This window comes from Pyrgilauda ruficollis, unplaced genomic scaffold (genome assembly GCF_017590135.1).
Source record: "Pyrgilauda ruficollis isolate IOZ18807 unplaced genomic scaffold, ASM1759013v1 scaffold15, whole genome shotgun sequence".
In the NCBI taxonomy this organism is placed as follows: Eukaryota; Metazoa; Chordata; class Aves; order Passeriformes; family Passeridae; genus Pyrgilauda; species Pyrgilauda ruficollis.
In genome coordinates, this window is record NW_024513654.1 from 6,698,526 (window position 1) to 6,755,355 (window position 56,830).

The 56,830-nt window shown below is 40.1% G+C and overlaps 3 protein-coding genes across 4 annotated transcripts; all 3 read right to left on the reverse strand.

Annotated features, from left to right (window-relative positions):
* Positions 1 to 487: 487 nt before the first annotated feature.
* Positions 488 to 11,641, reverse strand: LOC121350305 (pancreatic triacylglycerol lipase-like). Its single transcript, XM_041461526.1, has 12 exons — positions 11,593 to 11,641; positions 10,660 to 10,814; positions 10,094 to 10,219; positions 7,981 to 8,115; positions 6,818 to 6,926; positions 5,603 to 5,722; positions 5,233 to 5,352; positions 3,677 to 3,795; positions 3,415 to 3,544; positions 2,307 to 2,418; positions 1,811 to 1,978; positions 488 to 608 (listed from the first exon to the last, which is right to left on the reverse strand). The coding sequence occupies exons 1-12, from the start codon at positions 11,639 to 11,641 to the stop codon at positions 545 to 547; spliced, it is 1,407 nt and encodes a 468-aa protein (XP_041317460.1). The 3' UTR covers positions 488 to 544.
* A 3,062-nt stretch (positions 11,642 to 14,703) lies between these two features.
* Positions 14,704 to 30,351, reverse strand: LOC121350304 (pancreatic lipase-related protein 2-like). 2 transcript variants are annotated; one of them, XM_041461524.1, is made up of 14 exons: positions 30,276 to 30,351; positions 26,450 to 26,547; positions 23,947 to 23,995; positions 22,979 to 23,133; positions 21,826 to 21,951; positions 20,198 to 20,332; positions 19,095 to 19,203; positions 18,340 to 18,456; positions 18,140 to 18,262; positions 17,165 to 17,283; positions 16,338 to 16,467; positions 16,035 to 16,146; positions 15,344 to 15,511; positions 14,704 to 14,853 (listed from the first exon to the last, which is right to left on the reverse strand). In XM_041461524.1, exons 2-14 carry the CDS (start codon positions 26,450 to 26,452, stop codon positions 14,790 to 14,792), a joined length of 1,410 nt encoding a protein of 469 aa, XP_041317458.1. In that variant the 5' UTR covers positions 26,453 to 26,547; positions 30,276 to 30,351; the 3' UTR covers positions 14,704 to 14,789. The 2 variants fall into 2 exon arrangements, with proteins under 2 accessions (XP_041317458.1, XP_041317459.1); XM_041461525.1 differs by lacking the exon at positions 23,947 to 23,995.
* Positions 30,352 to 37,093: 6,742 nt separating this feature from the next.
* On the reverse strand, positions 37,094 to 48,860 carry LOC121350102 (pancreatic lipase-related protein 2-like). Its single transcript, XM_041461137.1, is given in 12 exon segments — positions 37,094 to 37,267; positions 38,458 to 38,626; positions 39,619 to 39,730; positions 40,346 to 40,475; positions 41,420 to 41,535; positions 43,784 to 43,906; positions 43,996 to 44,115; positions 44,867 to 44,975; positions 45,463 to 45,597; positions 46,477 to 46,602; positions 47,559 to 47,713; positions 48,812 to 48,860. Coding segments are annotated over 12 exon segments (1,518 nt in total).
* Positions 48,861 to 56,830: the final 7,970 nt, after the last annotated feature.

The following is a 56,830-nucleotide window of genomic DNA, read 5'->3' on the forward strand; positions in this document are numbered from 1 at the left end:
GTTGGTGTCCTCCAGGACAGGGTGTTTTGGGTGAGGAAAGCTCACCCAGAGAGACAGAAAGAGCAGAGTGCCCCAGTCTGGGGAACCTCAGGAGAAACTGAGAGGAGGTCCCCAGGAGCAGTAGGTGTGTGTAGCAGCAGATCCCCAGCAGTTCTGTGAGGTTTGATCAGGAGGATGAGATTCCTCTGGCAGCAGAGGAGACACAGCCCCCTTGTCCAGCAGAATGCTCGGGGACACGAAGCAGGATTACATGGGGCAGAAATGAATTTGTTTCTGTTACCTGCCCCCTTTGCTCTTGCTTGAAATTATTTTGAAACAGGCTGAAAGCAAGGGAATTCCTCAATGGGTTTTGGCACATTCACTCTTAAAGCCACTCTAAAAATTCTGTCTATAGAGATGTATCCCAGATTTAACCTCTGCCTCCCAAACCAGCAAAACCCCACCCCAAACAACACACACCACCAGTATTAAAGCTGCAGATTCCAGTGTTTTATGTATGAGTAGCTTTTATTGGTAGCAAGGATTTGGGGATCCAAATGTGCTGTTAGCAAGCAGTCAGAGTCTGCAGGACATCCTCCCTCACGGTCTCAGAACTACAGAAACGGTACCTGAGGATAAAGGAAATGAGAGCACCTTGAGCTGCCAGCAGCTGTTGAAATTATACAAGTGGATTTACTTTGATGTTAACACAACCTGATCTGTCATTTCAGGCAACTGAACAGAACAAACTTTGAGCTTCTAAATTTGAAGTGTTACTGCTGGGGAAAGCATTGATAGACTCTATTCATTCTGCTTCATTGCCCACCTTACTTTAATGCTACAGATTTGGGGTTTTCCCCCAGATTTTCTGCTACCATCTCTATAGAGATGGCCACAACTATTTGTGCAAAGGCTACAAGTCAGTAGAAGGGTGAGTTCCTATTTACAGAAATACACTTTGTCAGCAATGTGCTTTGGTGACTGGGAACTACAACCAGACTTAGGACCTCTGCTTAAGGTGAGTTGATGTGCTGCTTGGCTGTAATAATTTCACTTTGCTTTAAACTGTTTCCACCTCCCATGTTATCTTTTAACTGTGCATTTGAAAATAAAATAAATACAATTTAAACTGTGCCTCCTCTTCTAGATACCAACTCATGATGTGGATAAAATAAAATAACTGATCAAGAAAATGAAGGAATTAATGTTTAAAATTCCAGGAAAATTAGTAAAACTAGATCAGTAAACCATGATTCTATAATCCGAACATCCAAGCCATACTTCACAAAGTCTAGAGAAATCAATTTTAGCCTCTTTCCCTCAGCTTTATATGTACCTTTCAGTGCAGGCTCCAAGTGTTCCTCATTGGAAAGGTGAGTTTATTGTCACCATCCTCTTTAGTCAGTCATGACCTTAGGGGTCATCAATACCAGTGGAAGACTTGGCTGGTTCCAGCTGACAGTGAATCAGACCCACCAATAATCTGGTTTTGTGGGTAGTAGGAGTTTGGGAAGAATGATGCTGTCAATCCAAGTGTTAATTTTTCTCATCAGAGAAAAGACATTTTTTTTACAGAAAGTTTGCTCTTCTAAAGCCTGGAGAGATTTTCAGTTTTTCTTTGAGGCTATTTAAGGCAAAGGGTTGAAGTAGTAGTGAATAGAACTATGGATGAACAGTGTCTTGAAAGGAAGGAAGGAAAAGGTTTCCTTGAGAATCTTTTCCTTTTAATGCCTTAAATAACTTTTCTTGTGAAAAAGCTTCCACTCCACTTATCATTTTGTCACCTATCTTCTCCAGTAACTTCCAAGATTTTCACAATGGATATACTCACCCTTTTCCATTTTGCCCAGCTTCTACAGTGATAGTAGCAGCTCCCAGTGTAGGAAAAGTTGGGTTTACCAAGTTGTTGTTCCAAAGAAACTTCACCTTGGTGACTTCTCCTACATTAACGTCTACATCAATGTAGGCTGTGTAAGTGTTGTCTGGTTTGAGGGTACCCCTGTGAAAAACAGCATTTTATGGGTGTGAGGCATGGCAACATTTACAGTTAATTACCAGTCTTGTCAAAGGCTCTGCCGTGGTGGCAAGAGGGTAGAAATTCAGCAGAGAGGCAACATTTATGCTATTACATGGCAGCAACATTACTGCCAGATTTCTGATGTCATTCATCCCAAATCACTTTTTCAGAGGCAGCAAAGGCAGGTGGGCCTGAAATGCTGCTTTTTTGTTTCTTCTTCATAAGATCAATTAAAACAGAATTATTAGTTACAAGTGCAAATTAAGGGTTCTAGAAGAAAGGTTTCTTTTCTAATGAATTTTTAACTTACTTGATGATCTGGTACTGCTTTGTGTTCCCACCACTGCCATACAGGGCAACATTTACATGTCCTGTTACTTTGCTCTTTCCAGAGAGGGTCACGGATACTTTGTACCTCCAAACTACACAGAAGAAATAGAATTACTTAGACTGTACCAGGGAGAAACAGTCCCCAAAATACCAAATTCTAGGTGTTTTTTGTTTTGTTTTCATGTCTAGAAAACAGTATAGTTGAGAGCAGAAAATACAAAACAGTGAGTCAAATCTGTTGTTATGTCCTAATGAGATCAACAGGAGAAATGGAAGATATTTGCGTTACTTTCTGAGAGAGAAAAAAGAGAAAACAAATCCATATTGTAGTAAACACAATACAGATCTCAGCATTTTAACCATGAAGGTTTTCATACAGAGTGAAGCTGAAATAAAAGGGGTTTAGGGATAAATACAGATACAGAATCTAAGCAGCACGGAAGAATTCTGAAACTCCAGAAAAATAATTTTTGTGGGTGGGAACTTCCTTTTAGAGTGCAATTGGCAAAAGGAGCTCAAGAAAATTCTGATTTGTGCTTACAAGGGCCTTTTAGAGTGCAATTGGCAAAAGGAGCTCAATTCTGATTTGTGCTTACAAGGACAAACTAAGCAGTGTGTTGTGAGAGCTGGCATTTAGGATAACTGAGGTTGTAAAGGAGCTCATCTTGTCCATCAGTTCTGAAACCAGCTGTGATCAGCTTGTTCTTGGCCTTTGTCAAATGGACTTTTTGGCATCTCCAATGATGGAGATTTCCCAGCTTCCCCGGGCCCCTCTTCCTGCATTTAAACACTGCCATTGTGATGTAATTTTCATACTATTTAATGAGAAATTCCCTTTCTGCAACTTCTGTGCATTGTGTCTCCTCCCTCCTCAGTAACCTCCACTGGACTCCAGAGTTTGTCAGCCAATTTCTTGTCCTGTAGGGCCCCAAACTGGCATTAGTGGTGGGGAAAAAGAGGAAAAAGCATGATGAACAGAAAAGACTTTGCACTGTGATGAGATCTGTTCATCTGCTAAAGTTAACTGTCAAACAGGAAAATAAAATTTTTACAGGGAATATGTAGCAATGGAAGCATTCAAAACTCACGAGGAAAATCCTTGGCCTCTCCAGTATTCAGGTAAAGTTTTGTGAAATCACTTTTAACCTTATCCTTGAATTTGTCTGCATAGTGACCCATATTTGGGCATCCCTCTTCTGGGCATGGGAAACAGCTTCCCTAGGGAAAACAAATATATCTATTAATAACATTATCCAGCCAGACAAGGAAAAGAAAAAAAAAATAGTCAAAGGATTTATTTTAAATAATGTTTTCCATAGGGTCCGTCCCAAAGCTCTGAGAAATACTTACTTTTTGGAAAAGATCATATGAAGGACAAGTATAGCCTAAAAATCCGTCAGGGTAGATGATACTGTCCGAGTAATACTTGTAACTCCGCAAGTGATTGCAAGCCACGAAGTCCCGGGTTCCTGTGAAAAGATGCCCCCAGGTTGGTTCTCCTTTTCTCTTCCCACTCAAGGAAGGAAACCCATGTCACGAAATGCATCACTGCTCCTCAAAAGCCTCATCTCAGTTCTTGGAGAATCAAACGTGGGGTTGGAGCCTTACCTGCTTCTGATGCACTCACCCTAAGGAATGATTCCCTAAGGAATGTCACTGGCTCAACAGGTGTAAAATGCGAACTTGAAATGCTTTGTGGAGACCGACTGTGCAGCTCAGCCCAGCCCCTGCCCCCCAAAAAACACTTATTCAAGCAATCTGACCGAGTTTAACAATAGAAACCAGAGCTGCCTGAAGCAGGTCTTTTGTAGGCAACAGTTTCATTACCATGACAAAAGAAAACCAAATGAAAAGTATTTAACAGTGAACTTCCTAGGGCAGTGCTGATTTGCTCCAGCTGAGGGCTTTAAAACAAAATTATTATTATTTGGGGGTACTTAAGAAAGGGAGACTCCTAAAATTAAAATAATGAATATATTATTTTCCTTTGTGTTGCCTATATTTTCCTGACTTCAGGTTAAAAAGAAGACCATATACTGCGCAGTTATTTCTTTGTGCTTTAATTCCCCATTATTGATAACAAGTTTACTCTATCAAAAAAAAAAAAAAAAGGGGGGGGAAAATGGAAAAGTAATGCCTCCAGCTGCATTGAATAAAACCTGGAGTAAAAGGCTAGCGATCACAAATCGGATAATGGATTCCCAGAGTTTAAGTTGTTTGCTGTAGTGTAAGAAAGAGCTCAGATAATGCACTGAAAAAATTCCACAGCAGAAATCTTCGAGGTTTTTTTATTTATTTTTTTAAATTTTATATGCAATTTAATTTTAGAAATATTCATAGGAATCCTCAGATACTTAGAGATTTCATTAGAACCACGTTAAGCAACAAAGAACAGTGTATTTGAGCAACTACGTGCCAATCTTTTTTTAGCTGCCTAAAAATAGGCACAATGAGATCATTTCAATGCAACTCTGATTGTAATCTGTAACTTAACAAGGAATCGAATTAATTGCTCTATCTCCGAAGAATTTCAGCCTAAGACACGCTCCCAGGAGTAGCTGTGAACATCTTTGCCCGATTCCACCAGTGCTGCTGCTGGGCAGTTAGACACAAAATGCAATGTGTTGTTAAAAGACCCTTCAAAATGTTTGGCACAGCTCCAGCAACTTTTGTTTCTGATATTACAGCCTTTAGAGGAAACACATTTTCCAGAGGCAAACCCTTTGTCTTGTTTATTTTTTAATAAGCTCTGGAAAAGTGGTGGGTTTTGAGCGTTTTAACTGCTTCACTGCAGTCTGCAGCTGGTGGATACACAAAATCTAATGTGAAACACCTGAATTAGGGCAAGGTAGGTGGCTACACTTTGTGGGCTTCCCCTGAATTTGTGATGCAAACAACACACTTACCTTCCCAGATGCCATCGAGATCTACGATCTGTGAAACAGGGTTCTTGTCACACCCGGGCATCTCCTCTCCTCCGTTTGGATAAAAGTCAAGATGTCCTATGGCTGGGCGCATGCCAAAACCTGGAGCATTGAAACAGGGGTAAGCACGTTTTAAATGAATGTTGTCTCATCGCTGTAGCTGCTGGCTCCAAGTTTGCCTGTGCACGGTGTTTTAGGACAGGAGCTGCTGGTGACTGAAGTGGTGAATTTGTTCTGTTCTGCCGCAGCACAACAGCCTCGGTGGGCAATCAGGACACTGAAGTGCCACAGGGCATAAATAATTCAGTGCAGTAAATAATAAATAATCAGTAGAGTAGAGCTGCATACTCACCTAAGTTGGGGATTGTGGGAGCTGAGTCTGTGTGGATAACGTCAACAAAGTCTGCATCAGATTTATCCAGTCTGACTTCAATTGGAGTGCCTTGAAAGTAAGGTTGGGCAGGGTCCAGTCCTGAGAGGAAAGGAGCAGTGTTATGTATAAATAAAGAAATATAGGTGTAGAATCATTTTACATATAATTTATTGTATATAATTAATGTCACAAATACAATTGCCTATGGTTCTTATATCTAAGTAATGTAGGCATTAATAAAATGAGGATGTGTGCTCTCTCTTACCAAACAGCTTTTCCCCCAGGAAGTCACCGGTGGGAAGCCTGTTAAATTTCACTGCTTTACATGCTTATAGCAATACTGAATGCCAACACTTGGAATTAACTTTTACTTTTTTTTTTTTAATTGAACTTCTCTTTAATAACATTACTCAGACTGAGGTTACTGTGTCTGCATCCCAAGTAACTGATCCATCTGCATGGTTTCCAGAGTCCCTTGCTTGAGAGTACTCAGAGGAATTTGTGCTGACAGCACCCCCTGCTTGGAGGTGTTGAAACCTGCCTGCTTACATCGGGCTCCAGTCAGATTTTGGGAAAAACATCTATTTTTGAAGCAATGATCTTTGCTTTTGAACCTAGCAGAAAATGGAATCAATTTGCTTCCCAAATTTCTGCAGCAATTTCAGGTGCTTGTAAAGTCTTGCAAATTGCACAGTTTTAGCTGGACTTGCATCTCTTCTTGTCCCTAGGCAGCTTACTTTGGGTTTGCTTTTAAACTGAATTTTGTAGACTATTAGTCCAAGCTTCACCAAGCCTGAAATCCCTAAGGAAAAATAACAATTGAAAAGGGTTTTGTTAATAATATCCAAAATTGTGTTTTATCCATGAAGGGCCACTCTGCTTAATGCACAATGCCCTTGGCATTGCCTACATGATGAATAAGGAGCTCAAACCCAGAGCTTTAACCTCTGGAAGTGCTGAACATGTTAAAAAAATATATCTTAGCTATGTAACACATGTGCAAGCAAAACAATTATCACACTCTCCCCCCAACTTAGCACAGCCCTGCTCCTTGGGGTACAGTGTGAAAGGAGCATGACATTCCGATTGCCCCTGACTATTCTGCAGCCCAGAGATGCAGTCGTAGTGGGATGATTCAGAGTGGGCAGCAGGGTTTTGGGTGGCTCTGGTGGGAGGGTGGCTGCAGGCACTGACCCGTGATTCTGCCGATGCCCGGGCGCCTCCGGCCGGCCTCGCCAGCAGCATGCGCTCCCAGGCTGTGCCCGATGATGTGAACGTCCGCCGGGGAGTACCCGTAGTCATCCTGGCAAAACAGCAAGGGACAAACATGGCTTGCATGCCCCTTTGCATCAGCAGCAGGGAAGATTTGAGAGGGGCTGGAAAACTACTTTTAATTTGCCTGCTGGCTCAGGAACTCCTCTAGGATTTCAGCGTCTCTTTGCCAGTTACTTCTGTCCAGCACATAGATTTTCCAAACCTTCTTATTCAGCTGCTGCCCTGATTTGGAGGTTGGTATAACTCCAGACAGCTCTGTCAAGAGTCCTGAGAGGTTCTGCATCCTTCCATTAAGGTTTACAGAATGTTTCTCTGGTTTGCAAGAATAAGCCAGCCAGGAACTTTTAGTTACTCCTGGCTGGAGTTACACCTGGTGAAGTTACACTTTTAGTTACACACACAGCTGGAGGAGGCCATGAGATGAGAGATGCCTTCAGCCTTTTTGGGCAGGAATTCAGTAGCTGTAATGCAGATGTGGAGAATGAGAGGTGGGTCAGAGCACTGCTAGACTCAGCACACTCTCTGGTTTGAGTAATTTATAGTTCTTTTATGGGAAATTTGTGTTGAACGCATTTAGATTAAGAGAAGGCTTCAGACCAAGCTTCACTTCCCATGTGAAGCTGGCTGCAAAAGGAGCCACCTCCTGTGGGTTTGGGCACTGTCCACCACAGCTTTCCCTGGGGCAGCTGGGGGTCCTGCTTGTCTCCAGCCAGTGATGCCAGCTGGTTTTTTGGTCTTTTTGAGAGCTCATTTGTTCCCTCTCCATGAGAAAGAAGTTTGCCATATCCATTATTTCTGCATATTTGGTTTTACACTGCATTTGTTAACATCTACAGAGTAACTCTTTGGCTGTACTATGAGAATTTCTTGCAGAATTTCCTCTCCTTAAGTTGGCAGGCCTCACTGCTATCACATAATATTCTCCTTTAAAAAAAAAATTGTGCGATTTATTTTCAGCACAACTGGTCATGGAGTAGAGGACAATGTTTTCTGCTGGTTACATCCACATTTGTGAAAGTTCCAGAGCTGTATTTCTTTCAAATCAGTACTAGAGTATAGCTTTAGAAGCAGCAGAGTCTTACCGCGAGGACATTCACAAAGTAAGCGATTTCAGCGCCCACCACACGGATGTTGTTCGCCGCCTGGGTGTACTGACACCTTGCACCTTTCTTCCAGCTCACACAGATGCAGTTCACATCTTCCACAGTAAGCATCCTCTGTTCAGTAAAACAAAAGTAAAAACCGTGGTAAATGCAGTGTGGGATCAGTTCATGTTGGTCATTGTGGCTCAGCTACTAAATCTTGTGTGAACTGGTATGAAAATGACTTGAAAACCAAAACTGTAGCATGGATGTGTGCTCAGAGGGGTTGGTGTGATCACACAATGCTGAAAGAGGGTGATATGTAATGTAGTAATCATTTAAAATACCCAGAGCAGTATTTTTTTACAGAAAGGAAAACAATATCAATAATGAAACTTTCAATTTTTATTTTCAATCAAACTTGGTATGTAACACTAAATAAGAGCTCTACTTATGCACCTATTCACTTCAGTGATTTAAAAGTACTACTTTAACTCAAATTCAATTAGAATATTTTTGATAGTAAAAATCAATAGCGGTTTTCTGATGCAGATTTGTAAGAAAGAGAATGTTTTTATAAGATGGTGTACAAACTGTTGGTGTTCATTTCGGATTTATGGCTGTTTTTGGAAATATGCAGGTAGAGATTTTCCACAGAATCAGAAGCTTTACTGTTCTGCATTGAGCTGGACTGTTTGGCTAAAAGTATTTTGTTTTAGCAGCTTAAGTATATGGCAACAACTGACAAAGGACAAAAAAGGCAATAAAAGTGTCAGTGACCATACTAGAAGGGGTAAAAATCAATATGCAGATAGGATTGTTGCTTAATGGGAAGGAAAACAAGTAACGGATACACATAGGAGGATTGATGAATTCACAATCCCCTTTGCTCTACTCTTTATTGAAAAGATTCACTGAGACCAATTTGTTTCTAAATATAAACTAGAGTATTGTGATAAAACACAGGCTACTCTATAATAGATGAAGAATTTAAGGATTTATCTCATGCCTCTACATCCTGGAAAATTGATCAAATGGATTTAAGGCACAAGCTGAAAAAAAATTTGTGAGCTATCTCATTGATTGCGAAGTTCCAGGAACAAACCTCTATTTTAAAGTGCAAAATGTAAGACAGAAAATTATAAAAACATCAATCTGCTTCTGATACTTGAAACAAATTATTAACTGACAAATCCAACAGTCATCCATCGTTTTTCTATTCTTTTGATCTAGCATCAAAAACAAGCAGGCAATGGGGATAAAATAAAAGTGAAATACCTTGATTTTATTTTGATGTTGTTCCCTGATAGCATTCTCATAAGTAAAATAGGAACACATTATTTTAAAAAATTGTATTTCTGTTAATGGTTGAAAAACCTTATCCTCAAAGTGCCATCAACTGGTATTTTGCTCTGCTGCATGACCAGGGGCTTTCATTAGCTCCAGCTGCAATTTAAATCATGTTTGGAGGCCTCGAGAAAGCCACAAGCTGGAATTGCGCTTTGCACAGGGACAGAGTTAGGAAACAATTTATGGAATTAGCACAAAAATCAATAAAGCAGAGTGCTTTACTACATTCAGTGCTCATAGCAAGTCCTAGATTGAAAGCTTTGTTCGAAATTCTGCCCTTGAGGTCCCCTTTGCATGTACATTTTTATGTCTTTATAGCTTTTGGCAATGGCCAGCCCAGGTGCTCAGCCTCCTGCACCCCAAACCTTCCTGATAGCCCTTCCACATCTAGAAACCTTCTCTTGGCTGGGGAAATAGGATGCAGGAGCTATGAGTCTGCAGCTATTTCTGGAATCACCCCAATCCCAGCCAATATCTTACTCCAGGGTTTGTGCTCTTTTTACCAAGAAAAAGGGCACTTACTGAGTCAAATCTTTTTGTCACTCACTTCACTAAAGAGAAAAGCTGAATGAATTTTACCTCATGATTTCCTCAAGGTGCAAAGCTACATATTCAATTTGGTAACAATCTGAAAATGCAAACTATTTTTTGCTTTCTTATCACTACAAATACCATGAGAAAAATTGGTTAGAAATAGAAGAAACAGACAATTTATATGAATGTGTTTTTAAATGCAAACTAAGGGCATCCCTGTGGTACTTACCTTGCACATGTCTGACAACCAGTTTTCTTCTCCATCGTCCGTAAATCCATGTACAATAAATCTGGTCTTCCTGTTTGCATTAAAATTTGAGGCCTTGATTGTTTCCTTATTAACAGCAGACACCTCCTACATTAATGTAGATACAAAAATAAATTAGCATAGATAAGAACGTAATAAACCTTTACATCTGCTTTCTGTAAATAAGTTTTCAAAATTGCAAAGACCTGAACCATGCTTATCTGTGCAGGTGTTTAAAAGTTTTGCAATGTTGAACACTTCTACAAGAATTCACATGAAGGTTCATTCAAAGCAAGCTTTGACACCCATCTTAGGGCAGATAACACTTCAGCATGCTTTCATTTTATCTGTGGAAAAAAATTACCCCCGAAATGCTCAGTTCCCAGTAGTTCTCAGCGGAGACCCTGCCAAGGAGCTGGAAGAGGTGGTCTTTTGAATAAAGTGGGAGGTTGGTCATTTTTAACACTTTTCAGGAACACAGCTGGAATCTGTGTTTATTACTAGTTTTGCATGTGATACACCAATGTTTAAACCACAACAGTTCTTACTTGAAAGTCATCAGGGTTCTCTTTGGTGTACAGGAGGAAACGAGTGTCTACATTCTCTGGTTTCCAGGGTAATTTGTAGATTGGCCTTTCTACAGTCCCAGACCATGGTGCATCATCTGTGAAGCACCCAAGCCTGTCATAGCAAACTTCTTTGCCTGTAGCATGAAGAACCAAAAAACAAGAAAAAAAAAAAAGAAAAAAAAAAGTAAAAATAAGCAGAGAAATGGAGCAGTCAGAGCTCATAGCATGCCTTCTCTGGGGAGCTCTTTTTTTATCCTAGAAAATTCCACAGTTTACAGAAAGCCAAGACCAGCAGTTGACCTTTCCTAGCTCTTTAGGGGCTGCAGTTTACCCCAAGGAGAGAAGCCACCCTATCTCTCATCTACAAAGTCTTCAGAGGAGTTCCTTTGTGGTATCTTTGGGTACCCTCTCCCAGCAGTTGCTTTGTCCAAGGCAGAGGCAGCTGATGAGTTCCTCCTAATGCCAAGCCAAAATATTGCAGATAATCAGCAATAAATTGAGACTGTGCTGAACAGCTGACTGCACATGGGAAGTCTTATACTACACCAGTCTTCTGCTGAATACAAAGCTACACCCTCATTAGACTGCCTCCTCCCCTTGCCCTGACTTTTTTTTCCGTTTCCATCATTAATAAGAGTACAAGAAATAATTTCCTGTGTTTAGTAGAGCAGCAGCTTTGTTCTGAGATAGGAAACATCAGCATTTCTTGCTCACTCTTAGGGCAGAATTCCCAGAGTGGAGAAAAAAGACAACACTCACACTCCCATCTCATCATTCCTGTATGGAAAAGTGAACCACATTAACCTCAATAAATAAGTTTTAAGGCACCAGGGTGTAGAATAACACCTAAAAAATAGGTGGAAAATACAGCAACATAGAAAGGCAATACAAGCACTAACCCCACATGCTTACCTTCTGCTGCGCTGAGCAGAAACAGGGCCAGAATCCAAATTCCAAACATCTGGAACAGTAGAAAAAGAAGCAGCTAGGATTTGCTAACCCACTCGTTTAGAAAGCACACCCAGCCCCCTGGTGCTGAATTTTCTCAAGGTGAACAGAATGCCTGTTGTTTCTGCAGGATGCATCCCTGGCTGCTGTGTGCCAGACACACTCCGTGCGAGTCAGCTTTGTGTTTACTCGGTCCATGAGAGATTGGGGGCCATAAATATATAAAAGCATAACTTAAATCCAAGCTGATCTTTTCCCTTCTAATAAGATACTTCTAATACTTTAGAATTAGCATGAGGATTAGAGAACATGAGCTGCCATTCCCGTTCACGCTCCTGTGCTGTAAGAAGCCTCAAACCTGAGAAGGTGCAAGGAAAACCCCCAGACCCGAACTACTTACGATGGAGTCTTGAAGCTCCTGGCACTAATGTGTGAACATTGCATGTACTTTTATAGTCTGCTTTATCCTTGGAAAGGTTCCTAGAAAGATAGGAATATTTGTTTCAGATGATAGTTTATAGATAAGCTAGCAAACAACCTTAATGGTTGGTTTCTCTGATAGCTCCAATATCCATGGACATAGATTTCTTGGATCAGTGAGCTGGATCCCACAATATGTTTGGAGTTCCAGAGGCTGGTAATTCCCAGGCAGCAAATCATCAGGAGTGGCTCATGAAAGAGAATTATATGGATCTGTGTGTCTTGTCTTGGCTGGGAAGGCTTTTATTTTTGGTTTTGTATAGTTGGGGTGTAAGAGATCTACTGGGGGAACCTCATAATTTTTAAGCTCCAGTTCTTGCCCTGAATCAAGTGACTTCAGATGTGAAATGCTTCTGTGTTTTCTGGGTCTTTTGATGAAGGCTTATCCCTTTTGGAAAACTCTTAGTGGGCTTGGTATATTCTTTTCATAGTGGAAGAGTCGGACCTTCTCCAGCATCCCTTTAATTTCCTTGCTGACTTAAATAGATGTAGAAGGACAGTTGTGTAACCACTGGGATCCTTTCTGTACTACCCATGAAACACAAGCCTTGAGAAAAGTTCTGAGAGATTAACTGAGAGCAAACACACTGGAAATGTATACAAATGACATACAGAATTCCCCCAGACACTGGGACATGGCTGGAATGTTACAAAGCTCTGTAGAGTGTTCTAGTAGAAACATCAATGAAAAGGTGAAAAGTAGCCTGTGCAAAATGAACAAGACTAGGTCTGGCAACTTCTTGGACCTGTTTATCTCTAGGAGAAGGCCCTAAGTGAACTCAAGAAATGAGACCTGAGCTGACTCCACTTAGAGAGTTTCATCAGCTTGGCTATGCTTTATGGTCTTATCTGTTTGCAGAGTTGATGTTCCCTGATCTCCAACCTCTGGGAATGACCAAATGGATACCAGGTGTTCCACTGCTATCATCCGTGATAGTGGAGTTTATTTCTTTAAACAGCTAAATTTTATTTCTTATTAAGATACCACCTTTGATACTGATTTAGAGCTCTGTGCTCCTGTCTTTAGTTGAAGTGGGATTCTGGTTTGTAAATAGGTTTGTGTCAGTGGAATCATACATGCCCCAGTGCACTAACAAGACTTAACACTTGTTCAAAATGAGAGGGGAACAGTGTTTCCCTCTTAATTTAAGAGCTGGTGGAAAAGATTTGAGTTGGGATTATATCTGTTAGTCTGCTGCTGTTATTCAATACTGTAATAATACAGGTGAGACAGAATAAATGGGCAGTTCCTTAGGCCATGGACAGTTGGATTTCAGCTGCATGCCTCTCCTTTGGGAAGGCTGGGCAGGGCTGGGATGCAGTCCCTCAGCACCATGCAGGCTGCTCTGTGCCTGGAGGAGATGCTCTGCTCCTTGTGGTCCCACACTAGGGGCCTTTGGAACAAGGATGGGTTTTGATTTAAAAAAAAAAGTAATAAATTAAGGCACAGCTATGCTTCTGCAGTCCTGAAGAAGATGTAGTCTGGAATAGGAAGCAGGCAGAGGAGAGGACTGGATTTCTGGCGTTCAGGATGCTGTGGCTCTCTCTTGGGACACTGTGGAGCTTCCCAGCATTGTTCATTTTCCTTACCATGTGTCAGTTCCCCAGGAGACTTGCAGGACTCAGAACTGCAGGTCTCTCTGGCTGAACCTCAGTCTTGTGTTTAATTATGGTTTTAATTTTTTTACACTTGTGTTTAATCAAGGATACAACAGGGCTGGGCTTTTTCTTAAAAAAAAAAATTCATTCAGAAGTCTGTACTCATAAATGTGTTGTCATAGTTTCTACCCCTATTTCTTAGAACTTTATCAGCCCAAGTGCTTGTACGTCATTTATCAGACATGGGGAAAAGGGGGTAAATGAATTATTAACTCTTTCTTCCTCTTCATTAGCTCAAAGTTTGTGTTTTATACTTCGAAAAATATCCACTGCCTTAGTTTCTTACAGCTGCAGGAGGCTCGCTCATTCTGTGCTTTGCAGAGCATTTAAATGTGAAATGGTCAGTCCCAGGTTTTGCAAACATGGTTACTCAGAGTTTCTCTTCAGGACCCTCAGTGGCCACTGCAAATGTTTGTGTTTGAAATAAAACAGCGCCCAGGAGCTGGGGTTCAGTGTTAAGATCCTTCCAAAGTGGGGGGCACCTGAGGTTTGCCTTGTCTGCCTTTTCCAGGCAGGTACAAAGGGCAGGCTCAGCTGCTGCAGGAATCACTGGAGCTTGTGCTGCTCCTGCCCCATCCCAGGGTGTCCTCTGAGAGCACTGCTCCTGCGCGGGCTGGGAAACTCTGAGCAGCAGCACAGGCTGCAGAAAGGAGCTGTTTCACACCTGCAGGGCTGTTCTGAGGACACGTGTTGCCTTGAGAGTGTTTGATAATATCCCAAATTTATCTGTCAGTGTGGTGGGACTCGGTTCTTGCCTTGAGGAACAGATAGAGTGAGACTGCACAGTGTTTTAAATGGGTTTTAGCATCTGTGATTTCTGGTTGCTCCATAGTTACAAGCACAACAAATGTGGCTCAAACATGAGAAATATTGACATGTGTGTTTGCAAAGAACTAAAAAAAACCCAAAGGAAACAACTTTTTTTTTTTTTTTTAGATTTGCTTTAATTATGTTTTGTGCCAAGATTTCCATGCACAAGACTAAGGGTTTACTCAGCTGCCGTGTACAGACCTTGGGGACCTCTAGCAAGGTGTAAGTAACTGAGGCTCTCCATATGCCACAGTTCCATGGCCACAAAAAGTTGACCTGGGAAAGAAAAAAAGAGCTTGAATCAACATTTATCTCTTTTTGCCCAATGAAAAATGAAAGGGTGCCAGCTGTCACCTTGAGGGCTGTTAGTGCAACCCATAATCCCACTGAAGGCTTCCTAATAGCCTGCTGCAAAGATTATTAACATCTGCTATTAACAGTAACAAGGTGGATTTCCTTCATTTAGGGACCAGCTGTAACATTTGAGGTTTAATATGCTTTGTCTTGGTTTGTAATTGTTTTGCTGTGGAAAAGCTAAATATTTCAAAATATTCATTGTTGTATTCTTTCTCAGACAGTTATTCCCTGGTGCATAGTCAAACATCTGATTTTTCTGATTTTTTTCTGTCCAAAGTGCAATGCCTTGTCCTTTTCCTTATTGAAATTCACATTGTTGATTACAAACCATGTGTCCAAGACCATTTCTCCATCTTTTCTCTCAGGGTTTTTCCTCTTGTCTTCTGACCTCTAAATGGGATACACTTACCTATGTCCATCTGATCCATGTATTATATTGACTGTTTTTGCTCCCAGTCTTGCCCAGAGCAGAGAGAATATGGCTTTATTCCAGAGAAATTCAATTTTGGTAGTATTTTTGGGGTTAATTTCAACATCAAGATACTGTGTGTAAACATCATCTTGAGAGAGGTCTCCACTGCAAATAGAAGGAAAAACAGTGTCACTAAGTTTAACAGTTCAGAGATCACTGAAATAAATCACATGCTCCACATATTTTCATGTTTTCCCTTTTTTTACAATAGAAATTTACATTTTTGGTATTCTTTGTAACAGCACAGGACACTGGACCAGGGCTCTGAATGAGGAGAGGATGAAAAGCAGTTCTGAAGACTTTAAATGTGCCCAAGGCAGGAGGCCACGGGGAGGTGACAAGAATGACACTGGGGCTGTCTCCAGAGCCCTTGTGTGCTGAGTTTGCAGGGATCACTCACTGGAGTTCAGAAACAGAACTCATGGCAATGGAGATGCCTTCCACTTCCTTTTTACAACCATCCATCTGCCCTCATGGCTCTTACTTTAGTAATAACTTCTTTCCTATCTGATGTGAAGCAGAATGTCTGCAATGCAGGATGAGTGTTAGCACTGCTTAAATGTGTGGAAAGTATGTAGGTCAGTGCTAGCAGCATTGAATACTGTAGAAAAATATTAATTTAATTTACCTGGCAACTTCATATTCTTTTGAGTTCCCCTGTGTGTCGTAGTAAACCAGGTTGATGTCTCCCCTCGTTTTCTTTACACCAGACAATTTGATAAACACTTTTTGTCTCCAACCTGCATAAATAAAACCAAAAATAAGTCCAGACTATCACTGGTGAGCTTGAATGCTACATTTCACGAGTAATGTAACATTTTCTGTCAGATTATTAGCAGTTATTTATAGAACAGCACAGGTGCAGGGCTGTAAATCACATCGAGGCACTTTTCAGACTTGTGAACAACTGTAACAAACCTTCTCCACTTACTAGCAAAAGGCTCATCTGCTGCTGTATTTAAAAAATACTTTTGGTCTACCCTCTTCAGTTTTTCTGGGAATCTGTCAGCATAGTGCCCCATCATTGGACATCCCTCCTGTGGACATGGGAAACAGATTCCCTAGGGAAAACAAAAGCATCAGTTAATGAGGAATATTATTCTTCATGCTAGCCCTTATGAAATTAAGGCTCCAGATGCTGTTCTGATCTTGCAAAGCTGTGGCAGTTCTGTGTGTTTTCATAACTTAACACCAAAACCTGACAAACTTGTTTTAGATAATGGCTCCAGCACCCAAGAGGGTGCAGAATGAGCAGGTTTGTTGCCTGTGATTGGTAATAGCCTGGAACTTGTTAGCTCAAATACTTTTCAGTTAGATTCTAGTGCAAAATACAGGCCAGGTTTACCCTCCTAGTCAAGGGGAACCTACCTGCATTCACAAATGGGAGAAAATGAAAGGAGCAACGTTCATAAATATATTTAGGTGCTCTAATCTGTGCTCAATGTAAACTAGAGATCAGTCAAGGATTCTGGAGGCTCTAAATGTAGGAATTAGTAGGATACATTTACCTAACTTACATTTCCTTTGCATAAAGGTTCGGGGTGAGAATTCCCCGAGCTTTCATTTTTGTCCCCAATTTTTTGGTGGCACCATTTATTCTTCAGGATTCCTTTTCCAGAGTGGAATAGTGGAACTGCTGTGTGCTGTGCTTCCTCCTACCCAGCCACTCCACAGGACCCCAGCACCCAAGTGCTGGCTGCTCCAGAGACCTGGAATATTTGCTTTACACCTCACCCTTTCCTGGGCTGAAATACTTACTTTCTTAAAGTCTTCATATGAGTCACAGGGATATGCAAGGTATCCAGTGGGGTGGAGGATACTTGCAAAATAATACTCATGGCTGCGTGAGTGGTGGCACCCCCCAAAGAGTGTAGCATCTGTTGGAAAAAAGTTTAAAGTTTATGAGCTTTGATAAAAAATCCTCCCATTATCCTCTACAAGAGTTGCCCTTGTCTCACCATGGAAACAGCTCAGGCACAGAACAGCAGCATGGGCCTGTAATAATTTCTTTTTTGGTTTGAATTTCTAGTTGCAGGAGAAATTGCTGGTTTTTTTTTGTGTTTTGTCTGGAGAACGGTGTACCATTGCCCTAAGATTTCAAGTGAGATGCATTGGTTTGCTATGTTGTAATACTCCCTTTTAAGAAGACAGCCATATATACATATATATATGAGATGTCATAGCAAGATAACATTTGTTACAGTTTTAAGGGCTTAATAGAGCATGGAGGATCCACCAAACTGTCTAAAATCTCTGAAAATAGAGAAGTCTCAGGTTCAGAGGTGAGGCATGTACAGTCCCTGGGAACACTCACTGCTTTTACCTAATTCATGCCTTAGAGGTGTGGGATGCCCTTTACAGCACCCGCAAGAAACCAGAGGTGGTGCTGTCATGCTGCTGATTTGGCCTTTCTCAGCCTGGAAAGTCTCCTGCTGGGGTTGTTGGACCTGCAGACCGCCTGCTTCCTGCCTTTTTGGGGTTTGCATCCGATTTCAGATTACAGGAGCAAAGCTTAGGCATGTATGACACCTCCTTTCCCTGCAGAGTTCTCTGTGGAGCACTGTTCTGTTCTAGCCTTTGTTGTTCCTTACTTCCTTTTTAACTTAGGAGTAAACAGGCAAAAAGCAATTTTGTTTTCCTGTTTTCCCCCAAACAATGGGCAATTTTCACCGTTCGTGTTTCAGAACTGAACATAAAAATAAAATATTAAGTGTGTTGGAATTGCACGTTTACCTGCGATGAGGGCTTCAAAATCACTTTGTTTCATCTCTGGAATTAAATCAGTGCATCCAGGCATCACAGTTCCTCCATTTGGGTAAAAGTCCAGGTGCCCAGTGGTGTTATACATTCCAAACCCTGAGACAGGCATGGGAAGGTGTCAGTGTTGGTGCCGTGCCCATCCCTGCAGGTGCCCCCGGCACAGGAGCACTTACCTGCTGCAGGGAAGTGAGCAGCGTTGCTGTGGATAACATCAACAAAGTTTGCATCTGTAGGATCCAGTCTCACCTCGGGGGGAGTACCTTCAAAATAGGGCCCAGCAGGGTCTAAACCTAAAAAAAAACCCCCCCACATTTATTGGTTGAGGGAGAGAGAGAAGCGTTGCATATGTTAATTTATCTTTTGCCAACTTATGAAATCAGATGTTTAGTTTTGCAAAAGGCAAGCCCAATAATGATGTGAATTCCAAGCTAAACTATAAAAATATGCAAATAGTATGGTTTTGTGAACCTTTCTGAAAACGTATTCCAAGAGAAGCTTTTTTGGAATAATTTTATGGAAAATATTTTTTCCCATAGATTATATAATGGCGTATATTACTAGGTAGGAGGCATTTATTACCCATGGACTTATTACTGGACTCTAAAGCTGTAAATAGGGAAAACTAAAGGTTCTTGTTGCTTTGTCTTTGTCTTGATGTAACCTAGTGAATGATGGTAATGCTACAAACATGTTAGCTATGCTTGTCCTTCCTCTAAAGAGTACTTCACCTAAACACAGAAAGAAGTTGTAATAATTACATATTGTAATTATATTTCTGAGAAGCATAAATTTTGTCTGGTCTCATGACAGGTATCTCCAGCACTGCCAATAATTTAACTCCAGTCTACAGACCAGTGTGTGGCAGGTTTTTTTTCCTTTAAACACACACTGCTAGCCCTGCACCTTGGTGAGCAGGGTTACCCATTACCTGTTATCCGTCGGATGCCTTGGATCCTTCTTCCTGCTTCTCCTGCAGTGTGTGCTCCCAGGCTGTGGCCAATTAAATGGATTTCGTAAGGGGAGTACCCGAACATTTTCTGATCATTAAAGTGGTGGTGGTGATGGTAGGAGATAAGAACACAGGCTTTGAATAACAAGCAAAGAGAAGGTCTGACATTATGGGCCTCTGGGAACATCTAGGCCGACTTTCTGCATAGCAAACAGAGGGGGAGTTCCTTGAGTTAATTGCTGTTTAAATTACACTAGGAACTGACAGAAAAATGATCCCATCTGGAATTTTGCATGCATAGTGATGAAGGGTTCACTGTTGTAGTGTTGGCATATGCTTGCTGTATTCCATTATCCTGTGTGACAAAATGTGCAAAACGTGGACCATCTTTCCCATTTGGATCAATCCCTAATGCCATTTTCCATACAAATGATCTTATGGCACTTTGCCTCATGGGCTCTTTCTCTTGCTGCACTTTAAGATGAACAGCTCCTGGCCAGGGTCAAGTCCAGTGCCAGGCAAAATTCTGATTTTCAGCTGCTCCAAGTACCCCTGAGTCTTTCTGAAATCAGTGGGAAGCGCTGCTGCACAAACCTTGCAAGTGCTCTGCACTCTGTGTGCAAAAGTGAACACCTGCCTTTGGGAGTAGGAGGCAGCTACACAGTTTGTGGTGCCTGTAGGCAGCAAACGTGGAATTATCAAGTAAGGCAGCTACTGCTCGTTTTGGTGGTGCTGAGCTGAGATGTTAATGCACTTCTGGCACGGGTATATAACGCTGAGAAACTCTAGTGAGCACTGAACTCGCCTCTTTTCCGTGGAATGCTGGCTTGCCTGTAACATCATATGGAGATATTGCCACCTACTGTCTCTAATTAATAGGCACATCTCCTCAGACTCAGCTTCATCTGCGTCCTTCGAGGCTGTGAGAAGTCCTCACAGGGCTGATAATTAGTATAATTAGCTGGATCCCAGCTGTACAGCCCTGCCTGGCCGTCCTGGCTGGGGTTCCAGCCCAAAGCAGCAGTGTCACGAGCCCAGCAGGAGCCCTGAGGAATTGCAGGTGGTGGAGCAGGGTCCTTTACCTGCAGAGCAGTTATGAAATAAGCAACCTCAGCCCCCAGCACGCGGATGTTGTTCACTGCACTGACGTAGGTGCCTTTTGCTCCCTCTTTCCAATCCACAGCAATGCAGTTGATGTTTTCCACTTCCAGTAACAGCTGGCGTGGGAACACACAAAGCAAAGTATTTAAAGAAACAAAATAACAATCAGAGATTCAACTTAAACTGGACTAAGGATTAAAATGTAACATCATAAAGAAGTTTCTCATTCTTTACTAAATGGGACTCTTCACTGTAGACTGTACCACACTGAAACACTTCTTACAAGACAGAATGTAACAAAAAATATCAATTATGAAAACTGTAATAAAAATATTTTACTTTAGACACCATTTCTATATTTGAAATGCTTCTGAAATGCCCTACCACTGCACTGTAGGTTCCATGTACAGTATTGTGACTTTCTTTGAGGGGTGTTGGTAGTTTAACTGAATTGTATAGGAAGTATACTGTCTTATTTACCAGCTGGGATTAAAACTGTGAAAGTCATGTCAGACTCAAAAAAACGTGGAGGAGAGAAGAAAGGTTCTACTTCAGCAAAGAAAGCTTTGGTCACTTTGGTACTGGGCACAGTTCTGCAGAGATAGTGATTTTTCCAGTGGAAGAATCATGTTAGTATGCAGTTATACTTTTCTGTGAATAAGGCTCACTTAAGGTTTGAGATAGAACAAGGAGTGGTAACAAAAATTAATCCATGAGAAGCAGCTAAAGGTGAATGGCAAGGAAAACAGAAGTGAAACTAAAATGCATCCTGGACTCACTCCTGTCCTGTGGGGACCATAAGTTTGTAGTGTAGAGAGCCAGAAAGAATTGCTGCTTCTTTTCAATTGAAAAAAAAGAGAAAAAGGAAATTAAGTATTTCAGATTAAAAGTGTTCATAGATTTGTGAACAGAAGTAGTGCTGCTGATTTGTGACTTAGTATCCAGTGGTGTCCTTTTCCAGCTTGGCCTTTTCCCTGCCAGCACAGAAGCAGCAGCAGGTAGAGCAGATCTTGCTTGTCTGCCAGAACCAAGGTACACTCTGCTGGCTTTGTGGGAGCTTCCACATTTCATATTTGAAAGGGTTTTTCCACCAGACTCTGCAATCAAACAAAAAGCAAAAAAAAATTTTTTTTTGGTGTCGTGTTCTTACGTTTGGTTGGGTTTTGTTGTTGTTTGGGTTGGTTTTGTTTTTCTCTAAGAACAAATAGTGGTGAACCAGGGTTGTATTTATAGACTGAAACTTGAGCTTTACAGTCAGGAGGGCCCTTGGACTGAAGGAAGGCTCAGTTTCTGCTGCTGGGAGCAGCTGTGGATTGGTGTCTAACCCCATGTCTGCACATGGGTGTAGAGGCTGGGGACAGCTCTGTTCAATTATTGCCTTGGTCTGATCTGCAGGGCTTGCAAATGGAAACTCTGGAGAAAAACAGTGTCAGAGAGGACCAAGGGACCTTGATATGCTGCATCTTCCTGAGTGGGAGCACTGGTGTGTGTGAAATTTAATTATTGGTTTGCATCTTCTACTACCTAATGAACTGTAAAATGCATGGTGGGCATTGATGCCTAAAGGATACCAAGAGGGCTGATGGGAACACAGGATACTGTCTCATACCAAGCACATTTCTACCACCCAGCCTGTTTTTCCAGTGCTGCCAAATCCATGGATGATGAAGGAGGTTTTCCTGTGTGAGGAAAAATGTGACTTCTGGATGGTCGAGGAGTTTATCGCTGAGATCACCTATAGGTTTCAAAAAAAAAAAAAGGTTTTATCTGTTCTTACTTTCAAGCATTTTTAAAAGTCAGCTAGGTCATACCCTCAGGACTAAAGGGACTCTACCTTGACAGGACAAAGTCTGTGGTTTTGGAACTCAGAGATCAAAAATCTCATCTTTCTCAGTTCCACTATGGTTTCCACAGAAATTGAGCCCTTGTGGTTTTTCTGCTCCCATCATCTTGCATGAAGAACCCCTTTGGCAGGATATGAAGCAACTAAAAGTGCCACATGGTCACAGGGTGTCTCTTGGCCTGAGGTGATGAGTTTCGCCAGGGAGCAGCCCACCAGCTCCACAATTCCTGCTCCAGCTTGTCCTTTTCTGACCTGACCTTTGGCTTCAGTGTGCTGCTCTGCCTCCAGGCTGCAGCCTGTTTTCCCCATCAGCCACTCCAGAAGGGCTGGAAGAACTTCATGCAAGGGCTGCATGCAGCAGCGGTGAAGCTGATCTTCACACACTGCTGCAGGCAACTTAATTATCTATTTTTCCTTGAGAATGTTATCTGTCTGTATTGTTTTCAGACAAATACAGGGGCTGTGATGTGAGCTCAGGGAGTTTGGGTGTGGCAGGGCTGTGTCCTAGATCATAGATATGCTGAGGTTTAATGGGAAGTAGTGGAAGCTGTATTTTGATTTATTTCATCAGCAACAGAAGTGCTGAGCAACCTGCTGATGAGTGTATCCCATGTACTTCAACCTTCCTCAGAGACTTAAATACCTGCAAAAGGTAGTCAGCCATAACCTATATCCTAAATTTCAGGAAAATACCTATATCCTAAATTTCAGGAAATTTCTTGTGCCCTACAGTTAATTCATAACATTCATAACTTTTTTTTTTTTTTTTGTGTTTTACCCCAAAATATATTCATTAGTGTACCTTCAAACTAACTTCTGATTCTGACTTGTTTGCCTATGGTGACTGACACAGACTTTGTAACAAGTTAACAAACATTTTTAGATGCAGTCAGCTTTTGATGTTAAAAATAAATGTCACCTGTGAGTTATTTCCTGTTTCTCTGGTGTAGAGAGAGAAGCTGATGTTCATCTCTTCTGGAGAATCAGGCAAACCTGTCAGAAGCCTCCCTGGTACCCCAGACCAGGGTGGGTCATCTGTAAAACAGCCAAGCCTGGGGTAGCAAACTTCTTTACCTAGAGCAGAAGAAACAACTTGTTTGTATGAATGACTCTCTTGCTTGATGATGTATTTGAGACCAAAGCAGTATGAAGAGCAAGAAACTAAGGATTTAAGTTTATTATTGATTTTGAAATTAATTTTTAAAGGTCATTTATATGTCCTTTGTGTGCATTGCCTCAAGCTGGAACACAAGCAGAGCTAAATAAACCAAGCAAAGGAGGATAAACCAAGTGAAGACCCACACAGTGTTTTGACACTACTTTCTAGGCTTGTAAAGGATTAGATCAGTTCCTTTTTAAAAACAGCCTAGTAAGAAATGCTTGTTAGAGTTGTTCCTGCATACCTTCTGCTCCACAGCATTGTGTCTCTGTCATGGGAATGAAGGCAATCTTGTACAAGGAATGATGTGAATATTTCCTTCAGTATAGTAGTTTTTTCTAGATCGAGCGGGTCTCGTGCTCACTTACACTCAACTTTTATGTTGCAGCATTGGTGTGCTGAACACCCTGCTGCTGGTCAGTTCTTTGTGTAGAGCAGCAATACAAAAACAGATCTTGCATTGCCTTGATAGAAGTAGGACATTCAACTCTGAATTTCTCTGTGGATTTTCAGCACAGAGTTGCACTCTTGTGCTCTTAAAAATAAATTTTAAACATAGCAGAGCCTTTTAGCATTAGTTCCATGCACTGTAACAGACATTGCCCTACAACGACCCACCAATCATACTACAATTTCTATGTAAAGGAAAATAACAGTCATAATCTGCTATGTACCACTTCATCTGAATTCACTTTCTAGTGGCAGTATTTAAAGATACATTTTCTCACCTGCTACTCTGCCAAGGAGGTAAAATGCAACAATCCACATTCCAAACACCTAAAGCAAATTGAATACACAAGTTAAGCAGATTATTTCAAGTGTTTTTTCCTTTTTAAAAGAGTTTAATACAAAGAGAAATGCAAAGACCTTCACCTGAAGAGGAATAACCTCACACATGATGATTTGTCTGTGCATGATGGGACCCATCAGCCAGAAGGAGGCCTGGGGGGTCCTGGCAGACACCAAGTGACCATAAAACAATGTGCCCCACAGCCAGCAGCATCCTGGGCTGCTGGAGGGGCAGTGTTCCCAGCAGGATGAGGGAAGGGATCCTTCCCCACCACTCAGATTTGCTGTTCACTGCATTCCCTGCACAGACAATACTGCACGCCCTGCTGGAGACAATCAGATCACAGCATCCTGATTGTTTTTCCAGCTGTGGTGGGAGTGGTGAGAGGTGTGGTGCAATAAGCACAGTGGTGCACGTAACTTGTTGAAGTCTGCACTCTTGGCAGCTTAGGCTCCTCACTGCAAGAAAAGCCTTGGTCAGATTCCTTTCCTCTACACTTTCCTTACTGGTCTTTTCCATGGCAGATCTTCCATTAATTTCACCTCCTCCCCTCTCGTTTGCCTCATTCACTGCTCTGAATTTCCTCTTTTAGGTTTTTCCTATGGCACCCACACCTCACTTCCAACATGCTGCTTTACTTTTAAACCAAAAGTTTAGTGTCCCCTGGCCACTGGGACAGCTCATTAGAAATATTAAGAAAAAGTGGTAAATTCAGTAGTTATAATCTCACTATGTGCATAGCACTCTCCAAGGGATGTTTTTACAGATGTGAGAAAGCCAGAAACACAACACTGCAAAGGTCCCTGACACTACAAAATGCTTTCAGAAACAAAGAAGAAACAATTGGGAATTTTACAGAATTTGTCCTTGAAGCTTGTGTGGCACGTGTCAGACAGGAGGAAGGTGTGATCCACCTTGTGCTTGTTTTTGATGGAAGTGGGATTACTTGGCTGTAATGACATGGTTTCCTAACAAAGCCGAGCAGGATAGGTCAGAGCACTCTCTAATAAACTCTGAAGTCTCTGTTTGGTAACAGCTTGTTTTGTTTGTGTGTTAGGGCAGAGGAGCGAGGATGAATATCTCAGCAGCGAGCAGGAGCTGCAAAGTGCAGAGCTGAGAGGAATCATGGAATTTCCTCAGAAATGCAGCTCTGATCCTAAACCAAATTTATTGACATAGTTATCAGAGAGGAAAACTATCTGCTTGAGGTGAGTGGAAAGCAGAGAGGAAGTAAAATAGGAGAGAAAAGGATCAGGAGCTATTCTAAGCAGCTGGTGAAGGGCAGGAACAGAGAGGTCCCAACTGTTAGCCAAAAGGAGCAGCTCCATTCAGCTGGAATGTCTGTCAAGGTGCCCATCATCCTGATGAGAACCTGATGACAGTGCAGGAAAATCACAGCTGATGTGGCTCATCAAATGAATGGGAGAGCTCCACAGGGTTTCTTAATATTAATGGACAGCCCTCACATCCAGGAGATGTACAGTCCCTGTCAGGAACACTACAGCAAGAAGGAGAGTAGAATTTCTTTTCAGACCTAGAATCTGAAAGGCAAGTAATGATTTAAGGATATGTGGGAGATTACTGCCAAATAAAAGTGGTCAGTAATTTCCTTCAAAGGATCTTCCTTTGAAGGCAGAAAATAAAAATGAAGATGTGGCCAGGGAAATAAAAGGAGTAGCAGAAATTTTATCAGTTGTGGAATGTTGATACATTCTGTAATTAAGAGGGTTGTAGTTTGGATAGAAGATAATTTTTTAGTGGGAAGCCTTTATGTATCATCCTATGTTAATGACAAAAATATTGCAAAGAGGTTAAAAAACTACGTGAAAAGAGTTCAGGCAGCATGCAATTTGAAAATTCCTTCACTGGGCATTTCGGAGGCGTAGTGCTGAACAAGAGGAACTGGAAGGACTTGTTTGTGAACGTGAGCTCAGCCTACCCAGTCCTGCTGGCAGGAGCTGCTCGGTGCTGAGCTCAGGTGACATCCCAATGCACAGAAAACATGCAAAACCCGCACTAAATATGCTTAAATTGATGCTCAGCCTAGAAAAAAGAAAATTGCAAATATTCCTGGCCTGCCATCCTCTCGTATAAAAGCTGCACTGGAGCAGTGGTGGCTCCTCACAACAGGACATCAAGTCACCTTCAGGACACCGTTGCTCAATCAGTGACTCATGGGCCACGGGAGGGTTGGGGAGATATGAGAAAGTCTGCATAATGACTGTCTGCAGTGCATTTTTAAGTCCCACACATGTACCCACACACCTTCCTTAGGACATGCACACAAGCAGGCACACAGAGCCTTAACGAGAAGCAAGGCCAAATCTCAGGAGTTCTCATTGTCAGCATTTTAACCCAATGATTTCACTGCCGTAAATAGATTTTTTTAAACATTTTAAACAACATTTGTTATGTATTGAATTGCTAAGAATTTTACTCACCATTCTCTTATGACCCTTGTTATCTCTTTTTCTGGTGGGCAGTACCAGGATATAAAAATGGCTGCTGTTTTCTTTAGTGAAAACTAGAGAGCTTTATGCTGAAAAAAAAGTAATAGAAAATAAATTAAAAACATATGGGTAACTTGGTAAAGTGGAAAAAATTAGAAGAAAATAAGGAGTAAAAAAGAGCAATATTGGTAACTGGGAATTAATGGCTAAAAGTCACACAGATTTCATAGGGAAAATAACAATGTCAACATGTTTAATTTATGGGCATAGGAATTAGGGAAAATATTTCATGCATGAAAGAATTAAGAAGATATAATGGTTTTTTGTCTATCTTTACCAAAACCAGGTGAAATTCACAACAGGGGGAAAAAAAAGAATTCATGGTGATTCTCTTTTCAAACAATCATTTTAGATCTGATGTTGAATAGCTGTTGGAGCTGGAAATTCAAAAGTCACTGGACTTCGGTAACTCATAGCTGAGATTCTTAAAAAAAAAAAAAAAAGAAACTATCAAAAAAACTATTGGTATTTTTTGTTTCAAGTTTTTGATTTGTAAGAAAAGTCCAGATACATAATTTGAAGGAAATTAATATGGTATTAAGTAAAAACCTAGGATGAATGACCTGAGGAATTTCAGACCTGTGGAATTTCAGTCCAGTATCAGCCTAAAGCAGAATAATGAAAATCTCCACAGGGGAGTTTCTCCACTCATGAAAGAAAAACTGTAAAAAACTGTTAAAAGATTAAGCTGTGTAATTGAATTCACTTACATGACATGACAAACTAACTGACAGTCTTATAAGATCAACATTTTAAGCCACATGATACCTGGATTTTAGGAAGATCTCTGCCGCTTGATATTTTGATTAAGAGAGTAAAATTGTATACATGCAATACTACAACAGTTAAGTAGATTAAAATTAAACGCATGGATTAAGTAGATTAAAAATTGAGTAATTATTGCATTTCAGGCTTTAGCCGGAAGAACTAGAAGGCAGCTCCTGGATTTACAAATACAGTTCTTGCTTGTGAACCATCATCTCATATTACATATAATATCATATATCATATCATTATCATATCATATATCAGAGCTTACCACGATCAAGGTGGATTTTGTTTTTTTTTAGCTTTTTAACTTCAGGGTTTTTTTTACTCACTGCTCATGCTGCATCATCACTGACAAAGGTTTTAGAGGAATCAGTTTCTGGCATTACACCGAATGCCAAATTTCAACGCTGCTATTACTGGACATGAGCTCAGACTGAAAAAATGCTGATATCTAGCCTAAAGTATAGTAAAAAAAGTACAGCTTTTGGATGTAGGATTGTTTTTTGATGTTTGGGGAATTAAATGCTGTCACACTGCATATCGTGTTTGCAGACCTGAGGTGAACATTTGAGGAAGCTGTAACTGAAAAGACCTTTAAAGTCTTGCTTATGTGATAGTAGTGACTTTTGAAGTGACAAGGAACTTGTTGTTCTTTGTTTCCACACATAAAATTGGGAGAATACTACTTTCCAATTTTCAGGTCTGCTTTATCCCCTTCAATACTAAAGTTTAAGTTCTCTACCTTCTTTCAGGTCCTTTTGATGTGTGATAATTTTTTTTTCCATTTTTTTCCTTGCCTTACCACTCCTACCACACTTCCTATATTTCCTGCACTGGCGCTGTCCTTAAGCAGAGAATATCTTTGCAGTTCTGTCTTTCCACTGTTTTATTTAAGTATTTTTTATTTTTCAGCAGTTAAATTGTGAATCAATACAAAGAAGGAGAACCCATCCAGAGTTTAACATATATGCTTTGGATATAGGAGTTGTAGGGTAAATTTCTTGTTCTCCCAGCAAATTCTTGCATGGCTTTTAGTATGAGGCATTAAGAGAACTGCTTGCACACCCAAGTATTGAACGTTACTTTAAATGGTAAAAGAAAGAAAATTTAAAAAAAATTACAGTAGTATCTTTAGGCCTCATAATGGGGATATCATGTACATATTTATCCTTTATTACATATGCGAATACCTGAAAGTAAAATATGATTTTTAGTTGTTTATTTAATGTAATTTTGTTGTTCAGCCCACTCTGTACAAGCACAGAAGGAGTACCATTTTTCCTAGGCACAGCCCACTGTCAGTGGCTCAGGAGCACTACTTGAGCAGACTATTAAACAACTATGAAATACTCAAAACTGGTGTGCAGAGTACTGAAGAAAATGCTGATGATAAGTTGTGATAACTCAGGTAGCAGAGTAATTGGCATAATTGTTAAAGACTTAATTTCATCTCCAGCTCCTCCCCATGAACCCAATGCAGGGTCCTGATTCTGGATGAAGTTCTTTGACACTGCTTCAATACAAATGAACAATAACAAGTAAAAATCATCTTGGCATTGGTCAGTCTCCTTTCCTGCCTGCTCACCAGCTTTTAGGTACAGTGAAGTTCTGCAGGAAGGTACTGGCCTTAACTGAACAGCTCTGGAGCCCACAGATTTAATATTAGAGAAATCAATTTTGTGGCAGAGCAAAGATGTGCAGAACCTTTTGCAAATTTTCTTCCTCCAAAGCACCCCCTACAAAGTAATAACCATGGCAAGGCAGGGGTCACACACATTGTCTGGTCTGGGTAGGAGATTTTTCTGAGTGCCAGTTGACCTCTTAAATTGAATCTGAAACAGTGGACTAGGACATTGACCTGAATGACTCAGAATAGTGATGCAAATTATTTTCTTAAGGCATTTAATGTGGGAAGAGCTCCAGTAAAAGAGTAGGTAGGTATGTTGGAGGGTGCAGTAAGATTTAAGTTGTTTTGGTCAGTTGCTTAGAACTGGTGAATAGGAAATTGTAGGATAACAGTGAAGAAAACATATTTAATAGCAAGTCTGGCTTCCTACTGTGCAGCATTTGCTCAGATTTCCTAAATAATAGGGTTCTCACCTTGACCTTACATGGTATCCATACATTCACGTTTACAGAGACAATTATGATAATTTAATCTGACTACAAGCATCATAAAAACCCCAAAACAAACGAACAACAAAAGTGATTCAGTTTGGGGAAGTGGCTGTGCCAATTCTGAGTAACCAGGGAGCCTCAGCTGACCTGCAGCCACCACCTGGCCACTTGTCTGTCCTCCCTGGGTGATCTCCACTGTTTATCTCCATGATTAGGTTGCTTTTAAACTTAGTCAACTCCAAGACCAACACTGTTGTCTTTTTGTTGTCCATTTTTGAAGTGCAGAATAACCCTTGTCAATGACTAGTTCAAGTTCCCCTGTGCACAGTAGTCTTCCAAAAAAAGTCTTATTTTTCACATTCTGCCACAAAATAGCTCTAGAATTCTTCCCCATTTCCATTCTCCCTTTAAATTTTCAGTACTCCTAATAATTCTTAAATATGTAGCCTGTTTTATCCTCCTTTTTAATTTCTGCTATTACTTGTGTTTTAATGCATTTTCCCTTAAAAATGAAAGAAGTCCAGCCACCATCTGCAAATACTGTCAATTTGTTCTTCCTTTAAAAACAGGGATATATTGAGTCTCAGATTACCTTAGACCCACTGAACCCACCCTGTTTTCCTAGCTGCACTGCATTGTCACAGCCCAGAAATTCTCATCCCCTACTGGGATTTCCTGGAATTGAAATGTTTTAAGCCAGGCAGCTGCTGCCCAGGTCCCTCTCTGAGTGCTGCTGTTTGCTTTTTGCATGTTCACTCAGACCACGCCGCTCAGCCTGGCTATTTTTAACCCAAGGAATCCTTGGAGTCCCGACCTACAGCTTGTACAGACACTCGTCCCCAAAGCCCAGCAATTTTTCAGCACTTACCACTGCGGATGCAGGAGGGGATAGTGCTTTGCAGGCTCTGCTCAGCCAGCTCCCTGGCAGATCCTGGTGGCTGCTGGCCTTTTTCACTTGGAATCAGTCCCACGACAGTAGGTGCAGACCTGCCCACACGGTGTCTAATTATAGGCTTGGTGTGGGTGAGTGAGCGCCTCTGTAAGAGTGATCCCCTCAGTGCTGGCTATAACAGATGTTGCCTTTTCTTGTCTCTCTTTGTGTGTAATTCAGCAACATTTTCCCCTCCTGAAGTTTTGTTCGTTTGAAGAAAAGCAAAATGAGGCTGTTTGAGCCCCCTCAGAGGGGTTGTTGTGTGTGACATTGATCCCAGCCAGCATGGAATGCTCTCCTGAGTTACCTGGTTATTGTGAGCTCCTGTTACAGGTAATGACTGACCCTCCACTGCTGGGCAGTTCAGAGCAGGAGCTTTATTTCCTTGCTCTGTGTCCCCCCCAGGAGCCACCAGCTGTCTTTTTGTTAGCTGCCTGTGAACATGCCTTGTCAAAGCAAGCCCTTGTACATTTTCATACAATCAAACCTCTTTAAATTTTAATTTTTTTTTTTTAAATCAAGCTTCTTTTAATAGAAAGGAACAGGAAAAATAGTCTTACAACTTAGGGACAATATAAGTATCTGGGCTTTTACTAGTGAAGTTCCTCAAGCTCTGTCTACCCACTACCATTTTGTCTAATCTATGCCCTCTTAGGCCATGTGGGAATTACACATTAGATGTCTCTCTACCAAGCTCTCTATCAGCTGGCATGCTCTGGATATAACTGGTGTAAACTGACATTATTGTGATCCACCTAGATCAGAGAAACCACAGGCACTTTCATTCAAAGTTGTTCCAGGAGAAGGACAGGGTGATGATAATCATGTCATTCATCTTTTCATGACTTGTCCGTCATGTAAATCCCAGATTCTCTTCTGTGCTCTGGAGACTGTGAGTCACAGCCGTGTCAGAACCCAGTCCTTCAGTTCCTGAGCAGGGCCTCGCGTCCCTGCAGTGCTATCTGCAGGATGGCTGCTGCCATAATCCCCTGGGTAGGAGACTGTCACCCTTAATCAGGGAGTGGTGCAAGTGCCTGAGGGCAGGAAGTAACTTGGGCTGGGTCTGTGGTTCACATAAGGAGCCAGTTTGTGGTCCTGAGATATGTGCGTTGCCTGAAAGAAGATATTTCAGAAATTACAGCAAAAAACCACAAGTGTTTCTCATATACTGAATTGTATGTAAGGCAATCAGCCTGAAAGGCATTGGAAAAACTGAGTCAGGAGTGTCTGTCAGTCCCTGTGGCACATGGCACAGGGACTGACAGAATGTCTGGGTCTGGGTCTGGTGCTTGGCCTGAAAGGCATTGGAAAAACTGAGTCAGGAGTGTCTGTCAGTCCCTGTGGCACGTGGCACCTACAGGAATGTTTGGGTCTGGGTCTGGTGCTTGGTAGAGTGGTGCAAGCAGTGCCATATATGAAAATAATCATTAGAAAGAAGTCTGAGAGGAATGTGGAGGAAGCACTGGCCAGTAAGCGACTCCATCTCATATTTAATTTCTGCTTACACTGACAATGTGTGTGTAATTTCAGATAAGACAGAAGAGATCCAGCTAATAAGAAATTCTTGACACTCGAGTCTACCTTCATTGACTGGAAGGTGGAGGTTGGGCAGCACTTATGGGACACATTCATTGCTCTGCCCAGAACAATGCAGCTCATTAGATAGGTCTGGGGAGGAATGAGTTTGGGGAGCCAAGGAAAAGAGATAAGGAATGTCATGTGCCCCCATGTGCCTCGTGTCAAAATTCTGGATGTAGCTCGAATGAAAAGCAGCCACTGAAACTGGTGCGTCTGTTTATGGTGAGACACCTTCAGAATCTGATGGACATCTTTGTGTTGTGATCAGACCTCTCTGAAATATTTTAAGGGGACCAGGATTTCTGGATATGCTCAAATATTTTGCTGTTCTTTCCACAGAGTTTGTCTTTGTGTGAGAGTGCTGAAACAGTGCCACTGAGTTTCACTGTCTGTGTATTCCAGAGAGAATACACAGTGGTGTGATTAAATTAATGTAGGCCAGTACAACAAATCAGAATTAATAGCAAAAGTAATTTCTAACCCATATTGTGTGCTTTGGATGTGTAGCTCCTTTTAGCAATGGTAATTTTTTCTGGGCCTGTTTCTATGTCTTAACAGATTTTAGTGGGCAGGAAGAAAAGTCTGGCTTTTGCAGCTGCCTCTGACAATGAGCAAGTGAACACATCCAGTGGTTTTATAAATGTCAGCTTGAGAATTATCAAGGACATAAATCCTTTTTGGTATTCACATAGTGGCATTCACATAGGTACGAAAAAGAGAAACAAAACACTCACTGTGAATCATGTTCTCCAAAGGAATCTCAGAAACTGTGTTTCAAGTGCAGCAATATATAAATTACCATGGCTTTCATAGAAGGATAAGTGTATAAAACTGTAAAAGCAACATTTTTCTTGCTCTCATTTCAATTTTAGATTGAAGATGGTTAATGAATTTCTTAGCTTGGATGGAGGTCATCTGGAAGTAGCTTTGTGTATTCCATCCTCTAGAGAATTGCTAATATGTATAGACAAAGACCACTCAGCTCACTGGAGAATCTTACCTGCAGTATTTGAGTGGCAGAGCCAAGAACAAGAGATGTTCTTCATATTTCTATTGTTTAACTCCAGTGTTTTCTTTCTGGTCAAGTGAACAAATTTTAAATTGAATTGAGACAAACCCAATTTACCTTAGTATATCCTTTCCAGTATCATACAGCAGCAAATAAAAGAATGTTTTGGAAGTTATAAATATTTATGATTTTCCATAATACATGCTGGCTGTTAATTAAATCACTCAAAGCAAGCAAAGCTAATATTAACTATTGGTTTTGTGAGCTGGAGATTTATGGAGTATAGTATATGAAGAAAATAGCACTAGAAAAGGGAGTTTTAGAGCAGATGATGAAAGTAAGCCAAGGCAGAGGGGGGTCCTTAGGGACAGCCAGATTTTCTTTACAAGCAATGGGCAGAATTAAAGGGAAAAGGGTGAAGTTCATTATTCTAAATGCTTTATCTCCTATTAATGTTAGAATATTGAACTGATTTGAACAAGTCAGGTGAGATAAAGGGAATAACTATAGATTTGCCTTGGAAATTGAAAGGCAGATGCAAATCTTGAATATGTATTTTGATAAAAACACGTCTCTGAGCAGCTCACCTGCAGCCCAGTGGCTCAGAACAAAGCTAAGCCTCTAGAGCTCTGACCATCAATGCTTGGCCCCAAGCTTTCCTAGTGTCACAAAAAAAGGAAAAAACTCTGGGATGACACCATTGACAGCCTGTATTTTCACATATTGCTTATGCTTCCTGTGTTGCAAGACCCTTGTGGCAGCTGGGAGAGGTTTGTGCTCCCCAGCACAGCGACGTGGGCGTGCTCTGTTTGTGCAAGGGCTGGTGATGAGGCATGTTCTTTCTGGAAGTTTTTATATCCTTGATATTTGAAGATAAAGATTATTGGCTCTGTTTTGTCCTGGAAATATGCCACAGAAATAGATTTGGGCATGCTATCAACTTCTGCTCCCTAATTACTGGAAACAGAGCAACTTAAAGTACAGACTACTTGAAATTATGAAGTCCCTGATACTGTGTACTGACAAAAGGAGAATAAGAAAGCCCCAAGTTTTGTAGAGACTCCATGCAGGTAGATTTACTGATAGGTCAGTGATAGGTCAGTTGTTTAGTGGCAACTCCAACTCCAGTCAGCTTTGGTTATGGAAGAATAACTCAAATAAATGTTGGGCATGCACGAAGATTTTTGGTTTTGCTTCTGTCCCAGCAGCCTGTGAAACAACTGTGAGACCCAGGGGCTTCACAAAATACCCTGACTGCATTAAAGTCTCAGAAAAGTTACCTTCCAAAGGTCTTTTTTTTTTTCAGTCTTCAGTATAACAGGCAGATATTTGAGAATTGGAGGCTGTTGTAGGAAAAAAAAAAAACCCCAAAAATGCAAAGATGAAAGACCAGAAGATCTTGGAAGCCTTATTCCTGCAAACATCTGATTATTTCTCAAGGATTTTATCAATGTATTGTAGTGGATTACAGTAGCATGAAAAAAATCTAAAAAGTCACAGATTAAGATAGGATCAAAAGTAGGAAAAGAGAAACTGTCCAATCTGAACACTGAGGTCTCTGTCTATTATTCCTATTTAGTTAATTTATATTATTGTTGTTATTTTAGTTCTGGGCTCACAAACATTTAGGAGGGGCATTTTGATAGGCTGTGATTTTGGAAAGAGACAAACTACTGTCCTATGCAGTAGAGTATTTTTTTTTTTTTTTTGTTATCAGAGAATTCTGACAAAAATGGCCCTTGTTGTCTCTTCAGCACACCTGCACATATGCCTTTATGACAAACGTATTTTCTTCCAAGATTATTTTTCTGTCACATATAAAGTACATAAAGACAATGTAAGTGAACCAGGTAGTTCCTATTTTGGGTTGCTAATTATTGCTGTCCCTTTTTCCATAAAAAGCTTAAGAGGTTTTGTTTTATGATACCCCATTGTCAAAAGAGTGCCATGTGAAGCTGAAAGCTTCATAATGGCTTTCTTATCAATTTACCTTTGGCATAATTTTTGTAGTGAACACACGTTTAAGGAGTGTAAAATTAAATTTGTATTGTAATTCTGAAGCACTTATAATTTGGCACAATATTTAAATAATGTAAAAGATGGAATGCAAATCATAATATGTCCTTTATATCCCTGGAGAAATGAGGCATGTTTGATTTTAAAAAGCACTACCTTTCCACATGACAGCCAAACATATGGAATGGTGTGTCTCACTTGGCATTTCAAAGATTCAATTTAAATTGTTCTGAAAAGATGGCTTACCTTGTTTTAAAGATATGAAAGAATTGCCTGTCCAGAGCTTTGTCAAAGGCAGATTTTCTCATGAAATATCAAACCCTTGCATTATTTGGACTAGCACCATTAATATGAAGTGATAGTATCCAAAAATTTCGTACTAGGGAGAATTTAAATTTTACATACAGAAAGAAACAAGGAGGAAGATTATTTGCCACCAGCAACACACAGGTGCTGTCAGTGTGGGTTTTTTCATTTTTATCTCATAAAAATAAATCTCTCTAGTTCTGTCTAAAAATATATTAAAAAAGGGCAGTGTTGATGTCTACTATACCAAAGGATAAAACTTAACTCAATAAATAGAATAAGACAAGAATGGAAACAGAACAACACAAGGGGGAGAAATTAATGCAATATTCTAGTTTTAGCTGAAAAAGTTGGCTGAGAAAATGCATATTTTTAAATGGTCTGATCAGCTCTACAACAGTTGTAGCACAAGTCAGCAGCCTAAATGAACTGTCACATTTTGTCAGAACACTGTTGAAATCTATAGCTTAAAATTAAACAAAATGAAACTTGTATTTTTGAAAGAATATGATTTATTATTCATAAAACCATCAAATTAGTTTTTAGAATTGCAAAAGGGTCACAGTCAAGTATGGAGGAAGGAGAGGATGAGCTCTAAAAAAGTCTTGAGTCCAACAGGACTTTGTTTCCTTCCTGTGAGGAATGATGCCTTACATCACTGATCACACTCCTGTTTGTGCCATAAAACCCAGTTCCTGCCCCTGCTGCACAGGCTTTTGTGATCCTGAGGAAAATATTTACATTTATTTTGCATCAATTCCTGACTGTAAGAAAGGCAAAATAATAGAGTCTCATTAATTTGAGCAACTCTGGGGCAGAGAGCCATGTATGGTTTATGGAGGATGTTCAAGATGTTGTAATTACCAGTTACAGATATTTCCAAACTCTGTAGAAGTACCTGGGGCTTTTTTATATCTCCAGGGGAGCACAGGAGAGGAAAGCCCCTTCTTGATAAAGGAGGGAATCTCGCCAAGAAGTTTCCTTAAGGGGTAAAGAAGGATGAATTTCCTGCTCAAGATGGTTTCTGGTCCCACCCTGCTCATGGGGAGATGATAAATAAAGGGTGCTGAAGAGTGACTCTGAGAAGGCAGACACCCAATTTATCAAATATCCTGAGCAAGCTCCTTCAGCAAACTGCACAGGAGGTGACAGGGTTCTGACACCTCAAAAGTATTGCTGCATAATTTGAAACACACCTGTTCATCAGCCACATTCAGCCTTGTGCAACACACCAACACCTTTTGGTGAACCTCACTGGGAGCATTCTGGAATAGCTGCTTGTCAGGATGGGACACAACAGAATTGCCCAATGTGATTGATACACTTAATTTCTGCACCTAAATGATAAACCTCACATCAGAGGCAGAAATCTGTTGTATGCCTCAGACAACAGTTGGTAATTAAAAAATGAAAGAATTTTTGTGGGTAGCTTGTGTTGAAACAAAAGAACTTTAGCTTATTTTGGCTGATGCTGATAACTCTCAGTGGTCTGGTTTTGCTAACCAGTACAATCAAAATGCTGACAAATCTGGAGTGCCAATGCTAATCCAAATGATGTAGCTCAAGTCTGACTTTAGCATTGTCAGAAAGGTGAAATAGAGGTGGAAAATTGTTTCACTGGCAAAGAGAAAATAGTTTCTTATTGAAGGCTGCCAGAAAATTCAAGTTCCTCAATTCAAGTAGTACAATACAGTTTTGATAAAGGAGATGCCTGTTTCAGGGATAGACCAGAGTCCAGCTGGTTATTAGTAACAAATGTGTTTTCTGCCATTGTAGCCATAGTTCACAGGAGTGTAGTTGCCCTGCATGGAGAAAAGATGACAGCACTAACTTGGAAATTGAGCTTTTATGGAGGGCTGGACAAATTTCTCAAAGTCTGTTGAGGGAGCCTCGTTAATCTTTGCTGCTGACTGCAGTGTCCTCTCGCAGCTGGTGAGGGTTGGGCACTCCTGGCCCTCAGCAGAGAGCCAGGGCTTGCCACATGCTGGGCTGCACTGTTCCACACCCACAGAACACAGACCTGGGAAGGGGGAGAGTTTAAGGAAATATTTGTCAGTAAAATGGGACATTTTCATAGCAGCTAGCCAACATAATCAATATTAACCCTGTTTTTATTTCATCTTAGGCCAAAGCATAAGTTCCAGTAGACTGAGAACATAAAGTGTGTTATCAATTTTTTTTTTTTTAAAGACTTACTAGTTCATGACTAATTATTAACTTTTAGGATGTGTTTGCCTTTTTGGTCAGGCTCCCTTAACATTTTCATTTGGGACAGGAGCATGCTTTTGAAGGGAATTGCTCCCTCCATTTCTCCCACTTACCACGCTTTGGTTTACATGACAGAGCAGGATGTGTTGGAACCCTGGAATTTTAGACTTTCTGTGCTGGCAGTTACTGACTCCCAAAAGAACACTACATTTGACCTGAGGCCATGGAGAAGGCTTCCAAAACGTTATGGCAGAACTGGGATTGTGGGTGTGGAGTTTGAATAGGAGTGTGTAATATCACAGGGTGGAAAACTTAGAGTTTAAGGTTTTAGAATATAGTAATGTATACAGCAAGATGGAGGTTTTGGGGCAGAGGCTGGTCCTTCTTCTTCACCTTCTTCTTCACCTTCTTCTTCACCTTCTTCTTCACCTTCTTCTTCACCTTCTTCTCTATGGGTTTGGGTGGTTTTGTGTAATTGGATAGAAAAGTCCACATTGTGGGCACAGTTGGTTGGTTATTGGGTTAAAAGTAAAAATAATTTAATGTCATTTCTTAATTGGATAGTTTATCCTTAAAAAGCCTTGTAGAGAGAGCTACATTGCCATTTTTTACCTTGTTAAAGTACTGTAGAACTCACAGCTTGTGAGACTGTAACATAGATAAGAACGAACAAACAAGAAATTCCATCTAGTGATTTAATCCCGACCTTGGCAGAAAAGAGGCAAAGAATCCATTAAGGTGGATGCATAAACTGGGTTCATTTTGGTAAAAACTAAACAAGAGGTATGTTCCAAAAGTGTACCTAATGTCCTGCAGATGCCAGTGGCTGCCAGGCCCATTGGCTCAGGTTGGAGTCAGCACGAAGCCCCCTGCCCAGGCAGGTACAGGGTTAACTCTGCAGAGCTGTTTCTGTGTGCTGTGCTATGTGCCCATGCAGAGCTGGGCACAGGAAAATGCAATTTAGGAGAAAAGCTTCTACCTTTACATCATTAGATTATGTACTTACATATTCCCGTTTTCCCCAGATATTATTCTGACTTCCTCAGCTCCCATGCAGCCTCTGTCTGCGTGACCTAGTTGCTTTTTCCAGAGAAACTCAACTTTTGAAATGTTCCCAGAAATTTCTGTATCAATGTAGTTCAAGTATGTGTTGCCTGGTTTGAAAGTTCCCCTGCCAAAAGAAAAGCACGGAAGTGATGCTCAATGTTCTACACAAATGAGGGGGAAAAGAAAACTTGACTATAGGGAAAAGGGGAGAGGAGCTGAGGGGTGCATGAGTCGGGGCTTTGGATACTACTGCTGGAATTTGATGAGATTTTTTTATGGATTTGCTGAAATTCCTGTGCCTTTCAGGATGAAAACACATATCAGTTAGCACAGCCTTTGTCAGTATCACCATGATTTATTCTATACATTACTTTTGAAAAATAAGACCTATCTTCAAATAAATCCAAGTCAAAAAGTTCTCTCAGTGTTTCTGGTTGCTCTCAACCATGAAGAAGATTGAAAATTATAGTTTACATTTGTGCCTTCTGTGCTATCACTGTTCACTCTAACAGAACACACATTGCAATGTGACATTAACATTGAAATTATCTGTGGGTTTATTGCTGCAGTGGTGTATTTATAACCAAAGGTACTCCTGGTACTGACCAGTAATGGGGCTGTGTTCAAACACAGAAGAGATTGATTTTGTAATATTGAAGCTGGGTTGCTGATTGGCATCTATTTATTGAGATTTACTGGAAAAGGCCAAGCTGAGTGGACAGGAATCCCATATTCCAGCACAGTTCATGGGCAAGCTGCAACTTTCTTATTCACATATTCCCCAGAGGAGGGGATAATTAGATGACTGTACATCACTGAGCCCTTTGTCTTCTCAGAGGTCACCAAATCCTGTTTGAGTCCAGCAGCAGCCACAGAGCTCTTGCCCACTTTGCTATGCAAACATGAACCTCAGAAAACAAAAGAAAATAAGAGGGACCAGCAGATTTTTACCACAGTCTGCAGCACAGGGAGCTTCCATCACTTATCAGCTGCTTTTTTTGCCAGTGTAAATCACAGACCACACAGAACAAGGTGATGCATGTAAAAAAAGCTGTGTATACATTCCATGTGCTAACAGTGATAGGGCCACGTTTCCAGCAGCCACATTAAACTTACTTGTCAATGGTATATTTTTTTCTGAACCCATTAGTTGCAGTCAAGGCTACATCTATATTTCCCTTCATGGTTTCTGTTGCACATACTTTGACATGTATCTCTTTTTGCCAGCCTTGGGAAGCAAAATCAAATGGATTACAGTTGTAAGGAGATTTCTTTCCTAAGGTTTAAATTTCTTATATGTTTCAGTGTCTCTAAGAGAGAGAAAAGGATTGCACAAACATGCTTATAAGCAAAAACCACCTGTGATAAATTGCAGTTCATTTATTAATTGTCCAATTTCCCCAGTCCTATGGCTATTTCTACATTAACCGCAACTAAAACTGTATTTCATATTTCTCCCTGCCTCCTGATGAGCTTGGCAAAAATATCCTGAAATGCTCCAGTTTTATAAATTTTATGAATAAAAACAATGCAACATTTTAAAATTTGAAATTATGCACATCCAGCATAAAATTCCTCCCAGTTTCAGCTTTATAGAATTTTTGAAACCATCATGCAATAAGCAATAACCAAATTTAACCCAAAGATGAGCATCATTTGATCTGTTTTTACAATTATCTCAGCTTTCCAAAATAATGCTGGTACTGCATGTTCCTGACACCTAAAACTCTAGATGTTTTATTGAGAGCAAATCATTAACTGCAGCAGCTCTGCAGAAATGTAAGGTCCTTTTTCACACATAATTCATTGCCACTTTAGAATACACCATAAAATGAGCACTTACGAGCATATGGAGGGGAGGGCCCTGTGTTTAAATAAACTTTTTGCTGTTCTTTTTCAGTTTTATGTAAAAACTTATCAGCATAATGACCCATCATTGGGCATCCTTCTTCTGGACATGGAAAGCAGTCTCCCTGGGGGGAAAATAAAAATGTGCGTTATAAGACATCATCTATTTTAATCTCACTTAAATTTTAGGAAATTAGGGTATTTCAGCTTTTTCCCAGTTTTTTGTTTGTTTGCTTGGATTTTTGTAGGTCCTCGCTTCTCAGTTCAGATCATATCTTCAGCATTTATCATTGTGGTTGAAAAAGGAGTTGAGGTGCCCAATCATCTTATTTCATCTTGTGGAAAATCAGAGAGAAACAGGTTGGAAATCTAGCCTAATTCCTTGTAGTCTTGCAGGGACCATAAGTAAATACCATAAAGAGTGTTGTGCCTTGCTGCCTGATCTGTAAAATCCAGGTAATATATTCATCTTTCATTGGGTCCACTGGAAGGTTTTCTACTGGTTATAGGATGGATAACCACATTTCCAAGGGGGTCTGGCTGAATGTCTCACTTGTGTGGTAAAAATATTTATGTTTAGGAGTACTGGAATTTAGGAAGGCTGGGCTTTCCATCTGGGATTTGTTCTGTCAGCCCTTTATCCTTTATTCCCATTTAGAGGCTTAATGAATTCTATCTACCCACACAGATCAGACAATCAGATCAAGACCTTGACATCCATTAAAAGGAGGTAAAACAAGACAAACATGAAAGCAGATTAATTGCAGTGGGAAAAATAGCTCTGCTGTGTTTAGGTAGCTCAGTATTGATATATGGGAGGTTCTGTTCAAACTGGTATTTGTGGACCTTTGGCTATTTGTGCATTTGATGAAAAAAAAATGGCTAAATGATCATCATCACTTCTCTATTGTGAAATTGCTTGGGTTTGGGTATGGTCTGAATGAAGGTGGTTCTGAATGTCCCCTGTGCCCATATCCCATGATCCCAAGTGTAGAAGCTGTCCCAGGAATCTTTAAAAGAAGAAGGGCAGTGCTGTAGGCTCTCAGATAAATCCAGACCTGGTACTTACCAGCACAAACTCTCGGTACGTGTCACACTGATACCCAACAAATCCATTTGGAGTGATGATGCTCTCAGCGTAATACCTGAGACTTCTTTTATGTGCACATCCAAAAGATCTGTATGCTGGGGAAAAAAAAAACCCAAAAAACCAAAAAAAAAATCAACAAAAACCCCAACAGGTAAAAAGTGATGAAAACAATACATTAACATAAAGTCCATGCCAAAGAAACATTTTGGGGTCTCTTTTCCTCAAAAGCACTTGCACGTATAGTGTTGTCTCAGATAAAAGAAATAGCAATGATTAAAAGACATTTACATTGTAAATGATTTGGTTTTGTAGTAAGACAATGTACTTATGCCTACATATATTATTTTCTGTTGGAAAAAGGTAGTTTTTGAAAGAGTTGGAGATGCACAAGGTGAAAGAAGAAACATTTGGGAGTGGTTCCCTTTAATATTTCAAAGATTGGAATATTTCATAGCTACAGTTTTTGTAAAGCATACAGTAGTCACAATTGAGTAGTTTTCCTTTTCTTACAGTTATCAAAACATGGTATTCTGAAAAATCACAGTTTCTACTAATTTCTAGAATTAAAGATAATTTTAGCAATTATTATAAATTCTGTGGCTTTTGATGTTTTTAAGCACTAGAAAATCTGCAGTCATTTGATAGCAATTCTGTGAAATCCTCTGAAAAGCAGGATATTTGGCAGTGTGTCCTTGATTTTGTCAGAACTATTTGAATCAAATACTTTTTCCCATCAGACTGAAATTTATAAGCAGTCAGTAAGGAAAGAAGGAAGTGCTATTTGGGTTATATTTACACGTCCCTTATAGCAAATGTTGTCTTCCTTGATTCCGAGGTCTCTCCTATATCAAAACACAATATACTAAAGTTAGATTATTTGTATAAAAATGGGCTTTATTCCACTTCAGTGTGTGGTGGGGGCTCACCAAACCACAGGGGGAAGTCTGGGAGGCACTGAAGTAGTTGCAAGCTAGCACAGGTTGTAGTGAAATCAAAATTTCCCCCAATGGCAATGTTTATGCATCTTAAAGATAGACCAGCTGGTGTTGACCAGTTGACACATTGTTCTTTCCATAAGGAAAGAAAAGAAACCCCACACTAAAATCTCTCAGAAAAGTACTTGTTGTCTGTTTTTCTTGGAAATAATCTACATCATCAAGGCTTCCTGAGTGTGTTTCCTTAGTAGCTCCTTCTTTAATTCAGAAGGGTTTGTGCTTTTAAACCCTCAGCTCTTAGAGCTGGCTCAATTTATGTTAGTGGCAAATTCACTTAACATCTATCATCTTTCTACTGCATCAAAAACTGCAGAGAAAAAGTCACTAAATATTATTTTTAAAGCACTTCATGCATAAAAACACTACATAAATGTAAACATTAACAAACAATAGAGAGGTTACCAAACAAAGTAAGGTTTAACCAACAAGAGGGAGTTAAGGCTGTCTCTATTTTTAAGAGCTGCTTGAACAACCAACTCCATCTGCTCGTGTTCAATAGAGCTGAGTTTCTCCTTCATGACAAAACATTGCAAAGAGCCTTGTGAAATGTCTCTGGAAAAAATATTTAATTTTTTAAAATTTAAATGCAGACATTTTTATGCATTCCAGTTGGAAAGTGTTTTTGTTCCAAGTAACTTTGAGCACAGCCAGATTTCAGTTCTCTTTGTTATTAAGTTCTCAGCCAGTTCTAAGGGAGACAATTTTTGAAAGCAAATTATTTAACTAGTGGTGGGGATTTCAAACCATTTAGCTGTGAATAACAGATGTTCTCATTTCTCTAGGTTAGGATCAGAAGACAGGATTTTGTGGATATATTATACTGGATCCCAGGGTAATTCTGATTAACTGTCCAACTTTCTTTGAAGAACTACTAATGGAGCAGTCCTTTTATAATCTTTTGTATTTCTGACCTTGGGCTGTTCCCTTGGAAGAGACTAAAGCTTGATTGCATGGATGAATCCCACTAATATTGGGAGTAATATCTTCCTAGGGAGAAGGAGAGCTCATATTTTAAAATACTCATTTTTGGATTATCCATGAATGAAATTTTACCAGTCCTTCATACGAAGAATTCCCACTTAGGTCATCCTGTCAGCACAGTGGAAGGCTCTTAGAAAGCTTGTGATACAAAATTTTGCATGCTTTAAGTGCAATTTTCATCTAGAATTTGCATTGTTTAGTACAAAAGAAAATTGGAGGGTATTTTAGAGGCAGCTTTAAATGTTCCGTTTTTGAGCATTGTCTCCCTATTCCAAATCTGAGCTATATAAAGGTCTTACCTTATCCTAGCCTTTGTATCTACCTGTAACTTATAATGAGGTATTACTTCTTTAATGTATGTATTTACCTCTCATCAGGTCATTGACATCCCGAGTTGCAGGAGGCACACGAAGCTGCTTGCATCCTGGCATCTGCTTCCCACCATTTGGGTAAAAATCCAGGTGGCCACAAGTCTGAAGAATCCCTGGAGCTGAAATGCACAATGGATCCTGGCAGATCAATCCCAGCTGTTCTGTAGCCAACCTGTGTGCCAATGGCAGCCTTTCAATGAAAACTTACCAAAGTCAAAGAAAAGATGACCAGCATGAGTGTGAATTATATCAACAAATATTGCATCTGAAGGATCCAGCCTCACCATTGTGGGAGTGTACTGGAAAAGGGGCCCAGCTGGATCCAAACCTAAATGAATGGAGATACATCTGATTGAGTAAATAATACTACATGTATATCACCACACACAGGTTATGTATGCTATATATGTGATTATATTTCTGCCTTCACATTAAAAAAAAAAAAAAATCCATTTTGTGGTCCACAGCTAGAAAAACATGCAGAGTATTAATAGAAAGCTGACTGAAGGCATTACAGCACAGTAAAATGGTGTAGGCTGCTTGGCTTACTTTTGGGAACAATGATATAAGAAGAGATTTGGTTTATTGGGGTTTTTCCATCATTTTATTGAAAAATATGAAATCTTCATATGTTACTCTGAGCATGTAGATTTATTTATGAATTTTTACTTGGCAAGAAGTCTATTTTTATTTCCAGAATATCTTGGTTGAAAATGGTATCCCTTCACTTCAGTGTCAGTGAGGTCTCATTGGAGATAAAGAAACATAACTCTGACCCCAGTTTCCCTGAGTTTCTTGTGTGACTGCTCACTGTGCGCATGGCTTAGACAAAGCAATGTCTATGCAGAGAAAAGAACTGACTGGGAGAGAAGGAAAGCAGAAAATAGTGAGTTTTTAAAAGAAAGCAATGTGTGACTGTGTCATGGCTTGTGTGCCACCATGCTGGCTGGACACTGTTATTTATGACAAACCAGCACATTGCATTCTGTATTGTATGTTTATAAAGCAGCAGTGATTCTTCAGTTCTTTTTAAGCTGGGTAAAAATATAAAGTTTTATCAGCTGAAATAGCTGCAGTACCTGTTATTCTTCCAATGCCAGGCTTCCTCCTCCCTGCCTCCCCTGCAACATGTGCTCCAAGGCTGTGGCCAATGAAATGGATGTTGGCAGGAGAATAGCCATAGTCTTTCTGTGAAGGTTTATGGAAAGGAGAAAAAACCAGTGTGGGTATACAAGTGACACTGCAGCAGGTCCCCATGCAGTGCCAGGACATGACCAGGTCACTGGGCAGTGGGGACGAGTGTCCTGGTGGAAAGTTGCAGTTCTGGGTGATGGGATCTCTACTTAAAGAGAAGCAATTCCCCAATCATCCCACCCCTCTTCATTTCCAGGGTGTTCATGGCTGAACACATCCTGGTACATTAAATCTAGGGGATTTAATTTTTCGTTTCAGATTTTCAAATGTTTTGAACTGCTGAAAAGTCATGTTAGTTTTTCAAAATCTAAATTAAATTATGACACTAAAGCAGATATTTTCATTTGCATGGGATTAGAGCCCAGGGATTGGACCTGCTTTACTGGGTACTTCCTGTTCTTCCTATTGAATCAAACCTAAAGGTGCCACTCTGAGCACGATCTTTATGTGGACTGTGCACATTCCAGGGATATTTTTTTACCTCGAGGAAGTTCACCAGGTACTCCAGCTCGGCCCCCACAATGCGGACGTTGTTGACGGCATCCGTGTACAGACCACTGGAGCCGCCCCTCCAGTCTGTCAGGATGCAGTTCACATCTTCAGAGTGAAACATGAACTGGTGGAGAACAGGAAAAGAACAGAGGAGAAGGGAACAATTGTAGCAGGGCATAGTAGCAGGGCATATGTAAACTGTATTTTGTTTTGTTTGTGTGACCGATGACGACACATCTCTAGTAATTCCTACTGATGCTGAAGATCAACACAAGGAGGCAGAGTGGAACCAGTGATTAGAGGACACTCACAAGCTTCCTTCAGCTCTTTTTCCATTCCAGATGCCTTGGCTGGCTCTAAGGTACCAACTTCTCTTAATGCCAGTACCCCTGTTACTGAAATAGGTCCAAGTTTTATTCTTCAAAATGTTTATGCTTGGTTTATCTAAAAGAATTCTGAAATTTGTGCTTGAATTGTTCAGCCCTGAAATTCATAGATTACAATGAAAATATTCTATGTAGACACTGCTGCCAATGGAACTTTCTGATTTTTTATTTTATTTTGAAACAATTTCATTTTTGAAATGTGCCAGAGTAGAATGAAACCAATCTGCTGAACAAAGCCTTTTGGATTTATTAGATCAAATGTGTCACTCAAACCGACACGTTTATTGTGACCTTTTGCTGAGGTGAGAAAACTCACTCTTTTTTCCCCCTTTATTATTGGCAAGGAATTGAAAAATCAATTTATTATAGCTTTCCCTGTGGAGGTGAATGCAGCAAAAGGGCATTAAGCAGAAAGCTGAAGTGCACTATATTCCTAGCCAAGAACAAGACAGTGGTCATGTGGAACTGGGCTTCATTCTGACTTTTGTGCTCCTTACATATCCCCTGAATTAACAAGAGAACAGAGGTGTAAATTTTACATGCAAATTTTAAGCCAGATGTGGATATTTAGACTTTCAAATACAAGCAAAATGACTATTAAAAATAGCTGTACCTACCCTGCAGATGCTTGCTATCCAGGGGAGATCTGCTCCAGCAAGGTGGCCGTGGATAATGAAACGAGTTTTCCTGTGCGCTCGGAAATTTGAAGCTTTTATACTTGAAGGATTTGTAGCTGAAATTTTCTGTGCCAAGAGAACCAAAGGACCAACAAACACAACAAGGATGTGACTGTTCCATCCCTCTGTGCATTGATAAAGGGCAGAGTGCCCCAATGGTTAAGGCATAGTTCTAGACCTGGAAAAGATGGGTCTTATTCCTCATTCCTAAACTGCCTTTCAAGTTTCAATTAATTAATCACTTAAACAAATTCTTTTTTGAACTAATGATACTGGCATCTTCTGCACAATGCTTTATGATATACTGGTACAACATGCCATGTAAGCACAAGATTTTATCAAACTTGGCCATAGAAATGCAAAGACAGCATCTTCTGAAAGGTATTATGTTGTTGACTTTGAAACTAAAGCTATTTTTCTTTATTTTTTCCTTTGAAGATAAGACCTTAATTGCTTCATTTATATTTTATGGGAAAGCCCACCAGGCTTACAAATTCAGAGGCTGTAGGTATTTTGGTGTCTATTGAAAAAGAAGACATTATTTTCTTTAAAATAAATTCTGAATACTGGCTCTTACATATTTTTGTTATGGTTGTGTTGACTTAAAAGGGGGATGTCATGCACTAATTAGCAGACATCTCACCTTCAGTGAAAGACTGATTTGTTAAAACTTCATAAGCCCTCTCAGCTGGAGGAGTTGGACTTGCTCTGAAGTGCCTTAATAAACACCTCCACTGATTGTGACTGCCATTTATATAAAACCCCTTAATTCTGGAGCCTTTTACCTGTAATAACTTGTGTTAGAGGGCTGTGATTAATATGTTGTAAATACACCTAGCTCCTCAGGGAGCTGAAATCAGGAAAAAGGAAAAAAGATGGAAGAAAATTATCATGTGTCTAATATAGAATTGGAGGTTCTCCCAGCAGTCATATGAGCAAAATATGTGAGAAAAGAAACTGTCCCTACAATTTATTGAATGTATTGTACACTGTCAGTATTTAAAAACAAAGCATTCTCTTACTTGGTACTTCACCATGTTATCTCTGGTGTATAGGAGGAAATTTGTGTTCACAGCATCTGGAGAGCTGGGCAAGCCTGCCAGTTGTCTCCCCGGGATCCCAGCCCATGGGGGGCTGTCGGAAAAGCATCCAAGCCTTTTGTAGCAAACTTCCCTTCCTGGGGTGCACAAAGAAGGAGATATTCGTGTTCTGGGAATGTCACAGGTTCTGTACACGAAGGTGGCAGGGGAGGGTTTACACCAGGAAAGCCAAACAAGCCTGGTTTGGATTGGGATGGCACTTCTGAGCATTTTTCATTATGGGGCTCAGATGTGCTCGGGTGTTTGCAGCAAGGACTTAACTTCAGGAGTGGTTCCTGCTGCAAACAGAGCCTGGAGCTCAGCCTGGTGAGTCTGGTTCAACATATTGTTAACACAGCCCTTGGAAAAAGACAACAAAATCTTGATCCAGGGAAGAAATCAGCTTTTGCTGTCAGCACAGAGTAGTCCTTTAAATCCGTCCTAAACTCCAGGGATTATCCAAATTGTTATTTCTTGTGCAACAACTCACGAGGGAGCAAAAAGAAACCAAAACGTTGAAATAAGATACTTCTGGTTGCTCCACAACAGACATTAAACATCTCTCTTATTTTTTTCATCACCTTAAGATTTTAGTGGAAGCAATAAAGTGGAATTTGAGTGGAAGCCTTGAGCAAAGTACAGCCTCAGGATGTGTGGTCTGTGCCTGAAGGACCAGTTTCACAATTCCTATTGTGCCTTTAATACAGTGATGGTGCAAATATGACATGTGGGTGTTGCCATTAATTGTCATCCTTCCACACTGTTATAGCACAACAGTTGTGAAATCCCAAGAAACTTTTATTGCTATTAAAAAGTCCATGTTTTCCTGTCATTAAAGAGGTATTTTGGATCAAGACAATTTTCTTGTTCTCTGCATAGCACTGTGAAGAGTAGGCACCTAGGGTTGTAGCTACCATGAGTGAGTTGAGGGTAGGAAATTCTGGAAGAATTTCAGAATCAATTTGCATATAAAAATACCTTTCTGATTTCCATTCTGCTTACTTGCTGCAAAAACCTTTACAGAATTAAAAACTAATGAGTTAAATATTGGAAAGACATGGCATGACTCAGTGGTCCTAATGAAGAATTATGTTAAATACATTCCAATGAACAGATTTTTTCTAGAATATAGATATCCTGGTGTAAGATGCACATCATTTGTACTCTTTATAGACTTTATTCTTTATATGTCTCACCTTTGGCTGCATTGAGAAGAAAAAGAGTAGTGATCCATACTGCAAGCATCTGAAGTGAATAAGAACACAATTCAAACATAATTGAAATTAGAATCTGGAATTCACCTAAGGGTTCCTTTAACCCACTAAAACCCCTCAAAACTCAGTGCTTCATTTTTTTTTTTTTTTTTTTTTTCTTAATGAAGCTAACCTTGAAAGGTTGATTTCTTCAGCTGTATATTGTAGAAGCAAATATAGGTTCCAACTCTGTGTCTCTAAGAGAAAATTAAGAATCAAGGCTAGTATGGAGTTCAGGGAGTTCCTATTCATCTCTTCAAGACTAAGTTAGTCCAGTAAAGTATGGAATTACTCACATTAAAATTGAGTTATCCTCTGCTCACATCATAAAAAAAGGCAACTTTTCCTCAAAAATAGTAAGGTTTCAAGAAAATAGCTTTGGGATTATTTCTGTTTGCCATGGAGATTTTGCATGATCAGGGTATCCTTTAGGAATCCTTAAAGATCATCTTTTTGTCCTTGACAAACAGAAACTTTCTCTGTAGAGCTGCAGTTTATGGGCATGCAAATTAAATTCTTACAGGATTCTCACATTACTGCCTGAAATTTATCCTAGGATTTCATAGAAATCTGTTACTCACAGAACTGCCATCAATGATTGCATTTTAAAAAAACCCCAACAACAAACTTAATTTGTGCTTATAAATCATACAGATGGTCCTGAAAACTCATTTTGATCACTGTTATCAGCCATGGATGCTTATCAGCCCTCATCTGCCTGATCACTTAATCACCAGCTGATAGGTAAGCACAGGGGTAAATGGAACCCATCATTTACTCCAAGGTGAAGCAGGGAAAATACAGTCTCACTACTACCATGAGCAACATATCTTCAAAGGAAAATAGATAATTCTTAAAAAATCTAATGTCATGCCCAGATCATCCAACCAGGGCTGCCCAGGCAGAGCCCTGCATCCCCTGAAATCCATAGCGCACTGTTAGGAGCAAAGAGTTCATCCCTGTGAAACCAAGTGTAGGTTCAAGCATGTCCTGCTCCCATCTCCTCTCCTCCAGCCACTCACCAAATACCTTACCCCTCATCACCATGATCCTTATTTCAGCTCCTTAGATGTTCTTGGCTCCAGTGTATCCCATTTTTACCTTGGCAAGGCTCAGAGCAAGTTCTCAGGGTCAACCTCTCAGTTGCTCGCGGCAAACCTTGCAGAAGCCCTTTGGGGAGCCTGGAGAGAAGCAGGACAGCTCTGTGCCTGCCCTCCAAGGGCACGTGGCAGAGGGATGCTCACCCTCTGCTGCTCCACAATGCTTGGATTCCCAGCTGCATCTGTGGCTGTGTTGGGTAATGCCAAAAGAAATCTCCCTCTGTCAGCCTTCATCCGAGATAACACCAACCAGGTCTGACCAGTTGCTTGCTGCGTGACTCCACCCACTTAATGCAAAGTTTCAAACAGGCTGTTATTGTCCTCCACTGGTTATTATTTTTTGAGCTAAAAATTGCTGGGAAGTGTGATGTAAACACTGAACAAACACAGGGCCTTTCAGGATCAGCAGGGCCGCTCATCTTGGTGCAAGGCTGAGTTGAGATTGTGACTTAACATCACACCAATGGCAGTGGTAGAGCCTCCATCCTTTGCATTCCACCCCACACTTTTGATAGCAAAACTATCCTTCCTGGAACTGATCCCTGTCCTTAATAACTTACAGTCTTAGGCAAAATTTTCAAATTTGTATTTGATAGCTAAGTCTACTGTTGCAACACAAAGACACAAACAAGGTGTTTTAGGATGAGCTAGCATATGTTTGCCAGGTTCAAACTGTCACTTGATAAAATGCAGAAAGAAGTATGAAAAATGATAAAAAAATTAAATAGCTTAGTCTGTCACTTGTTATTTGTTCATCTTGTAGATCTCTTATCTCTAATTTTGCTACCAGATGAATTACCTGACTTTTCTTTGAAAAGGTGACAAAAATGCTTTTAAAGAGAGGAGAATAGTTCCTGGGGCAGATTGTCACCACATTCAATCACCATGAATCTTCATAATTAAATTGTATTAATTGCAGTAATTTTATTTTTTAGTGTTTTGATAATGATGTCATTTCACATAGTACTATATTGTTGTTATACTATTATGTTCACGTTTCTGACTTTCCTAGAAATCTTTGTTCCTGTAGGTGTATGTGGGGCTTCTCCAACCTAAATGGTTCTATAATTCTGTGTAGATACAAATGAGAAACCTGCATCTCCACATTTTAATGTTAAACCCTTTAAGGTGACTACTGACACCTCCAGAGACAAGGGTGTACAGGAAGGGGAGACTCCCTTTTGGTATAATCCTTTCCACTGACTGATGAGTTATTCCACATCTAACACACATAAATATGAACTGGGTTAAAGTGCCACAAATGCTAGGTTATTCATCTCTTCAAGACTAAGTTAGTCCAGTAAAGTGTGGAATTACTCACATTAAAATTGAGTTATCCTCTGCTCACATCATTAAAGTCTGTTGTGGGTTGCAAATTGATCTGTTAGCCAGTTACCCATAGAATTTAAGTAAATAAAAATGAAGAAGTGTTTAAAAGATGCACACACAAAAAATCTGCTTCTAAGTTATCCCAAGTCATCCTGGACAAAACTGGCTTCAGTGATAGTTAATAGAACTCAGAACTGTGATGTGTGATACGCTCAGATCTCTGATAAAGCATCACATTTAGAAGTACTTAATGCTAGTTTTTTATATCATTAAGAATTCATAGGCAAAGAAATATTGATTCATTAGAATTTAAGGGCCCCACAGAAAATTAGTATTTAATCTTACCTTCTTATTTAATTCTGTTATATATTTTATTGGACCAAACCCTCATTTCATTCTATCCTCACCATTGCTTCACACTTCAGAAGCAAAGTTTACTGCACAAGCTGATTGCTCAAACTTCTAAGTGTATTTAGTTGATTCAATAAATTATTCTTGAATAATTTGAATTCATAGATTTTACCTATGCAGCATATTTTGGTGCCTATGTTCTCAGGAGAGCTCAAAGAATGTGAATAACTCATTACATCAAGAAGATTTTCTCAAACCTGGTATTATAATCCCAAACCATACCTGAACCCTCTGCTGCAGCATGGACTCAACTGTAATCTGGTGGTGCAGACTTCAGATCACTCACAAGATTCAGTGACTTTGCCAAGTTAAAATTAAAACAACAAAATATTAAAGGGTTTTTGATCTTACCTAAGATGAGGACATCGCTGTCTCACATCCTATGATGAGAGTAAATGTGTGCTATGCAATTTTTGCAGATAAATTCCAGCCAACATTGAGCATCAGATGAAGTTTAACTTACCCAGGCTTTTCTCAGAACACATGAAGTGATTATTTAGTGGTGTTCTTGCTGCCTTTCAGCAGCCAGTGAGACACCACAGCTCTCCTCTGGTGTTTAAGGCAAGGTTACTGGGAGAGCAAGGTATCCTCATACATGTAACAAATTACTCAGAGGATTTGCTCCAGCTGACAGGCATGAAATGGGTTTTCTATGCTAGTTTACTAATACCAGGAAAGTTCACAGCTCAGCAGCATTGTCAGACGTCAGCACTTGTGTTGGCTTCTAGAAATATTTGCACTTTAATGGGGTTAACTGCTTCGGTATTATCTGGGACCGGGTAGGAAGCAGCAAGCAACAAAATGCTGACTCTCCATCCCTTAGAAGTGCCTGAGGGTTTCTCATCCATGAGCTTGTCCAAGCTGTCCCTGAGCTCATGCACAGCTCCAGCACACCCAGCATCCTGTATCAAGCACTTTGGAATCATGCAGCTGTGAGGAGAATCATCTCCTTTCCTTTCTCTTCAGCTGTGCAGTGCCAGCTTCATTTCATGTCCCCTGTTACGGGGGTGGAAGGAAATCAACAAGGCATTTTGTGTTTGCCTTCTCCATGATCCTCTTCTTTTGATAGATGACATTCCTACCTTCATCTCTGTTCTTGGCTGACTTCTGTTTTTCTCTTATATGCCAGCATGTGAAAATTATTGCTTATTCCATCAGACTGGACAAGATGGACATTACTATTTTGCTCTCCATTACCAAAAACTGGCAGGGAAAATTCCTTCTGTCCTGAAGTTTTATCAATGAATGTGTTTTTGTGAGGGATGAAGTGGCCAAATGTGGAAGAAAGTTCTTTCTGCAGCTAAAACACAGCTTTGTGTATTCTCTCCTAAAATCTCTCTTTAGCAACATCTGTAATCATCTTATGTGATGAGGTACAGTGCATATAATATCCTACAATTCAAAAAAGGCCTAATAGGGATAATTCAGGCAAGTTATTGGTCAGGCCTGGTTATTTTATTTATTTATTTTTTTCTCTCAATTTTAATTGCACCACTGTCACGTCTTGATCTAGAGAATAAATTTTCTGGGCAGGTCACGTCTTGATCTAGAAATAAATTTTCTGCCTATCCATGCACACTGCAGGGTGCATAATTCAGTTTTGGGTGTATGAATAATGTGTGAATATTATAGATAGTAATAGTAATGTAAAGGTCACCTTTTCCAATGCATCAGTTGTAACAAATTTGAATTTAAAAAATCTTAAATACCAGCAAGTATTTTTCTATTCATTCCAGTCTGCTTGGCTGTTGGAAAAGATATGAAGGGATTGTTATTTTTATCTGCTGTGCCTTTCTTATCATCCAGCTTCTAATACTTTTATTGATGCCAATCCCAATGGGATGACTCATAGAATTAAATACTTCTTAGCTAAAGAAAGAGTACCAAATGTTAAGTTCCATTTACTTTGTATTTTAATACCATCTAAACTAACAGTTGTTGCATGACTTATTTGAAACTTGCATGTAAGCCCAAGTCTTTTTGTGATTTACATGGGGTAAGATCTGAAGTTTGTATCTTAATAAAGATTAAGATGCAGTTATGCCTTAGTTTTCATCAAAGAGAATTCCAGGTGAATTACCTGGTCATCTTTTTCTGTGATAAAACACTCTGGTGCTCAGTGCATGTTCTGAGGGCAATATTGAATTTAAAATTACAAAATAGGGACCAAAGAAATACAATATAAACAGAAAATTTTAAATTCCCACAGCAAGTTATTTTAAGACCTATGGACACTATGTGCATTGATCTAATTTTTTGGGATGCAAATTACTAAATTAAATAAATTACTAAATTAAGTGCAAAAAATGAAAATAAGAAATTACATTAATTTATACAAGCTGTTAGCCACTATTAAATGGAAACACATAACAAAAACCCCAGATGCTTCCATATCAGACCCTGGATGTGGTATGAGGCCTGGTGTTTGTGGGTTTAATTGTCATTTTGCAGGGGCTGGTTCTGTTCCATCACAATCCCGTTTCCAACTTCAGTCTAGCACAGGAAGTTTCCATCAGGGCACTGTTATGTTTGTGTCAGTGCAAATATATTCTCAAGTACTTGTGGTGTGGCAACACCTATAGTGCTTTCATAAAATTTGTGTTGTTTTGTGGTACCCTCTCACCACAGGTTTATGTTTGTGCCCCATTCATGTCATGTCTGGCAAGGAGGTTTCAGTTTGGAGCTGTGATTTAGAGATTTGTTCCTCAGAAGAGCTCCTGGAAATGCTGACATGAGGGGAACGAGCACATGGATGTTCCCAAAGTCTGCTTGGTGCCTCTCACTGGCTTTGCCACTCCCTGAACAAAAGGATGGCTTGCACAGGAATACTCTTATCATATTTGCTGATAAGAGCAACTGTAAGCTGGAGGGCTTCTTTATTTTGTTTTTGAGTACTGTTTCTTCAGGCAACTTGAGTTTTTAGTATACTTTGAGAATACTATCAGAATTTCATGAATTCGTTGGCCACTACTGGAATGAAATCCAGTAGGCTGGTTTCAATGAAGCACTACCTTTGCCCTCTGCTATTTTTGGAAAGTCTTGCAAAACTCCTTTGAGAGAGGCCAGCTAATACAGGGTAGACTGATGAAAAATATCTAGTTTATAGCACCTTTCTGTAAATAAAGTAATGAAAAGTATCTAGTTTATAGCATCTTTCTGTAAATAAAGTAATGAAAAGCTACAGGATGACATCCACTTATTTTGCAAGCCAGTTAAATCAGTATCACTTTCAAAATGACTTCAGAAAAATTGAGCGTCATCATTTTGATTTTAAGCCTTTTGGCTTTGAAGTTAAGAAACATTGCTTTTTAAAAAAGAAATGAAGAAAAAGATAACGAGGAACAGTGAAAACTTTTTAAAGGGCTTCCCTAAATAAGAGTTATGAGGCAGGGCTGCAAAGCATGAAGTCATTTAAGCTTAAGGAATGTGGGAGTGGGATGTTGCAACAAGCAGAGCACTCAACATTACCACACCAATTAGACTTAATAAGTTTAACTGGAGTATTTCACAATGTCAGTCCAACCCAGCCTCTTTTGAAGTGAGCTGAAGTGATTGCCATTGTTTTCAACAAGCAAGGGTACAAGGCTGCACTGCAGGATTGATTTCAGGGTTATGTCGCTGTTTCAAGGTGTATATAGATGAACCCGAGTGCATGCAAATATCTGGAAAAGCTGTGAGATTTCAGGGATATTTCAGTGATCTGTGACTGGACAGGCACTAAATGCTAAGGGTGAACAACTGGAGAATGAAAAGCTTTAGGGCTGGTTTTTGTGTGGACTTCCTGCTTCTGAAAGCCAGTTGGGTTGTTTGTGAACACATGGCTTGTAGGTGATTGCAGCATGCAGGCCTTGATTTTTCAAGGAGCTGTGCCTGTTTTGGGATTATTCAACACTTATGTCTTATGAAAAGAAATTACATCATCCTCCTAAAGTGCATTATAAGAACAATGTGACATGATGGAGTTGCTAACCATGTAGTGATTTGAGCAATGCTGGCATGTGCAAAGGAGGAAGTACTGATTATTCTGGGAATTTGCAATACTAGTTATGCACAATGTATGTAAGCGTTTTAAGCAACTATCATCTGCTTTTCTACCAGCCAGACTACAGTTTAATTTTGTTGAGATTAATGAAAAACACCTAATGATCAAAGCTAGAATTATTGACAGCTACCAGAGGTGAGAGTCAAACAACACCTGGGCTGTCAATTGAGAAGGGGAGCCTTGAACACTGATTTGGGATGGGAACATGCTGTTAGCCAGGCATTGGGAGCCAGGGCTTGCCAAAATCCTGGGGGCTACTGGTTATATGAAAAGCACTCAGAGCCTACATCAGAGGTAATAAAAAGTAAGGGGTGTGCAGACAGTTTGCTCCACTGCCTCCAGATCTGAGCCTGGACATCAGAGCCTGGCCCCAAAAGATGCAGTATTTGGACAAGAAATCAAAGTCCATTCTCATCTGGGGAAGTTTCATGGGTTCTGAGAAAACCAGCTCTTTTTTTCTCTGAAAAACATCCTGCCAGCCTTGAAAACACATCAAAGGGATTGTTCTTCATGTACCTGATATCTCTTCTTTAAGTAATAATTCTCTATTTGCTTTAAAATAGAAAATTTACCAGGTGGCGTAAGCTGATACTTTATTTAATTTGCAATTTATAACACAGAATAAAAGTAACATATAAGATAAAGACCTTTTTAGTCTTTTTAGTATAACACTGCTTTTAAAATACCTGGAAGTGCATTCACTGGCATGAAATCTTAAACACAATAAAAATGTCACTTCAGGATTCTTTGGTTTGGCTTTTAGAAATTTTCTCTGGTTCTCTCCCTTTATCCCAGAAAGATTTCATATTGAAGCTTTTTTCTTATCCTGCAGCAACACTCTACAGACAGTAGAAATTTAACAATCTAAATTATTACTTCTTATGCACTGTGTACATGGGTGCCTTTTAACTTGCTTGCTGCACTCTGTGAGTCTGGTATGATACATGGGTCAGATATTTACTGGGCATACTTTTTAATGCCATTGAAATTAAGTTGTTCAAGTGATAAAAGAAAGAACTGTCATCAGACAAGCACAGAATCCATAGACAGAGAGTGAGTTAGGTATGTGTTTTCAAGATT

What these genes read in the sequence shown, in the direction of transcription:
- LOC121350305 (XM_041461526.1), bottom strand. Translation starts at nt 11,641, where the DNA reads ATGTTTGGAATTTGGATTCTGGCCCTGTTTCTGCTCAGCGCAGCAGAA. An exon ending in GGTTGTCAGACATGTGCAAG is followed by an intron (nt 8,116 to 10,093) that starts GTAAGTACCACA and finishes TTTACTGAACAG; the next exon opens with AGGATGCTTACTGTGGAAGA. An exon ending in TCTCGATGGCATCTGGGAAG is followed by an intron (nt 3,796 to 5,232) that starts GTAAGTGTGTTG and finishes ATCTTTTCACAG; the next exon opens with GAACCCGGGACTTCGTGGCT.
- LOC121350304 (XM_041461524.1), bottom strand. An exon ending in TGCTCACTTCCCTGCAGCAG is followed by an intron (nt 18,263 to 18,339) that starts GTAAGTGCTCCT and finishes TGCCTGTCTCAG; the next exon opens with GGTTTGGAATGTATAACACC. An exon ending in CATATGAAGACTTTAAGAAA is followed by an intron (nt 16,468 to 17,164) that starts GTAAGTATTTCA and finishes TGTTTTCCCTAG; the next exon opens with GGAATCTGTTTCCCATGTCC.